The 63861-nt window shown below is 45.6% G+C and overlaps 4 protein-coding genes and 1 pseudogene across 7 annotated transcripts; 3 read left to right on the top strand and 2 right to left on the bottom strand.

Moving 5' to 3' along the window:
• The first annotated feature begins 3715 nt into the window (after positions 1 to 3715).
• TTC24 (tetratricopeptide repeat domain 24) lies at positions 3716 to 7672 on the top strand. The gene is made up of 7 exons (XM_037132604.2): positions 3716 to 4421; positions 4620 to 4823; positions 5325 to 5453; positions 5629 to 5741; positions 6079 to 6177; positions 7383 to 7477; positions 7648 to 7672. Exons 1-7 carry the CDS (start codon positions 3716 to 3718, stop codon positions 7670 to 7672), a joined length of 1371 nt encoding a protein of 456 aa, XP_036988499.2.
• Positions 7673 to 18543: 10871 nt separating this feature from the next.
• Positions 18544 to 21182, top strand: NAXE (NAD(P)HX epimerase). 2 transcript variants are annotated; one of them, XM_037132650.2, is made up of 6 exons: positions 18544 to 18767; positions 18858 to 18966; positions 19090 to 19200; positions 19280 to 19393; positions 20291 to 20438; positions 20769 to 21182. In XM_037132650.2, exons 1-6 carry the CDS (start codon positions 18595 to 18597, stop codon positions 20969 to 20971), a joined length of 858 nt encoding a protein of 285 aa, XP_036988545.2. In that variant the 5' UTR covers positions 18544 to 18594; the 3' UTR covers positions 20972 to 21182. The 2 variants fall into 2 exon arrangements, with proteins under 2 accessions (XP_036988545.2, XP_036988544.2); XM_037132649.2 differs by having other exon boundaries at positions 18544 to 18776.
• Positions 21183 to 21340: 158 nt separating this feature from the next.
• Positions 21341 to 29159, bottom strand: LOC119039790 (G patch domain-containing protein 4). 2 transcript variants are annotated; one of them, XM_037132648.2, is made up of 8 exons: positions 29056 to 29159; positions 26606 to 26742; positions 26071 to 26144; positions 25883 to 25975; positions 25696 to 25782; positions 23543 to 23634; positions 23038 to 23088; positions 21341 to 22636 (listed from the first exon to the last, which is right to left on the bottom strand). In XM_037132648.2, the coding sequence occupies exons 2-8, from the start codon at positions 26685 to 26687 to the stop codon at positions 21835 to 21837; spliced, it is 1281 nt and encodes a 426-aa protein (XP_036988543.2). In that variant the 5' UTR covers positions 26688 to 26742; positions 29056 to 29159; the 3' UTR covers positions 21341 to 21834. The 2 variants fall into 2 exon arrangements, with proteins under 2 accessions (XP_036988543.2, XP_053522276.1); XM_053666301.1 differs by lacking the exon at positions 25696 to 25782.
• Positions 29160 to 52794: 23635 nt separating this feature from the next.
• On the top strand, positions 52795 to 58070 carry HAPLN2 (hyaluronan and proteoglycan link protein 2). 2 transcript variants are annotated; one of them, XM_037132655.2, is made up of 7 exons: positions 52795 to 52878; positions 53520 to 53578; positions 55605 to 55716; positions 55936 to 56289; positions 56479 to 56595; positions 56714 to 56896; positions 57243 to 58070. In XM_037132655.2, exons 3-7 carry the CDS (start codon positions 55629 to 55631, stop codon positions 57521 to 57523), a joined length of 1023 nt encoding a protein of 340 aa, XP_036988550.2. In that variant the 5' UTR covers positions 52795 to 52878; positions 53520 to 53578; positions 55605 to 55628; the 3' UTR covers positions 57524 to 58070. The 2 variants fall into 2 exon arrangements, with proteins under 2 accessions (XP_036988550.2, XP_036988551.2); XM_037132656.2 differs by having other exon boundaries at positions 53517 to 53578.
• Positions 58071 to 60814: 2744 nt separating this feature from the next.
• LOC119039734 (40S ribosomal protein S10-like) lies at positions 60815 to 61323 on the bottom strand (annotated as a pseudogene).
• Positions 61324 to 63861: the final 2538 nt, after the last annotated feature.

Genomic DNA, 63861 nt, shown 5'->3' with positions numbered 1-63861 from the left:
GTCCCCAGACGGTGGTCCTTAGCAGTGCCCCAGGAGGTTGGCTGTTTTCCCAGGAGCCAGGACAGGCCTTATCTGTAGTTTCTGAAACAAAAGCTTTAACATATACATTACTTACAAGGCTTATAACTTTTTACTTTAAACTCAAATTTTCCAACTCTTGAGTCCCCTATCAAAATGTTTGTGGAAGGGTATGTAGGGCAAGAAAGCGCAAAGGGCAAAGTGTTGGGGAATGCTAGAATTTAAGAAGTGGACAGAGGGCACAGAAAAGGAGCTGTTAGAGCAGGAGCAGGAGAGCAAGGACACATGGGACATGGAAGCTCAGTAAACAGAGTTGCGAGGATATATCAGTTCGCAGGAAATCAAACAGGAAAATGATTCAAGAAAATAGTGACTAGACCATTCAGAGGTCTTTGCAACCTTGATGAGAGCAATTTCAGTCCCTGTCCCCTCCCCAAATCATCCTTTCCCCTTAAGGTAAGTATGCAGAATCAATAACAGACCGAGCTGCATATTTGGTCCTGGCCAGGCAGTGTGGATCTGGAAAGCCTAAGCCTGGGGCAAAAGTTGCAGGTAGCTGGGGTGTCCGCCTGAGACACTGTGGGCACTCAGCAAAGGCTGCCAGGCAATGCAGATGAGCCAGGCTATTCCCTTATAATTTTGTTTCTGGTAAAGCCCTACCTACTTAAGAGAGGCCTTTCCTCAGGAAAATGAGGACATTTGCTTTCTGATTCAGGTACCCTTAGTGAATTAGGGCAGTAGGTGCCCATTGCCTTGGGGCCTGCTGTCCTCTCATTAAACAGAACTTGGAAATTGCAGATCAGTGAAACTGGGAAAAGGAGTCTGCAAGCAGAAAGGCTCTTCTGATCTCCAGACCTTTCCTGATCATCAACCTTTCACCCTATTTCCTGTTGTGAAACTACCACACAGAAGTACAGTGTGTTGTGTGTGTGCATGACCATTTGTGCATGTGTGAGAAGGTTCACTTCCAGAATAGCTCAGGCCTTATTAAACCTTGCAGTCACAGTTAGTGGAAATTACCTAGGCTAATTAGCTCAGAGTCAGAAAACCTGCAATCTATTTCCATCTGCAAGGCTGCTCTGTGACCTCAGGCACCTGCTCCCTGAGCCTGGTCCCCTCCTCTGTGAAATGAGCGTATAGAATTGATGATCTTTGAAGTTGCAACTAGTAACAAGCCCATGATGCTTTGACTCATTGCTTCAGGTAAGGGACTTGAGAGTGTGTCGGCAGGTTTGGAGAGTGATGGGGCAGGAATGGAAATGGAATTCCTGTGTCAGTGCCCAAGCACCAGCAGGGTTCAGCACTGACACAGGGCACCTGAACTGTCGATCAAAGAATTCCCTAGGAGAAGAGGGTGGTACCTAGTTGTCTGGTAACTCTGGAGGCTCTGAGTAAGGAGCCAGAAAGGTAATTCAAGCCAGAGGGACCATTCCAGAAAGCCAGCTGCGGAGAAGATCGAAGGAGGTGAGGTGTTTTATGGCTGGGGCCCCCAAACCCGGTGGAGGTAGCCAGGAATACCCCAGGGATAAGGGCCCTCAAGAAGCAGGATTTGAAGGTGATATTAGGAGCAGGGGAAGTTTCTTTAAAAAGAGGATGTATCACCTCTGCCTACCTCTCCTAAAACTGGGAATGGAGGGTGGGAGAGAAAGGGGGAGGGGCTGAGAGCTCAGTGCCTGGGTCTTTTTCACCCTTTGTCTTTTGGGAGGCCAGTTTATGAAAAGGTTCCACCTTTATGGGGGAGAGACACCAAGGGGAAACACATGCTGATGAGAGAAACGTATTTAGATGTAAGAGCACCCTAGAGACCAGAGCAGGATGTTGGGAGACTGGAATTAGCCAGCAGGCAGAAAGCCAAGGACAGAGGGGAGAAAGAAGCTCCCACTGAGATGAGTGGAGCGGGCAGGGAATAGAGATAGAATCCTCACTCCTGGAAGCTAGTGCCTTGCCAATTCAATAGCCTCTTCAGCTTTGTGACCCCAGTGCCTTTTAGGGCTTCTGGTACATAGCAGGAGCTCACTGAGTATTTGTTAAACTGACTTGAATCATATATTTTTTTAAATAAAAAGACTTTATTTATTTATCTTTAGAGGGTCAGGGAAGGAGAGAGGGAGAGAAATATCAATGTATGGTTGCCTCTCATGAGTCCCCTGATGGGAACTGGCCTGCAACCCAGGCATGTGCCCTGACTGGGAATCAAACCATGATCCTCTGGTTTGCAGGCCCGCGCTCAATCCACTGAGCTACACCAGCCAGGGCAAATCATCATATCTTAATATCAGATCCACTCACCTACATTGTGAGTGGATGGGTGTATGTGGAGGCACAGGGTGAAGGAGATGATGGAGGAGAGACCCTATATGTGCTCAGTTTATTCATCGGTTATTTAATTTATTCAATAAACATTTTATTGTATTCAAATATATATAACATAAAATATATAGTTTTAAACATTTAAGTGGCACTGTTGTGCAGCCATCAGACCAGCCATCTCCATAACCTTTTGCTCTCATTTGATAAATGTTTATGGAGAATCTACTATGTGCCAGGCCCTTTAAGTTGCTCCAAATCTAATAGGGGAGACAGACAAGAAAGTGAACAAATCTGACCTAGTGTGACAAATGCCATAAAATATATAAGGTTGCTATGGGCATACAGAAGGACCCAGTTGGTTGAGGGGAGGGGACTTTCTGTCTTTTTTTTTTAAGAATTTATTTATTTTTAGGGAGAAAGAGAAGGGGAGAAACTTCCATGTGTGAGAGAAACATCAATGTGTGGTGGCCTCTTGCAAGCCACCAACCGGGGGCCTGGCCAACAACCCAGGCATGTGCCCTGACCAGGAATCGAACCCGTGACCTTTCGGTTTGCAAGACAATGCCCACCCCACTGAACCACAGCAGTCAGGGGAGAGAGTAGAGGACTTTCCAAAGGAAGCTATTACTTGAACTGAGTGTTGAAGGAGGACTAAGAATTAGTCAGGATATTAGAATTAGTTGATTTGGTGCCCAGTGGGATAGATAGATGAAAGCAAAGTGGGACGGCAAAGTGGTGTGAACCTGAAACCCTGAGGTTCACACCAAGGTAAGGGGTAGAACTAAATTGCCCTAGAGCAGCGATTTTCAACCGATGTGCTGTGGCACTCTGGTATGTTGCGAGAATTTTTAAAACATGCATTGGGTAACTAGTAAGGGGCACTGACCTCTTTTCCCTAGATTGTCAAATAAAAAAATAACAGCAGCCCTGGCTGGTATAGCTCAATGGATTGAGTGAATGCTGGCCTACGAACCAAAGGGTCCATGGTTCGATTCACGGTCTGGGCACATGCCTGGGTTGCCAGCAGGGTTCCCTGTGGGGGGCACGTGAGAGGCAACCACACACTGATGTTTCTCTCCCTCTCTTTCTCCCTCCTTTCCCCTCTTTCTGAAAATGGATAGATAAAATATTTAAATAAATAAAATCTTAAAAAATAACAGCAGACAATACAATAATAGCTATGTGGTGTGAATGAATCAAAATTATACCTATTTTTTGTTAGATAGGCAAAAAATATAAAACATTTTTTTGCTGTGCCACAGAATTTTAGTAATTGGTTTATCTGTGCCAGGAGATGAAAGAGGTTGAAAGTGGCTGCCCCGAGGGGGTTCTGCTTTGGAGGAGGGGAAGGGTGACATATTGAACCTGTGATTCCATTGTCAGTACTATGTCTTCCACCAACCCCGAGGATACCCTGCAAGAACCTGACCCTGAGACCTCAAGCTCCAAGAAGAAAAAGAAGAAAAGAAAGTGGCAACAGCTAGAGACCAGCGTCCAGGCCCTCACCAGGACAGGCCACGGGGCCCTCCTGGCTGGCCGGAACCAGGAGGCCTTGACCAGCTTCCAGAGGGCCTTCCTCCTGGCCTCCAGGGTCTCACAAAAAAGGGATACCCCTATTCTTCGGGCCTGTGCCTTCAACCTGGGTGCTGCCTATGTGGAGACCGGGGACCCAGCCAGAGGCCTCGGGCTGCTCCTAGGAGCCCAACCTGAAGAGAAGGCACAGGGCAGGTGCCATGGTGATCAGTGTTTCAATGTGGCTTTGGCCTACCACGCCCTGGGCAACCTGCCTCGAGCTTTGGCGTGGTACCACAGGGCCCTGGGACACTTCCTGCCACTAGGTGACCAGGGGCAAGTCCAGGCAAAAATGGGAGCCTGCTACCAGGCTCTGGGACAGCCCGAACTAGCAGCTCATTGCCTGCAGGAAGCAGGCCGGAGCTATGCCCACGCAGGACAGCCCCAGGCTGCAGCCCTGGCACTGGGAGCTGCAGCGGTGTGTATGCTGAAGAGCGGGCAGCACGGAGTGTGTGAAGTGGTGCAGGTGCTGGAGGAGAGTCGGAGACTTGCTGAGATGAGTACTGAGCGGGGACTGCTGGGTGAGGCCTTTGGTCGAGATGTGTGGGATCTGGGGAGATTCAGATCTAGTGATACCCTGAGAGGTGGGATGGAAGCAGAGGTATTTCTGAGGGATGGGGAAGGGAATTGGGGGGACCCTGTAAGAATGGGAGAGCTACACCAGTATAGCCTCGGCGGCATCTGACCTGGCTACCAGTGACCCTGGTCTTGCCCTCTAGGGCAACTCTATAATGACCTAGGCCTGGGCTACTCCCAGCTCCAGCTGTTTCCGCTAGCAGCAGAGGCCTTCCTGCAGGCCCTGCCCTTATGCCAGGGACTAGGGGAGAAGGCCACAGTTCTGAGAAACCTTGGAATGGCCCACAATGCCCTTGGCAACTATCAGGAAGCCCGGGAGTTTCACCAGAAGGCTGCTGTCCTGCATGGTGAGTACCAAGGGCTGGGGAATGGGATTGAGACTAAGGGACTTAGAGGGGGTTCCAGGAGAAGCCGAAAGGCTGAAGAGTAGATGGACCTTTAGGACTAGTTATAGGATTGGGAAGCCCAGAACCTGGGGGTATGAAGTGCTGGGGATACAGGAGATGGGATAGCCAGAAAAGATAGAGTATTGTGGGCCTAAAGGCTGAGGCCTAGGGCTGGGAAGGCAGCATGGGCAGAAGAAAGGGCTATTAATACCTTGTACTGCCTGCCTCACAGGGCTGTTGCATGGCTCATAGTAGCCAGGAGGAGGCATTCAGGCCAAAACTCAGGACCAAGGAGAAACTGGTTATGGATATTGAAAGTCTGGGCCTCTGTGGTACATCTGAAGGTGTGCTGCGGCTGAGCACTGGGACTCCTGCAAAGCCTCCCTTGGTTGTTCAGGGATGGGGTCCTGATGCCCCAGTGGCCAAGGCCTTCTCTTAGAATTGGGTGGGCTCTGTCATCAGGTTCTGTGGGGCAGCGATGGGAGCAAGGGCGGAGCTTTGGCAGCCTGGCATTTGCGCTGAGCCAACTGGGGGACGACAAGGCGGCCAGAGACAGCTACCTACATGCACTGCAGGCTGCCCAGGACACTGGTGAGGGCGAGGAGGTTAGCAGAGGCTTCCGGGGGGGGGGTGTGGAGCAATGGCTGAGATTCCTTGGGACTAGTGAGGAGGCCGATGGGGAGGGTGTTGGGGTGGGAAGTACCTCTGCAGGGGAGGGTTAGTGGAGTAGGAGCCATGTAAGGACCTCTCAGGATCTCTTCCCCAGGAGACATGAAAGGACAGTGGCAGGCCTGCGAGGGTCTGGGGGCTGCTGCAGCCAGACTGGGGCAGCATGATCAGGCCTTGAAGTACTACAAGGAAGCACTGGCCCGGTGTCAGGTGAGACCCTCCATCCCAGAATCTAACTGTTCCTGCTAACCTCCCAGGGAGCATTCTCTGGCTAACATTCCTGCCTCATATCTTGTCTTCTTTGCACCATTCATTCACTCACCAAACATGCACTAGGTACATTGTATGCTAGGTCCTGGGACACTATTGAAAGAGTTTGTCTCTACACACAATTCTGGACAGGACCCTGGCAAAGGCATTGGGGTGGGGCAAAAGAGAAAGAAGACAAAGCCCCCTTCCCTCCCTCCTTTCCCATTTTCCCCCCCAATTCCCAGAGAATCACAAGCCCATGCCTTCCATATCATGCCATTTTCCTCCCTCTTCCCAGAAGGAGTCAGACTCTGTGCGAGAGCGGCTGGTGGCCAAGCTGGCAGATGCCATGAAGACCCTTTTGGCCCAGGGTGGGCTGGACCCAACTCATACCCTGGTGAGATGACACCTGAGACAAGGAGCTGTGGATAGGGAAAGGTCACCTGGAGAAGGGAGAGGGGAGAGGTAAGCAGAGCTGATGTTCTCAGGGATGCTGCGCCTCACTGCTCTCCCGTGTTCATCTGCCCCTGGACCAGCATATGGTACAGGTATCATTTTCCCAAGGACACCTGGGGGTGGTATGGGGGCAGGGGCTTGTAGCACGTGTCCAACGCCAGGGCTTTGCCAGGGCCTTGGCTGACTGTTAACTAGCTCAGTGAGTGAAGGCCAAGGGGTGCAAATAAGGACCCTGAGTATCCTGCCCAGATTGCTTAGTTGGTTAGAGCATTGTGTCACTACACCAAGGTCGTGGGTTCAATCCCAGTCAGATCACATACAAGAATCAACCAATGAGTATATAAATAAATGAACCAACAACAACAAAAATAGATGTTTCTCCCCATTCCTCTCTATAAACAAACAAACAAACAAACAAATGAACCCTGAGCCACATCAAGAAGTGGATTTTCAGTCCTTGGCTGTAGTTCCCCAAAGGCCTACACAATACAGGCAGTGCTCCAGGGAAGTCCCTTTCTCCCATCTCTGATTCTCTGGGGCCGTTTCTCTTTGGGTCTCCACCGTGCTCCTCTCCTCCTGCTCCTCCTCCCCCTCCCTCTGCCTCCCAGCCTCTCTCAACAGATTGATGTCTCTCCAATTGTCTCCTTCCTCACCCTCTGAGATACCCTCAGGAAGCCTCCCATCTCAGGAATTGAAATTTACTTTAGTATTTATTATATTTATTTAATATACTTTATGTCTTCTCTTATTTTAAAGACCAGGACACTCTATTTATAATTTGCAAGCAAAAGTTAAATTAGGCTGATACAGAAAGAGGACTGGATTGGGAGTCAGAGGACCTGGGTTCCATCTAAAGTTGTCTACCAACTTTCTGTGACTTTGCAGCTGGAGGCCCTAAGTGGGAGGGAGTGGTGGTCAGGCTTTGGCCATGTCTGATGGTCCACAAGCCTGAGCTCTGATGTGATAGTTACTAGTGGGGCCTTGCCAGAGCAAAGGGCCTCACCTTGAAATTTCATTCTCAGACACGTGGCACAGCCCCATTCTCTCTAACACTTCTTTGTCTCTGGGGCCCTGTGTCTGGAGGAGCATATACTCATGTGCACATCCACAGCCATTTTTCTCAAACTGATTCCCTTTCATTTCTAGACCTCAGCTCCAGGGAGGCCTCAGGCTCCAGGTGGAGTCGGCCCAGCAGGGACTCCAGCCAGGGTGTCAAGGGGCCCAGCAGAAGTGAAGCACAGGTGAGTGGGGTGGGGTAGAGCGGAGCTTCTGGGATGGATATGACCTCCGAGGATATTAGGAGGTATTGCAGCAGTGTGGGGGAAGGTGGAGGGCTGGGACCTCGTAGGTGCCCCAGGGAGGAAGGGAACTGGCTAGGTGCCACTCTGCTCCTTGGTTCCTGCCCCTATAGATCTTTGAGTGGGTGGGAAGACTAAGAATTAGAGGAGGGCCATGAAAAGAAAGAGGAAGAGGGCTTTGTGAAAGTTCCCTGTGACTGGGTTGGCTTGCGCAGGGACTGGACCGTGAGTACATGGAGGCTGTCCCGGCTGAGGGCAGCGCTCTCGCCATGCCCCTCATTTCCCTCACTGCCCTGCTTCCCTACCTCAGGTCTGACACCCTAAACCAGCCCTCTCCCCATTTCTGCTCCTCTTTCAAGACGCTGGCCCATTGTTCCCGAACCCTTTCTGGAATCACCTTTTCTCCCTTGCTTCTACAGCTTCCCTAAATCTAGAACTTCATCTTAGAGCACCAGGGTTTGTTGGAAGGCCACTAGGTGCTAGGTACCCGGTGCTTTTCTTACTCTAGCTTGTTTCTTCCCTCAAAGGCTTCCAACTCGGGCGCAGAGTTCCTTGCTGTTTGTTGACTTGAATTCACTGATATTTTCTTTTCAGAGTGCTTCCTTTCAGGCACTGCTAAATCATTTCCATGGTTAGCCCTAGATGACCCAGGGTTGTCAATCACCTGTCCCATACAGGGCATAGTTTTTGACTCCCCTTCATGTATAATGACCAACACATTCCCTGACACCCACCCTTCTTGTTCTCCCAAAGTGTTCTCTTTTCCACCATGATGGTTCTTGGTTCAGAGAGGCCTGTGATGAATATGTCTGTTCCTCTCCATCCAAGTCCTGGACCTAGTACCCATCCCCTATTTGGAGACCAAGCTTCCTGTCATCCAGAATGGAGTACCCTGACATTCTGGTACCCATGGTCCCCAAGCCAGTAGGTGTGTCCTTGGGGAGGGAAGGAGGCCTGAAAAATGGATAAAGAAAGTAGGAAAGAATGTGACTTTGGAGATTTTAATGGAAGGTGATCACTGTTGAAGTTGGGGAAGATGTCGTCTGGTGCTTGGGAATACCCAGTGCTCTGAGCCTCTTTGTCTCTGCCCTTTAGCAACAACCCGAACAGCCTTTACTCAGCTCAGAAGGCCTAGCAAATCCCCTATCTCCTGTGTGGCCCAACTGTAGACCTCAGAAAAAAGGAGAGTCCCACTAAATGGGGAGATATGCGGCTTAAGTCTACTCCCTACTGCTCTGTAGCCCACTGGCAGAAGTAAGGTCCAGAGAGGCTGACAGAAGCCAGAGCCAATGCAGGCTACCTGTTCTCTTTCCACAGCCATTCCCACTGGCAAGCTCTGCCCTGCTCCTTCAGGTCACTAAAACAGCCTAGGGAAACCCCCAGCAGGGACCCACAGAGGAGACCCACTGCATCTGGCTTCTGCACAATCATGTGATTCCCACTCTGCTGGCCTCAGCAGTGCCTCCACATACACACCTGAGGAGTTTCTGGGACGAAGCCTCTTCCTGGTTGCGCAGCACTGTACTGACATGGAATACAATGCAGTCAGCAAGCAGGCTCCTGAGCAGGCTGGAAAAGGCCTTTGTGGTCTCAGCACTGAGGCTGTTTGCTTCTTCCTGAGATTTTTGGACTCAATAGATAAAAGGGAAAAGGAAAATGGATGGTGAATCTTGCCCTTTCTTTCTGGATACAAACCTCATGATCACTAAGGCCCTTTCCAGTTCTAAAAAACTTCTTGGTCAAGAGGCTTTGGAGTCAATGACTCTCTTCAGACCTCCATTTTCTCATTTGTAACATGGGATTATACTACTATAGAAGGTACATCTTACCCAACCTGTGCACCCCACTTTCTCCATGTAAAATAGCAGAGGCTGGGTGCAGGCCCCTGCAGCCTGTGGCCTGTAGGACAACTGCTGCCAGCAGCCGCAATGACAATATTAAGTAAGCTTTATTGATCCTTAGCACATACCACCCATGTTCTAAGTGTTTCACAAGTATTTTCTCCTTTGATCCCATTTCACAAATGAGAAAAAGAGAGCACAGAAGCTACATAGCTAGTCTTCTCAGATCACACAACTAGCTAGTGGAGAAGCCATGATTCTAAGCTAGGTAGTGAGTTCCTTCTTCCATAATGCTGGGCAGTCCCACTCCCCCAGCTAAGCCATTGTTTACCAAGAGTTGGTTATGCTTGATACCAATTATGTTTATGCTGGTTGTGTGTGCTATTATAATTTGTAATTTAATTAAATATTACATAAATTGATGAGCCAAGAGTGTGAAAACAAAGTTGAATCCTTAGAAGACTTGACTAAGGTGAGACACTAAAAACTGTTATTGAGCTCTGGCTGGTGTGGTTCAGTGGACTGAGTGCTGGCCTGCAAACCAAAAGGTCCCTTGTTGGGGACATGCAAGAGGCAACCAATCACACATTGCTGTTTCTCTCCTTCTATTTTTCTCTCCCTTCCCCTCTCTCTAAAAATAAATAAATAAAATCTTTCATTAAAAAACAATTGTTGTTGAATTAATGTGAGCAAGAAGACTATTACAGATTGGGAGGAAATAAAAAATCTAGATGAATTTTGCACTGAGATTGCTTTAAGCATGCCATTTATTTTTTGTTCCATCTTAAGGAAGCAAACTGCAAGGTGTAAGTGATACATAACTGATGAGGTTTATGGAAGAAAATGGAGAAATATAACCATTGGCTCTGTTCTCAAAGAGAGCCTGGCCACACTTTCACAGGTGGCAAGCACGTGTATTTTTTTGTTTTAGATTGAAATAAGATAATCCACCCCTGACTATGTCATATAAGAGGCTTCTACTGTACTGTGAACTACTTCACAATGAGATTTTGAGTATTCATTAAAATATTTGTAGAGGACCTACTATGTGCCGGGCACAGAAGTAGGTGCTGGGTGTGGGGGCAACTTTGCCAGCAGTCCCCCTGTCCACCACGGATGAAAGTAACACTACCGAGACATGATCTTCTTGGGGAGGAGAGGTGGCCAATCTCTCAGAGGAGAAAGGCCAAGAGCCCCTTCCTCAACAGCTTTTATTGGGTTGTAATGCATAGGAATATAGGTGGCAAGGATCAAACAGCAGATAACATTTCAAAGAAATCTGAGGGCTTAGTCTAAGTCATTGTTTATTAGGAAAGGGGGCTGCAGAAACTTTGGGAGACATGCTCATTTTCTGCTCGGACCCTTATCATATGCATGAATGCACTCTTAGCAAAGCAGGCTTCACAGGACTTTTAGGAATTCTTTCTTATGCCTCCTGATCACCCCAGGTCCTGCTCTAGCTGGCAAGAGGCTGCACTGCCTCCCCCATCACAGGTTTTCAGGTTTAAGTGGATTAGAGCCAGGAAGCGCTTCTCCCAGAGGACATAGGGACTTGGGCTATGTCAGAATAGCTGGGGGGCTAGGGTCCATCACTCCTTCTTTGTTGCAGCCCCCCAAGTCCTTCCATGATGGCCTCCCAAGTGATCATGTCTGGCTTAGGTTGCCCCCCCTCTGAGGGGTCTTACCTGTCATTGACTAACCGACCATGCATTGGGAGCGGGGGTGGAGGGGGTGGGAACAAAGGCAGCGTTTGCTACCAGAGACAAGCTTTGTCTACCCATGGTTCGCATTCTGGAGGTCGCTCACTCAGCCTTAGCCATGGGAGTCAGTTACAACTCCTGAAACCAGGCAGAGTGGTTCCCAATGCTGGGGTCACAGCTGTTAATCTTCCTTATGTAAATGGAATATATGATCTTGTCAGGCATTCGATATGTCTTGATCAGGATACAGGTTCACCAACTTTAACAAAAGCCGATAGAACAGTGTCTTTTTCCAAAGAGAACTTTATTCTTGTCTCATATAAGCAGTCCAAGGCCTACACAGTGGCTCTGTAGAACTTGAGGAGCCAGGCAGGATGCTCTGCCATCCTCAACCTGGGATTTACATCTCATGGTCTAAATGGCTGCTCCATCTCTGCATAATACCTTCCTTCCAGCCACTAAGAAGAAAAGAGTAAGTGGAAGAAAACATTTTTTAAAGGATATGACCTACCCATTACATGTATCATATCTGCTCAAATCTCACTGGTCAAAGTTTAATCACATGCGGATGGTTAGTGGCTGTATGGGAGACTGGAAAATGTAATGTTTAGATGCACAGCCAGTGTTTACATGTGGCCAGATAAATCTCAGGGATTTTGTTATTAAAGGAAGAAAGGAGAATGGATTCTGAGGGACAAGTAGCAGCATCTTCCACCCAGGAGTATTGCCAATTCATTATCAACCATCACCAGCTCTACCATTTAATAGCTGTATTATCTTAGAAAACTTACTTGCCTTCTCTCTGCCATTCAATTTCCTCATCTATAACCTGAGGATAAAAATATGTCATAGGGCTGACAGAATTACATTAGATAATATACATAAAGCATCTGGAGCTCAGCAGGTGTTCAATCCATGTGTCCTTCCTAAACTGGCTTTGAAGGTATTTCTCAAAGAAAATTCCAAAAGTCTGAAGGACAGCAACAAAGTAGACTAGGTCTTGGGCAATGCCTTTCTGGGGACAGCCCTCATTTTGTTGTTTTATAAATCCTGTGTGTGTGTGGTGGGATGTTTTTGTCATTATTTTATAGTTACATCTCATCAAAATGAAATCAGCAGGACCAAGCCTTTAATTACGTACCTCTGCATTTGGGGAAGCAGTTCAGTATAGCATGGTGCTTAAGAATGCAGAACTCAAGGTCAAGCTGCTTGAATCCTCGCTCCACTGACAGCTATCACTGTATCATTGGGCATGTCTTTCAACATCTTTGAGCCTCAGTCTCCTCATCTGTAAAATGGGAATAATAACAGGGTTGCTGTGAAGACCAAATAAGATGATTCATGTTATCACTTGGCACATATAAGTACTCAAAACGTCATCTATGTCAAATGAACATGTTTCACATTGTACTTTACAAGTGAATTTTCAGAATCACCAAATTAACTTCTGAGACACACATAAAAGTAAAGCTATTTATATGCTGGTGAAGTAACAAAGTTAATGAGGTCTTGGGCAAGATTATCCAAATGTAGTATACACTGTAAACTCAATTTCCAACCATAAACATAATCTGGCAAAATAGTTTTCTACCACATAGTCTCATAAATTCAATTTCCCACCACAAACGTGTAAAACAAGCATAGCTGAAGACAAGGATACATCCATAGGAGATGATAAACCTCATAATTAAAAAGGAGATTATCAGAGGAGAAATTAAAAGATGAAGGGTATTGTGATCCCTCCTACTTTGTTCTTCTTTCTCAAAAGAGCAGCTGCTATTCGGGCTCGTTTATGATTCCATATAAATTTTTGAAGTGTTTGTTCTATGTCTGTGAAATACGCCATTGGTACTTTAATAGGTATTGCATTGAATCTGTATATTGCTTTGGGTAGTATGGACATTTTGATGATGTTAATTCTTCCAATCCATGAACACGGTATATGTTTCCATTTGTTTGTGTCTTCCCTGATTTCTTTCTTCATTGCTGTGTAGTTTTCTACATACAGGTCTTTTACCTCTTTGGTTAGGTTTATTCCCAGATATTTTATTTTTCTTTTTGCTATATCGAATGGGATTTTTTCCTTGATTTCTGCTTCTGCTGATTCATTGTTTGTATACAAAAATGCCTTTGATTTCTGGATATTGACTTTGTATCCTGCTGTTTTGCCAAATTCATTAATTAGTTTGAGCAGTTTTTGGGTAGAGTCTATAGGATTTTCCATATACACTATCATGTCATCTGCAAACAGTGACAATTTTGTTTCCTCCTTTCCTATTCGTATGCCTTTTATTTCCTTTTCCTGCCTGATCGCTGTGGCCAAAACTTCTAATACTATATTGAATAGAAGTGGTGAAAGTGGACATCCTTGTCTTGTTCCTGATCTTAGTGGAAAAGCTTTTAGTTTTTGTCCATTGAGTATGATATTGGCTGTAGGTCTCTCATAAATGGCCTTTATTATATTGAGGAATGTTCCCTCTATTCCCATTTTGCTGAGTGTTTTTATCATAAATGGGTGTTGTACCTTATCGAAAGCTTTTTCTGTGTCTATTGATATGATCATGTGGTTTTTGTCTTTGCTTTTGTTTATGTGATGAATTACATTTACTGTTTTGCGAATGTTGAACCATCCTTGCATCCCTGGGATGAATCCCACTTGGTCATGATGTATAATCTTTTGGATATATTGTTGGATGCGATTTGCTAATATTTTGTTGAGGATTTTAGCGTCTATGTTCATCAGCGATATTGGCCTGAAGTTTTCTTTCTTTGTTGTATCTCTATCTGGTTTTGGAATTAGGGTGATGCTGGCTTCATAAAAGGAGTTAGGGAGTTTTCCATCCTTTTGGATTTTTTGGAATAGTCTGTGAAGAATGGGGGTTAGCTCTTCCTTAAATGCTTTGTAGAATTCTCCTGTGAATCCATCTGGTCCAGGGCTTTTGTGTGATGGGAGTTTTTTGATTACTGCTTCAATTTCTTTTGCTGTTATTGGTCTATTCAGCTGTTCTACTTTTTCATTGAGTTTTGAGGGATCACAATACCTGATATCAAACTGTATTACAAAGCCACGGTAATCAAAACAGCCTGGTACTGGCATAAAAACAGGCACATAGACCAATGGAACAGAACAGAGAACCCAGAAATCAACCCAACCCTCTACAGTCAATTAATATTCGACAAAGGGGGCAGTAACATAAAATGGAGTAAAGATAGCCTCTTCAGCAAATGGTGTTGGGAGAACTGGACAGCTATGTGCAAAAAAATGAAACTTGAGCACCAACTTACACCATACACCAAAATAAATTCAAGGTGGATAAAAGACTTATATATAAGCCATGACACCATTAAAGTCCTAGAGGAGAACATTGGCAAGAAAATCTCAGCTATTCCACGCAGCAACATTTTTACGGATATGTGCCCTAGAGCAAGGAATATAAAGGAAAGAATAAACAAATGGGATCTCATCAAAATAAAAAGCTTCTGCATGGCTAAAGAAAACAGTATTAAATTAAAAAGACAACCAACTGTATGGGAAAACATATTTGCCAATGATACCTCAGACAAAGGTTTAATCTCCAAAATATACAAAGAACTTACACGACTCCACTCTAGGAAGACATCGAACCCAATTAAAAAATGGGAAAAGGACTTGAACAGACACTTCTCTAAAGAGGACATACAGAATATCCAGAGACACATGAAGAGGTGCTCAATATCGTTAGCTATCAGAGAGATGCAAATTAAAACCACAATGAGATACCACTTTACACCAGTCAGGATGGCTATAATAGACAAAGCAACAAACAACAAATGTTGGAGAGGGTGTGGGGAAAAGGGGACCTTAGTTCACTGTTGGTGGGATTGCAGACTGGTACAACCATTATGGAAAACAGTATGGAATTTTCTCAGAAAAATAAAAATTGACCTGCCTTTTGACCCAGCAATTCCACTGCTAGGATTATACCCCAAGAATCCTAAAACATCAATTTCAAAGAACCTATGCACCACAATGTTCATAGCAGCACAATTTACAATAGCCAAGAGTTGGAAGCAACCTAGGTGCCCATCAGTAAATGAATGGATCCAAAAATTGTGGTACATATACACCATGGAATTCTATGCAGCAGAGAGAAAGAAGGAGCTACTACCTTTTGCAACAACATGGATGGAACTGGAAAGCATTATGCTGAGTGAAATAGGCCAGGCATTGAAGGACAAATACCATATGATCTCACCTTTGACAGGAAGCTAAAGAATAAAACAAACAAGCAAACAGAATAAAAACAAAGACACTGAAATAGAGAACAAGTGGGCAGCGACCAGAGGGGAGAGGGAAGGGAACTTAAGGGGAAAAAGGGGGAGGGATTTTGAGGAACAAGTATGAAAGACACAGAGATGAGGACTGGGGGGGGGGGGGGAATGGGAGGGAGGGGGGAGACCGGGCGGGGGGTACGGTGGGATGGGAGAAATAGATTAAAAAAAATGTACTTGAAAAATAACTAAATAAAATAATATTAAAAAAAAAAAAGGTGAAGGGGTTCTTGACTTTTGCAGTGAACTAGCCAGGAGGCAATCCACGATACAGAATGAGAGTAAATCTAGCTTAAAAACAGGACCTTCATTTCACCTGGGTCATTATCTTTGTGCCTTGATGGTAACTGATTTGTTATTCCACAAACTTCTTTTTTTTAAAAAAATATTTTATTATTTATTTATCTTTAGAGGGGAAGGGGGGGAAGGAGAGAGGGAGAGAAACATCAATGTATGGTTGCCTTTTGTGCGTCCCCTGCTGGGAACTGGCCTGCAGGGAACCGGCCTGCAACCCAGGCATGTGCCCTGACTGGGAATCGAACCGCGATCGTGTGGTTCGCAGGCCCGCGCTCAATCCACTGAGCTACACCAGCCAGGGCTCACAAACTTCTTAAATATGCAAAAGTGTACTGGCACTCTTAAAAATTCTTGGGTAAAAAAATTTTCTTCCTCTCCAGATTTTTTTTTCTTTTCTAGAAAAGGTTTTATTTATTTATTTTAGTCAGAGGGAGAAAGAGAGGGAGAGAAATATTAATGTGTGATTGCCTCTTCTGCACCTCCCATTAGGGACCTGACCTGGTCCACACTCAGGCACGTGCCCTGACTGGGAACTGAACCAGTGACCCTTTGGTTTGCAGGCCAGCGCTCAGTCCACTGAGCCACAAAGTTGGTTGGGTGTCATCCCACAAGGCGAAAGGTCACCTTCATTTGGAAACATTGATGTTTCTCTCCCTTTTTCTCCCTCCCTTTCCCCCTCTGTAAAGATGGAGGCATAGGTGGAAATGCCGTGCTTTCTCACACAACCAAGTTTAGAGACAACAAAATATTAGCAACAGAAAACACAGCCAGAACTGTGTTGAACTTTTCGGAAGTTCAACACAGCAAATTGAACTTTTCGGAAGTCCGATAACAACAAATTCTTCAGCCTGACTGGTAAGAGGGGTGAAGCCAGCAGCTGGCAGAGCGGGGTTGCACAGGAAAACTAGGTCAGATGGACTCAGGCGTGTGAATCCCAGGCATGGGGTTGCAACGGGCAGACCCAGTGAGTGACTGGCGGACCCAGTGAGGGTGGCGGGTTGAACGCGGTCTTGCATTTGTGCGCAGATAGACCAGCGAGGGAATGGACCGTGAGATGGGACCCAGCAGGCCCCAGCTGTGAGAAGCAGCAGAGGGGGCCCCTATTTCCCGGCTCTGACCCCGCCCCCACATACAGCATCACAGCCCAGCGACCTGGGTGGCCCCGCCCTGGTGAACACCTAAGGCTCTGCTCCTCATACTTAACGGGTGCGAACAGACCAAAAATGGCTCGAGAAAATCTCAAAGCCCCAGAACCCATAACTCTAAGCGAGGAAGAAATAGCAAAACTTTCAGATGCACAGTTCATCAAAACACTGGTGATCAGGATGCTCACAGAACTGGTTGATTTTAGTCACAAATTAGAGGAACATGTGAAGGCAAAACTAACTGAAATGAAGGGAATTGTACAGGAAACCAATAGTGATGAAAAGAAAACTAGGACTCAGATCAAGGGAGTGAACCAGAAGAAAGGAAAAAATGGCCAGACAGAAAAATATGAAGAAACAAGAATTCAAAAAAATGAGGAGAGGCTTAGGAACCTCCAGGACATCTTTAAACGCTCCAACATCCAAATTATAGGGGTACCAGAAGGGGGAAAGGAACAGCCACCAGTGGAAAACTTATTTGAACAAATAATAAAGGAGAATTTCCCCAATCTGGCAAAGGAAATAGACTTCCAGGAAATCCAGGAAGCTCAGAGAGTCCCAAAGAAGTTGGACCCAAGAAGGAACACACCAAGGCACATCATCATTACATTAGCCAAGATTAAAATGAAGGAGAGAATCCTAGAAGCAGCAAGAGATAAGGGGACAGTCACCTACAAAGGAGTTCTCATCAGACTGTCAGCTGATTTCTCAAAAGAGACCTTACAGGCAAGAAGGGGCTGGAAAGAAGTATTCCAAGTCATGAACACCAAAGACCTACAACCAAGATTGCTCTATCCAGCAAAGCTTTCATTTAGAATGGAAGGGCAGATAAAGTGCTTCTCAGATAAGATCAAATTGAAGGAGTTCATCATCACCAAGCCCTTATTATGTGAAAGGTTAAAGGGACTTACCTAAGAAAAAGAAAATAAAAATGATGAACAGTGAAAGGACAGCAAACTCACAGTTATTAAGAACCACACCTAAAACAAAAGCAAACTAAAAGGACAGCTAGATCAGGAGCGGAAACATAGAAATGAAGATCTCATGGAGGGTTAGCAACAGGGGAGTGGGAGGAGGAGAAGGGGGGAGAAGGTACAGAAAATAAGTAGCATAGATGATAGGTAGAAAATAGATGGGGGGGCAAAAATAGTATGGGAAATATAGAATCTAAAGAACTTTAGACACATGGTCATAAACTAAAGGGGGAAATGGTGGGGGCAGGGGTGTGCAGGGTGGAGGGGAATGAAGGGGGGATAGAACAACTATAATGGCATAATCAATAAAAAAAACTTTAAAAAAATCATAAAGAACGAACACTAGATTAATTTATTGAGGCCTATACATAAATTTTTAGGTCCTATGGACGCTTTGCATGCATTACCACCCTACGACAATGTACTCTCAGCCCGTTTTACAGACAGGAAACTGAAATCTGGCGTGTTCTAATTTACTCAGTTAGTAGTAGGGGCAGGAACCCGGGCTAAATTCTGTCCTAAACTTGAAGAATTATTATCAAAGGGCGATTGGGAGCAAAGCACTTCGCTCCACCTGGAAATGCAAGGAAACAGGTAACTAACTACTCTAAGGAAAGGAGGTCTGGGATCCTGAGTGCAAGGACAGAGGCCTCACCCCGTGGGCACTTCTAAGCAGTCGGAGCCTAGGAAGAATTCTGACTCGGAGTGCCCCGCCTGCTTCTTGGGGGCGGGGATGGGGCGCTGCGCATGCGCCAGGGCGGTCCGGCTGGCGCGCGCTAGTACGCTGGTTGAATGTCGAGTCTGCGGTCTCTGCTGGGGCTCGGGCTGCTGGTGGTGGGCTCGCGCCTGCCACACGTCAGAGCTCAAGCCAACATCTGTCGCGCGGGACCCACGTGGTGGGGGCCACAGCGGCTGCGCTCGGGGGGCTACGGGGACCCAGAGGTTATGGCTAGCACCGCGCTGAGGTATTTGAGGTAGGCGGGGCTACCATGGGGCGCAGGCATTGGGCGGTGTGCTCTTGCTTGAGCGAGACCCTGAGCAGAGGGTTTCCTCAGCCAGGAGGAGGCTCAGGCTGTGGACGAGGAGCTGTTTAACGAGTACCAGTTCAGCGTGGACCAACTTATGGAGTTGGCTGGGCTGAGCTGTGCTACAGCCATTGCCAAGGTCAGTGGTGCAGCTCTTAAACTGTCTCCTTGGCGAGGCACAATGGAGGGGGGAGGGACAGCTGGGCCAAGCTTGCGTTGTGACGGCCCGAAGCTCCTCTGAATCCCGTGACTCTGCCTTCAGGCATATCCCCCGACGTCCATGTCCAGGAACCCCCCTACTGTTCTGGTTATCTGTGGCCCCGGGAATAATGGAGGAGATGGCCTGGTCTGTGCGAGACACCTCAAACTCTTTGTGAGTATGTAAAAAGCTGTGGAGAGGCTATGCGGTTTTTAGGAGCTGGGCATGAATTACCTCTTGCCTTTCCTCGTAGGGTTACCAGCCAACCATCCATTACCCCAAAAGGCCTAACAAGCCACTCTTTACTGCCCTGGTGACCCAGTGTCAGAAAATGGACATCCCTTTCCTTGGTGAAATGCCCCCAGAGGTAGGTACCTCTGGTCTCAAGTGCCCTCCTCCACAATAACCAGTGTCCTGCTCTTCATCTGCTTATCTTCCTCTAGACCGGGGGTGTCAAACTGATTTTCACCGGGGGCCACACCAGCCTTGTGGTTGCCTTCAAAGGGCTGAATGTAATTTCAACTCCTTAACAGTTAAGGAGTAGTTACATTTGTACAGTCCTAAAATTATTTCCGCCCTATGAAGGAAACCTTGAAGCTGATGTGTCCCTCCCCACCCCATGAAAATTAGTTTGACACCCCTGCTCTACACTCTTATTGGGTAAGAATAATGCCTGGCACCGAAGGCGCCCAGTGTATGCTATTTGAACAGAAGTGGTGTAAGAGCCTTTTATTCTGTAGTCCTTCCTCTTTCCCTACAATGTTATTGTAGGGAAACATATACATATTATTTGCCCCTTAGGAACTGAAGTGAAGGCCTAAACCCTTTCTCCAGATGCATGGATTTAGAGGTGGGAAACTTGAGAGCTTTTTGTTTTTGTAATTTCTTAACACGTTTTACAGATGAAGAGAGACTAAGGTGCAGCAAAGGGTAGAAAGTGGTTTGTCCAGAGCCACAGACCAGATCACAGCAGAGCTGAGACCAGAACCTGCCCCTCCTGACTCCCAGTCTCAGACTTTCCCATCCTGTGGCCTCCCCAGTGGCAGGAAGGCAGAACCTGGTGTCTGGACTCAGCTTGGCCTGAATCAGGAACCAACTTACACTTAATTCTAGGCCTCAAAATGCCATCTGAATGAGACAACTGTATTTGTGCCTCTGTGAGTGGTCTGTGGTACAGAGGGTACAGAGGACAGTCCACTCCTGTTAAGAGCTCTTTGTGTTGCTGCTGGTTCTAACATCCTTTACTTTTCCTGCTCCACCACAGCCCATGCTGATCGATGAACTATACAACCTGGTGGTGGATGCCATCTTTGGCTTCAGCTTCAAGGGCGATGTTCGGGAGCCATTCCGCAGCGTCTTGAGCGTTCTGAATGGACTCACTGTGCCCATTGCCAGCATTGACATTCCCTCAGGTACTGGGTCCAAGGAGGTTGGGATTGGGGTCCTGCCTTGTCTTGAGTTAGGTACCTAAGAGACCTATGTCTTGACCCAAGACTCAGACCAAGTCTAAAATGAGTTTAGAGGTGCAGAACATAGTGGAGGAGCTGAGTTCAGGAGCACTCTTTACATGTTGGCTCTAAAGAGACCAAAGCCCAGGGATACATGGAGCTCCAAGGATGCAAGTTTCTCGGGTGGGGATGCCGGGGGTTTCCCATTCCTTTAGAACTAGGACAGAGCAAGGTTTGGAAGGGGACTAGACATCTGGCCTCTTCTGCTCTTCCTGAATACAACCCTTTTTTCAGGGTGGGATGTGGAGAAGGGAAACCATGGCGGGATCCAGCCAGACTTGCTCATCTCCTTGACTGCACCCAAAAAGTCTGCCACCCTGTTTACTGGTCGCTACCACTATCTGGGGGGTCGTTTTGTGCCACCTGCTCTAGAAAAGAAGTACCAGCTGAATCTGCCACAGTACCCTGACACCGAGTGTGTGTATCGTCTGCACTGAGAGAAGGTGGGTGGGTGTTCTTCCCAATGAAGATTTAGTGCTTCTCTCTCCCAGAACTGTGGAAACCTGAGAGCTTTCCTGGCAGCAAAAGTTCATGGATGGCAGGCAACAGTGGAGATATCATGCCATCTCTGGGGAAGCAGACCAAACAAGAGAGGTTGCTGTGGCATTTGGGGGCAATAAAAATGGACTTTCAGATGTCCTGAAAAAGGCTCCCAAGTGAGGTGTTTGTCCTTTACACACACACACACACACACACACACCTTACCCATTAGGGACACAGAGAACACTGGAAGGGGGGCTGTGGTTCTCTGAGCTTTACCTTTCCATTAACAGTGTAGTAAGACCACAGGAGATTAACAGAAGAAATTTCTTCAGGGGCCTCCAAGGAGACTCTTGTATTCAGGACCTTCCCAAGCTGGGAATGGAGATGCCAATCCAGACATATATAGGGTAGGAGCCTAAACGGACGTTTATCAAATCATTTGCCAGTGTTAGAAACTAGCGCACAGACCTACTTGGCTTCATATAAAAACAAACAAAACCCAGGACATGCCACAGAAGTCCACATTTCCAGCTTCTTTTAGTGAGGATACCCATTCAGAGAGTATCTGCATTCCTGTCCCCACAACCCTCACCTCAGCACTCCCTGTCCCTTGGCTGCTTGGCTCCTACCGGCATTTGTCAGAAGCTGCACAAGAGAAGATGCCCACTCCCCCAACTAAGGTATAGTGATACCTCTGTCCTCTCCAGCAGGCTGGTATTCCAGAGCTCAGTTTTCTCCTTGAGAAGGACCCCTCACTGGGAGGGTTCAGGAGAACCTATCAGCCCAGGTCTCTGTGGCCCCTACCCTCACCTGACCTTCAGTCTCTCTTTCTTTTTTTTGCTCTCTGGTCAGTGCTGACTCTGGTTCTTTCCTCCTCTGCTTGCTTCTGCCTCCTCCTCTTTCCTCCGTGGCTTGAGCTCTCCCTAGTGCTACCACTGTCATGTCCATTCCTTACAGCCAAGACATCCTCTTGATGCTGCTGTCTTTTCTTATTGCTGCTTTTTTTTTTCTTATTCTTGCTTTTCCTATCACTGCATGCTCTGCTTTCTGCTTCCCTGGTCCCACTATCTACAACAGCCTCCACAACTTCTTTATCCTCTGTGTCCATGTCTTCTTCCTCATTCTGCTGCCTCTTGCTTCTGCTGCATGGATCAGTGTGTGCTCGGCTCTCTACCTCTGTTCTGCATTCTTTACCTGAGACCCCCAGCTTCTCCTCATGGTGCTGCCTCTTTTTCTTCCTTTTCCTGGAGCACTCATCAGTTTGTTCTCCACCCTTTAGTTCCCCAAGCTCTCTTGTTCCTGTAGCATCTTTCTCATCTATGGTTATTCCCTCTCTGTCATCCGTGACCTTTTCTTCTTGATGTTGTCTTTTCTTCTTGCTTTTCCTGATGCTCTGGTCAGTGTGATCTGGGTATTCCTTTTCTGCATTCCTTTCAGTTGCTATAGCCTCTTCCTCTTTTTTCTGCTTCCTTTTCTTTTTCTTTTTTTTGAGGGGCTTGCACTCACACGGCGGTTGAGGGATCCCAGGGTCCTGGCCTTTAAGCCGATCCAGGAAGGCCTGCTCCTGGGCCTCTAACCGAGCAAGCTTAGCCTTCATCGTAATCCCAAGACGGGCAGCTCTGAAATAGGGCCAACATCAGAGGGAGGATCTTGGGAAAAAATACACCTAATTCTTGAGACTGCAGGGGAAACTGGTAGGGGAGGGGCTGTCTATCTTCAAGTAGCTTCAGAGAGATGGACAGATAGCATAAATCATTTCCCTGGAGTGAAAGACAGCACTCACAGCTAGTGGCTGGGGGGTGGGGGAAGACTAGGGGGTGGAGGGATTGAGCAAAAAGGAAAAAGGACTCATGGACAACAGTGTGATGATTACTGGGGGGGGGGGGGGGGAGGCTATAAGAGGATTAAATGGCAATAGGAAAAAAACAATAAATATTATTTTTTTAAAAAGTGGTATAGGCTATCATCAGGGGTAGGCTTATGATGGGGAGATAAGGGAGACCCGGGAGCTATTACTTACTTGTGTGCTGTTCGCCCCTCACAGGCTTGGAGCAACATCTCATCAGTCAGACTGTTGTGGGATTAGGGGAGAAATAAAAAATTATAGCCCTGGCTGGTGTAGCTCAGTGGATTGAGTGCAGGCCTGCGAACCAGAGGATTGCAGTTCGATTCCCAGTCAGGGCACATGCCTGGGTTACAGGCCAGTTCCTAGCAGGGGACTCATGAGAGGCAACCATACATTGATATTTCTCTCCCTTTCTCCTTCCCTTCCCCTCTAAAGATAAATGAAATTTTAAAAAATTACAAACATCTGGTAGAAAAGCTTGACCTCTCCTCCCCTCTAAAACATTCTTTTAACACTGAGTTCCTGTTCAGACCTGGTATTTTTCTAGGTACAGGGGATACAAAGATTAGTACAACACAGTTCCACCCTGAAGAAGCCCACAGTCAAGTATTAGACTTGGTCCTTTCTCTTGAGATCTTAAGCATCTCCTACCTGACCCCAGCGCTAAAATGAGTCTCACATTTTTGGAGGCTGAGGCCCCTGGTGGTTGTCATCACTGCAGCTTTCCGAGTCCTTGTCTGGCTTCTCCCCACCTGAAGTCAGTGTGGCCATCTAGGAGGAGGGATCATGAGGTAGACAAGGTCCGCTCAACACCACTGCCATCCCTTTTCCTTCCTGGAACTCCTCTCCCCCAGCAATCATAACCATACACACAAATCTGCCACCCCCCAGTACAGCTCCTTGGCAGACCCACACAGAGAGGTGCACCAAGCTGTATACTTCAACTTGGACAGGAGGAGGGGTGTGGGGATGGGGAGTGCTGGCCTTCCCTGGCTAGTGAGCAGAACAATAGAGAAACTACTGTGGGCCATCAGGTCTTCACTGTGGGACAAGTGCCCCTGATGGTCATTCCATGGTCCTTAGTAACTGACAGTGAAGATGGCACTTTCCCCCCCGCCACCCCCAACACCTATGCACAGTACTTTATTTGACCAGATTGAGAACCTGCTGTGGCCGAGTGTTGGGGATACAGAGTGGAATACGTGTGAGATGTGTCCTGCCCAGATGGAACCTACATGTGAGGGGAAAGGAGTAGGACAGAACATAGACAATTACAATGAAAGTTTGCCTGGGCTGGAGGAGTGGTACCTGCTCACTTTGGGGAATAATTTCTACAAAGACCTGAGCTCTGAGAGACAAGAAAAAATCAGGTAAAAGGAGGAAAGGGAACAGGCAGGCAGAATAGCATGTACAACAACTTGAAGGTGAAAGAACATGCCAACTTAAGAATGATTCCATCTGGCTAAAGTAGAGAAATCCTGAGAGATGTGGCAAGCAGGGGCGGCTAGAGAAATTGGCAGGGACAAAGCTTGAAGGGCCATATGAGCCAGTCTGATAAATTCAGCCTGTGTCATACTAAGTCAAGGAGGAGTCAGTGACACAGTGAGTTCAGAACGTTCTGGATGCTTTGTGGAGGATGAAGTGATGAGTCTGGTTATGAAGCCATAGAAGAAATTAGGCAGGAAATGGTGATGGTCTGGGGTGGAAGATGGCCACAGAGATGAACAGAAATGGTAAAGATTTGCTAGTTACCATGTAGAGCCCTTGGCACATAATAGGTGACTAGTTAATATTAGTTCCCTTCTGGCTGGAAAGAGGTATTCCAATTCATGAAATCCAGAGACCTACAACCAAGATTGCTCTATCCAGCAAAGCTTTCATTTAGAATGGAAGGGCAGGTAAAGTGCTTCTCAGATAAGATCAAATTCAAGGAGTTCATCATCACCAAGCCCTTATTATATGAAATGTGAAAGGGACTTACCTAAGAAAAAGAAGATAAAAAAGATGAACAGTGAAAGGACAGCAAACTCACAGTTATTAACAACCACATCTAAAACAAAAGCAAACTAAGAGGACAGCTAGATCAGGAGCAGAACCATAGAAATAAAGATCTCATGGAGGGTTAGCAACAGGGGAGTGGGAGAAGGAGAAGGGGGGAGAAAGTACAGAAAATAAGCATAGACGGTAGGTAGAAAATAGATAGGGGGAGGGCAAGAATAGTATGGGAAATATAGAATCCAAAGAACTTGAGACACATGGTCATAAACTAAAGGGGGGAATGGTAGGGGTGGGGGGTGCAGGGTGGAGGGGAATGAAGAGGGGGAATAGAACTGTAATGGCATAATCAATAAAATAAGAATTAAAAAAAATATTAGTTCCCTTCTATTGGTATGCTAGTAGGTGGGAGTCTGAAGACCTGAATTCTAGTCCTGTCTGCCATTACCAGCAAGCTGTGGGCTCTTCCACAAGCCTCCCTCCCCCTTTTGGCCACATGTGCAAAATAAAAAGGATGGATCAGATAATCTCTCAGGTCTCTGACTTCTAAGTCCTTTGAATTAGACATCCCCTCCCTGCCCCACTCTGGCAGCTCCTGACTATGCCCTACCTCCCAGTCTGTTGCTGCCCCCTCAGCTGAAGGTAGGGGTCCATGTAACCTGAAGATCTCAATTCTTGCCTAAAGTTGGGGCAGTCTAATTAAGCAACAGCAAGGTTAGCTGCAGGATCCCACTATCTTAGGATGGTCCTGAGAATAGGTAGGGCATACAAGGCAATTGTTCAGGCCCCACAGAAGAGTAAAAAAGGATGAACTCTCTCACCCCCAACTTCTAATACCTTCACAAACTTTTGATACAGCAAGTTGGGCTTGGGATGATTATGACGGGTGGTCTCCTTAGAAAGGTGCTTTATCTGTACTCCATCCTGTGGGGAAGATCAGTGAGTTGATGATATACCATGTCTCCCTCACTTCCACATGTCCCAGGCCCTTATGTTTCATGTGCCCATCTATTAGAGTTCATACCTGTCTAGTTTCGACTACCAAGTTGGCTGCAGTTTTATTGAAGAGCTCATTCCACCAGTGGTTTGTGAACTCCTTGGAGGGATCGTGTCCCACCTGCCAAAGGAAGAAGTATGAACTCTGAACCTGCCTCCCTGTCCTCAAGGGTTCCCCTCTGCCATCTATACCCCCACAAGCCTGCCCAGTCTTACCCCATGAGTGTCCTGCTTTAGCCTTATCCTGAGGGCCTGGGTGATGCCATTCTCCTTTCGGCCCAGGCCTTTCCCTGCAGAAGACAGTAAGTGACTTAGCTTATTCTGCCTGCCCACACCCTCACAAGGCACACCAGCACATGCCATTCCTTGCCATTCCACGCATCTACCAGTGGGCAAACTCCGTCTCTTTTGGAAGCCCTCCCAGTAGTTCTTTCTGGCACCTCTCGATGCAATGCCCTGCCTTTATCTGGAGCCAAGCTCTTTTCCTTCATTAATTCCTTTGGGGCAGAGGTCATGTTTCTTCCCCTCTGCCCCAGTCTTCCCAACCACTTATTTCTTACTATCCATTGTCAAATTTCTTCCTCTCCTCTTCTGTGAATGTCAAATTTTCTTCTGCAAATTTCCCTTTAAGCTAGCTTTTCCTCCTCCAGTTGAATGGACTGCATAGAGATAATTGAGGATGATGACTTTCCCCTGGGCAGAGGGTGGGCAGTGAATTGGGGTGATGCATAAGTTACCCCATGGAGATCACCTTGAGTCCATCCATGCTTTAGCAGCTGCTCCTCAGCAAACTTCATCCCATGACTCTTGACCTCTGGGTTGATGATACTCATGGTGAAAAAAGAGTAATTGTCTTCAGGTCCTCATCAAAGAAGAGGTCACTTATCCCTTTAAGAGGAAAGGAGAAAGGGACACATCATACATCATACATCAAATCCACCGATTGCTTTTATAAGAATTATTTCCTGAGGCTGAGGCAGAGATAGGCTCAGAGGCCTGGTCCTTGGGGAGCTTCCTGTCTGACCACAAAGAGGTCAACACCAACATGTCAAAAGGTATTATTAATAATACCTACACTTCTGGAGAGCTCACCTACCACAGGCCAGGCTGTGCTAAGGCCTTACATGGATTGTCATTTAATCTTTCCAACCCAGGAAGATTTCCTGAACTTTACATTCAGGAAAGTATGATTATCCCCTTTTTACAATTGAGGAAACAGGCCTAAAGAGGTTAGATGATTTGCTCAAGGTCATGTAGCTAATGTATATAGAAATGAAACCTAGGCAGCTTGTCTGAGAGTCTCCAACTCTTTACCACTACATGAGAACATCAGCCATGTAAAAACAAAGCAATGAGATGTTTGTTAACCTGAGTTAAAACAGTACTTAATAGAGCCCATATCCTATACCTGTGCCATAGTAGTTACACTGTCTTCTTGGTGTGGGGGCTACGCATCTCTTCCCCACTGCCACTGTCTTTGACCCTTGTTGGAGTACCCCTCCTGAAATTGTCCAGCTTAAGAAGGGTACTCTTACTGAGCATTTGATGCACAGCAGCTGGATTACACATATTATACTGTCTCATTTAATCCTGACAATCCTGTCAAGTTTCCTCATTTGTTTCCTCATTGTATAAATGAGGAAACAAAGCCTGTGTTTCTTGCCTGAGGTTACATAGCTAGTAAGCGATGGAGCTGGAATATGAGCCCAGGTTGCCTGACTCTAAAGTGTCCTTCTTTCTATCACATCCCCAACTAATGGCATTTATTCCCCCACAGGGAATCGAACCAGTGACCTTTCAATTTGCAGGCTGACACTCAATCCTCTGAGCCACACCAGCCAGGGCTAACTGCATGTTTTTAATAGTCACTCTGCTGTTCCTCCTTTTGGACTCTAAAGTGGCATTATCGAACTTATGCACCAAATTTGCCTCTGAAATGATTAAGATGGCTTATCACACAAGACATTCAAAACTACTGCCACTGCTGACTTGATTCACTAAAGTTAACCTGTATTAAGATAATTTTAAAGGCACTGCAGACCATTTTTAAAGCTGAACAATGAATGGCACTACTAGAGTAACCCTGTAGCTTCTCAAAATGACAGCTCTGAAGGTAAAACTTTCCTGTGAGTCTAGGAAGGTCTAGTAAGTATGCTTTAAAAAAAATCAGACACATCACTAACCACCCCTCTTAAACACTGTATGTTACATTTGCAGGCTGGCAAATCAAGACCGACTCACATTTTGGTTCACATTTCTATTGTGAAGGACGATTACCTGTCAACCTAGTTGATACCTTGAGAATCCCAACAGAAAAGCACTGAGTGAAAAAGTGGCCCCATCTTGCTACTTGATACTGTTAAAAAGAATTAAAATTCAAACAATGAGGCCTTTACAGTTGACTCAAAACTCTGCCTCTTCTCAGAAGTTATCCCTGATCTTTCAGTCACCAGACTTCAATAACAGTATTTTTACTTATTGCATTTTACTCAATGCATTTACTTATGCAAATACACACTTACTTGATGACAGCCTGTTGCTAATTGCTTGACACAGATTATTCATTTAATCCTCCAACAACCCTTTTACCACGTGGTATTACTGTAATTTGCAAACGAAGAAATGGCACTGAGAGGTTTAGTCACTTGTCCAAATCAAGTAACTGGCAAATTGTGGACCCAGGATCTCAGGCATTCCAGAACTGGTGTTACAGTAATCATACATTCCTCAGTCTGTCATAGCTCTTTGTGATTTCTGTTGTTGTCTTCGCACAGCCTATCTCTTGTCGCGGTAATTCGAAACAATACGCCCTGGACTGGGAGTCAAAGCGGCCTTCATTCCCCAACCCCAGTGCATTCGGAGAATGAGAAGGCGTCCAGGCGTTATCTGCTGAACTGAATGGCATAGGAGGGAGTTGCTGTAACGGACATAACAATGGATACCTGGGGACAAAAGCAACTAGGTCCCAGACTCTACGCCGCAGTCTTTGTGAAGGCTGCGAGCACATGTTCAGGAACTGTCTCTCCAGTCAATCCAAGTTTCCTGGAGTGGTCCAGGGCCACTCTTTTTACTGAGGTTCTAAAGAGCCGACTAAAATTTTTCCCTTGACCTCCTCTCTGTTGAGGTCTAAATTCCAGCCCTCACGCCGCAGTTTTACTTGGAGCACCACCTGCCACCTCTCAAGAGACAGTAACCCCTTACCTTCAGTCACTATAAGGCCCTCTCCACGACACACGCGCCACGACACACTGCTATGCCGCCATCTTCCCGGAAGTGCCCTTTCGGCCCTTCTAGTCTGTGGGAAAACCATAGAGAGGACCGCAGGAACCAAGGTCCCGGTCCTCCTGGCTGGGACAGAACGGTGGGCGTAATTGCTGGTATATTTGCGGAAGAAACTCGGCCACAGAGTGTCTCGTGGTGCCGAATCATACTCATACTCACGCAATTTCTCCTTTGTTGCCTGAGAGATGCATGACTGATCATACACACATCAACGTGAAAGACTTGTCAGGTTAAAAAACCGAAGTTTTGTTTGACAACTGAGACATTTTCCCCCAATGAACAACTCGGTTGAGAACCGAATGTTGGCATAGGAGACATTCAAGAACTGAGGTTTATTTCTGGCTGGTGTGGCTCAGTTGATTGAGCACTGGCCTGTGAACTGAAATATCCCTAGTTTGATTCCTAGTCAGGGCACATACCTGGTTGTTGGCCAAGTCCCCAGCTGGGGGTATGCAAGAGGCAACCATTCCATGTGTCTCCCCCCTCTCTTTGCCCTCTCTCTAAAAGTTTAAAAAAAAAAAAAAAAAAAGCTTTGTAATGACTGCTCGGTGTGTGATACTTCCTTATGCCCATAAAAATTTTGAAAAAAATTTTTTAAATACATTTTATTGATTATGCCATTACAGTTCTATTCCCCCCTTCATTCCCCTCCACCCTGCACACCCCTCCCCCACCATTCCACCCCTTTAGTTTATGACCACGTGTCTCAAGTTCTTTGGATTCTACATTTCCCACACTACTCTTGCCCTCCCCCCTATCTATTTTCTACCTGCTGTCTATGCTGCTTATTTTCTGTACATTTTCCCCTCTTCTCCTCCTCCCATTCCCCTGTTGCTAACCCTCCATGTGGTCTTCATTTCTATGGCTCTGCTCCTGATCTTGCTGTCCTCTTAGTCTGCTTTTGTTTTAGGTGTGGTTGTTAATAACTGTGAGTTTGCTGTCCTTTCACTGTTCATCTTTTTTATCTCCTTTTTCTTAGGTAAGTCCCTTTAACATTTCATATAATAAGGGCTTGGTGATGATGAACTCCTTGAATTTGATCTTATCTGAGAAGCACTTTATCTGCCCTTCCATTCTAAATGAAAGCTTTGCTGGATAGAGCAATCTTGGTTGTAGGTCTCTGGATTTCATGACTTGGAATACCTCTTTCCAGTCCCTTCTTGCCTGTAAGGTGTCTTCTGAGAAATCAGCTGACAGTCTGATGGGAACTCTATTGTAGGTGACTGTCCCCTTATTTCCTGCTGCTTCTAGGATTCTCTCCTTCATTTTAATTTTGGCTAATGTAATTATGATGTGCCTTGGTGTGTTCCTTCTTGGGTCCAACTTCTTTGGGACTCTGAACTTCCTGGACTTCCTGGAAGTCTATTTCCTTTGTCAGATTGGGGAAATTCTCCTTTATTATGTGTTCAAATAAGTGTTCCACTCGTGGCTGTTCCTCTTCTCCTTCTGGTACCCCTATAAGTTGGAACATTTAAAGATGTCCTGAAGTTTTCTAAGCCTCTCCTCAGTTTTTTGAAATCTTGTTTCTTCATCCTTTTCTGTTTGGTCATTTCTTTTTCCTCTTTCTGGTCCACTACTTTGATTTGAGTCCCAGTTTCCTTTCCATTACTATTGGTTTCCTGTGCATTTCCATTAATTTCAATTAGTTTAGCCTTCATATGTTCCTCTAATTTGTGACTAAAATCAACCAATTCTGTGAGCATCCTGATCACCAGTGTTTTCAACTGTGCATCTGAAAGTTTGGCTATTTCTTCATCACTTAGATTGATTGTCTCTGAGGCCCTGAGTTGTTCTTGAGCCATGTTTTGATCTGTTTGTGCCTGTTACATACGAGGAGGTGTTCATCAGGGCGGGGCTACCCAGATTGCTGGTTTGTGATGCTGTATGTGGGGGTGGGGTCAGAGAGGGACAATGGCGGTCCCCTCTGCCACTTTCCACCACCGGGGCCTACATAGTCTGTCTCACCACTTCGCTCCTTCACTGGTTTATCTGTGCTTGAATGTGAAACTGTGGTCAGCCCTCAGTGTGTCCGCCCGCTACTCCACACCTGGGATCTGCAGCGCGCCGAGGTTGGTGGATCTTTCCTGCCCGATCCTGCTCTGCTGCTGGCTCTGCCCCTCTTACTGGTTTGGCTGAAGGGTTCGTTCTTGTCAGACTTTCGTGTAGTTCAATTTTCTGTGGTTTGGCTGTGGTTTTGTTGCTAAAACTTTGTTATTTTTAAACTTGATTGTGTGAGAAGGCGCAGTGCTTCCACCTATGCCTCCATCTTGGCGGAAGTCTCTGAAAATTTTTTCCATAGAATTAATTTTACTTTGAAAATACGCTACATAGGGACAATACCAAGCAACAGGTTTTGGTTAGTGGAATTTCAGGTGATTGCAGAAGAAATGTGAGGTGCTTTAAAGGTCCTCCTCAGAGACTGGATTATTGAATAGAGGAATATTTTGTGAATAGGAGTTAGAACTGAGTCCCTTTTCCCCCTCAGTTCCTCATTGTGTGACCTTGAACAAGTCACTCTCTTGCTCAAGAGCACCTTTTCCTTGGTCTATACAATTGGAGTAATAGACTAGCTCTTTTAAAAAGATTTATTTAAGCCCTGGCTGGTGTAGCTCAGTGGATTGAGCGCAGGCCTGCGAAACAGAGTATCGCAGTTTGATTCCCAGTCACAGCACATGCCTGGGTTGCAGGCCAGTTCCTGGCAGGGGGCACACGAGAGGCAACCATACATTGATAATTCTCTCCCTCTCTCCTTCCCTTCCCCTCTAAAGATAAATAAATAAAATCTTAGAAAAAAGAAAAAAATAAAAAGATTTTATTTATTTATTTTTAGAGAGAGGAGATGGGAGGGAGAAAGCGGGAGAGAAACATCACTGTGTGGTTGCCTCTCAACTGAGGATCTGGCCCACAACCCAGGCATGTGCCCTGACTGGGACTCAAGCTAGTGACCCTTTGGTTCTCAGGTGGGCACTCAATCCACTGAGACACATCAGCCAGACTCAATCAATCCTTTTTATGGCTTGGTTTCATTGTGGTATCTTGGGCCACAGAGAAAATTCCACAATTCCTCAATTTCCAGCATCTTCCCCTCTATCTCTGCTATTTATCTACTTATCTATTTAATATCATAGGTTACACTGTGGTCATAAAAGAAGAATTGAAAACTCCTGAATGAGGCAACCCCCGTGCCCTTTCCAGCGCATAATTTTTGTGTGGCACACTTGCCAGGCCATTCCAAAATCCTGGCTATTGTTCTTTGTCTCAAGATTTCTAGTCGGGTCTAGGACCTTGAACTTCTGACTCACTCTCTCAAGAAACATTTATTAAGGGCCTCCTATAGACGAAGGGCTAGAGGTATAAGCACATTTAGCCCTTGGTTTCCTGTTGCATCTTATGATCTTGTGTGGGTATGTATAATGATCACTGAGTGATGAGGGCTATGGCAACTCCAGGGCACAGTGCTGTGGGAAGTAAGATGAGAAGTTCCTGACTCGCTCTAGGAAACTGGGAGCTTCCTGCAGGAGCTGCAGGCCTAACCCTGGGGATTACATGGATTCACAAAAAAAGAGGAATGGCCCTTAAGGAATTTAAAGTTTCCTGGGATCGCATACTTCCTCACAAGAGTAGGACTAAAGGCCATTAAAAGAGAACAAGAATACATGAATAATTATAAGGAAATAATTTGAAATGTAGACATAGCAAGATGCATGTTAATATTTATAAATAGGAAAAGTTGTAAAGCACCTAAATATCTTATACAAAAGAATGGCTAAATAAATTATAATATAACCATATAATAGACTAATATGTAGAATTTCATTTTATTTTATATTTTTTATTATACATATATATATTTCAATGTATGGTTGCTTCTGGTGCATCCCCTGCTGGGAACTGGCCTGCAACCCAGGCATGTGCCTTGACAAGGAATCGAACCATGATCTTTTGGTTCGCAGGCCCATGCTCAATCCACTGAGCTACACCAGCCAGGGCTTCTTATATTTTATTTTTTAATATATTTTATTGATTATGCCATTACATTTGTTCTATTCCCCCATTCATTCCCCTCCACCCGGCACACCTCCTCCCCCACCGTTCCACCCCCTTTTGTTTATGTCCATGTGTCACAAGTTCTTTAGATTCTATATCTCCCCTACTATTTTTGCCCTTCCCACTGTCTATTTTCTACCTACCATCTATGCTTATTTTCTGTACCTTCTCCCCCCTTCTCCTTCTCCCACTCCCCTGTTGCTAACCCTCCATGTGGTCTTCATTTCTATGGTTCACTCCTGATCTAGCTGTCCTCTTAGTTTGCTTTTGTTTTAGGTGTGGCTCTTAATAACTGTGAGTTGGCTGTCCTTTCACTGTTCATCTTTTTTATCTTCTTTTTCTTAGATAAGTCTCTTCAACATTTCATATAATAAGGGCTTGGTGATAATGAACTCCTTGAATTTGATCTTATCTGAGAAGCACTTTATCTGTCCTTCCATTCTAAATGAAAGCTTTGTTGGATAGAGTAATCTTGGATGTAGGTCTTTGGATTTCATGACTTGAAATACTTCTTTCCAGCCCCTTCTTGCCTGTAAGGTCTCTTTTGAGAAATCAGCTAATTGACAGTCTGATGGGAACTCCTTTGTAGGTGACTGTCCCCTTATCTCTTGCTGCTTCTAGAATTCTCTCTTTCATTTTAATCTTGGCTAATGTAATTATGATGTGCCCTGGTGTGTTCCTTCTTGGGTCCAACTTCTTTGGGACTCTCTGAGCTTCCTGGAAGTCTATTTCCTTTGCCAGATTGGGGAAATTCTCCTTTATTATTTGTTCAAATAAGTTTTCCACTTGTGGGACTTCCACCAAGATGGAGGCATAGGTGGAAGCACTGCGCCTTCTCACACAACCAAGTTTAAAAATAACAAAGTTTTAGCAACAAAACCACAGCCAAACCACAGAAAATTGAACTATATGGAAGTCTGACAAGGAGGAACCCTTCAGCCAAACCGGTAAGAGGGGCAGAGCCAGCAGCAGAGCGGGGTTGGGCAGGAAAGATCCACCAGATCGACCAGGGTGTGCGGCCCAGGCGCACTGGCAGCTGTGGGTGGACCCACTGAGGGCTGACCACAGTCATACATTCACGTGCAGATAAAGCAGTGAAGTAGTGAGCGGTGAGACAGACCATGCAGGCCCCAGTGGCAGGAAGCGGCAGAGGGGACCACCATAGTCCCTCTCTGACCCCACCCCCACATACAGCATCACAAACCAGCGACCTGGGTGGCCTCGCCCTGGTGAACACCTAAGGCTCCTCTCCTCATACATAACAGGCACAAACAGATCAAAACATGGCTCAAGAACAACTCAGAGCCCCAGAGCCAATCAATCTAAGTGATGAAAAAATAGCCAAACTTTCAGATGCACAGTTGAAAACACTGGTAACCAGGATGCTCACAGAACTGGTTGATTTTAGTCACAAATTAGAGGAACATATGAAGGCTGAACTAATTGAAAGGAATGGAAATGCACAGGAAACCAATAGTGATGGAAAGGAAACTGGGACTCAAATCAAAGTAGTGGGCCAGAAAGAGGGAAAAAAAATGACCAAACAGAAAAGGATGAAGAAACAAGATTTCAAAAAACTGAGGAGAGGCTTAGAAAACTTCAGGACATCTTTAAATGTTCCAACATCCGAATTATAGGGGTACTAGAAGGAGAAGAGGAACAGCCACAAGTGGAACACTTATTTGAACAAATAATAAAGGAGAACTTCCCCAATCTGGCAAAGGAAATAGACTTCCAGGAAGTCCAGGAAGCTCAGAGAGTCCCAAAGAAGTTGGACCCAAGAAGGAACACACCAAGGCACATCATAATTACATTAGCCAAGATTAAAATGAAGGAGAGAATCCTAGAAGCAGCAAGAAATAAGGGGACAGTCACCTACAATAGAGTTCCCATCAGACTGTCAGCTGATTTCTCAAAAGACACCTTACAGGCAAGAAGGGGCTGGAAAGAGGTATTCCAAGTCATGAAATCCAAAGACCTACAACCAAGATTGCTCTATCCAGCAAAGCTTTCATTTAGAATGGAAGGACAGATAAAGTTCTTCTCAGATAAGGTCAAATTCAAGGAGTTCATTATCACCAAGCCCTTATTATATGAAATGTTAAAGGGACTTACCTAAGAAAAAGGAGATAAAAAAGATGAACAGTGAAAGGACAGCAAACTCACAGTTATTAAGAGCCACACCTAAAACAAAAGCAAACTAAGAGGACAACTAGATCAGGAGCAGAACCATAGAAATGAAGGTCACCTGGAGGGTTAGCAACAGGGGAGTGGGAGAAGGAGAAGGGGGGAGAAGGTACATAAAATAAATAGCATAGATGGTAGGTAGAAAATAGATAGGGGGAGGGCAAGAATAGCAGGGGAAATATAGAATCTAAAGAACTTGAGACACGTGGTCATAAACTAAAGGGGTGGAATGGTGGGGGAGGGGTGTGCAGGGTGGAGGGGAATGAAGGGGGGAAATAGAACAACTGTAATGGCATAATCAATAAAATATATTTTTAAAAAACTTTTTCCACCTGTTGTTGTTCCTCTTCCCCTTCTGGTACCCCTATAATTCGGATGTTGGAACATATCAAGATGTTCTGGAGGTTTCTAAGCCTCTCCTCATTTTTTTTGAATTCTTTTTTTTTCATTCTTTTCTGTTTGGTCATTTTTTTTCCTCTTTCTGGTCCACTCCTTTGAGTCCCAGCTCCCTCTCCATCACTATTGGTTTCCTGTGCATTTTCCTTCATTTCACTTAATTTAGCCTTCATTTGTTCCTCTAATTTGTGACTAAAATTAACCAGTTCTGTGAGCATCCTGATCACCAGTGTTTTGAACTGTGCACCTGATGGGCAGGCTCTCTCTTGGTCGCTTAGAAGTATTGGCTCTGGGGCTTTGAGCTGTTCTTGTTGAGCCATAATGTTTTCGTCTGTTTGTGCCTGTTACTTATGAAGGGCGGAGCCTTAGATGTTCACCAGGGCAGGGGACCCAGTTGCTGTGTTGTGACACTGTATGTGGGGGTGCGGTCAGAGAGGGGCAATGGTGTTTGTTCTGCTCTTTCTCGCATTTCAGTCCCCTCTGCTCCTTCCCATCAGCAAACCTGGCACCCCTGGTGCCGGCTCCCGGGTGTGTGAGCCTGTGCACCCTCCAGGACCCTGTGGGTCTCTCCACAAACTCTGTGAGCCTGGGAGCTCTTACTGGCACCTCAACCCTGAAAGTCTTTCCAGTTGGTGCTTTTAGGCTTTAATTCCTGTTGCTGGGGCCCTAGCCTGTGTGGTCTGTCTCACTGCTTGCTCCTTTGCCTGGTTTCTCTGAGTGTGAATGTGTGACCGTGGTCAGCCCCCACTGGGTCTGCCTGTTGCCACCCCACACCTAGGATCTGCCAACTGCCACCTGTGCACATGGGTCAGTCCAGCCACTTTTTCCTGCACGACCCCACTATGCTAGCCGCTGACTCCGCCCCTCTTACCAGTCTGGCTGAATGGTTCATTGTTGTCGGACTTCTGTACAGTTCAATTTTCTGTGTTTTGGCTGCGTTTTTGTTACTAAAACTTTGTTGTCTTTAAACTTGGTTGTGTGAGGAGGCACAGTATTTCCACCTATGCCTCCATCTTGATCAGAATTCCCCATCTTTTTTTAAATTATTTATTTATTTTATTTTTTATATCTCTTGGACTTTTAAAATAATGTTGAAGAAAGAGCCTTAAGCCCTGGCTGGTGTATCTCAGTGAATTGAGCGTGGGCCTGCAAATCAAAGGATCGTGGTTCGATTCCCAGTAAGGGCACATGCGTGGGTTTGTAGGCCAGGTCCCAGCAGGGGACACACGAGAGGCAACCACACATTGATATTTCTCTCCCTCTCTCCTTCCCTTCCCTTCTAAAGATAAATGAATAAAATTTTTAAAAAGAAAGAAGAGAAAGAGCCTTAATAGCTTAGGGGAAATGTCTATAATATAATTGAAATGAAAATAGCAGCCACAAATGTTACATACCTATAGTAAGAGCCCATCTATGTTAAAAATTTATAGGCAATAGCATAATAAAAAGGAATAAAACACTTAGGAATTTAACAAAATATAACAAAATAAGTGCCCTGGCTGGTGAGGCTCAGTGGATTGAGTGCGGGACTGGAAAGCAAAAGGTTGCCAGCTTGACTCCTAGTCAGGGCACATGCCTGGGTTGTGGGCCAGGTCCCCGGTAGGAGGCACACAAGATGCAACCACACACTGATATTTCTCTCCCTTTCTTTTTCTTTCCCTTCCCCTCTTTCTAAAAAGAGATAAAGAAAAATTTTTAAAAAAGGAAGTATAAGACATACACTGAAAACTAAAAAGTGTCATTGAAAGAAACTGCAGAAGGTCTACATAAATGAAAAGATATCCCGTTTATAGTTTGGAAGACTTCATACTGTTAAGATCACAATAATCTTCAAACTATTCCACAGATTCAATACAATCTCTGTCAAAATCCCAGCTGGGCTCTTCATAAATTGACAAACTGATTCTCAAATTTATATGGAGGCCCTGGCTGGCAGTTCAATTGGTTGGAGCACTGTCCCAGTCAGGGCACATATAGGAATCAAACAATGAATGCATAAATACATGAAAGAAGTTGACTTTTCTCTCTCTCTCTCATTAATACACTTTAAAATTTTTTTTAAGTTTAAAATTCATATGGAAATGTGAAGGACTCCGAAAAGCCAAAACAATCTTGAAAGAAAACAAAGTTAGGGGATTAACACTTTCCAATTTCAAAACTTACTACAAAAATACAGTGGTCGAGATCGTGGTTCAGGCACAGGGTAGAAGGAACAGAATTGAGAGTCCAGAAATAAACCCATCCATTTATGTACAATTAATTTTTAAGAAGGATGCCAAGACAATTCAATGGGGGGAGAGAATAGGCTTTTCAACAAATGGTGCTAGCACAACTGGATAGACACATGCAAGAAAATGAAGTTGAAAAAAAATTTAATGAAGTTGGATCCCTATTTTACATCATTGGCAAAAAGGAACTCAAAACGGATCCAAGACCTAAATGGAAGACTCTAAAACTTTGAAAACATAGTTTTAAATTTTCATAACCTTGGATTAAGCAATAGTCTTCTTCACATGGCTCCAAATATATGAGCAACCAAAGGAAAAATACATTGGATAAAAATTAAAAACTTTTTCCCCGGCTGGTGTGGCTCAGGGGATTGAGTGCAAACCTGTGAACCAAAGGGTCACTGGTCTATTTCCCAGTCAGGGCACCTGCCAGGGTTACAGGCCAGGTCCCCAGTAGGGGGTGCATGAGAGGCAACCACCCATTAATGTTTTTCTCCCTCTCTCCCACCCTTCCCCTCTGTCTAAAAATATATGAACAAAATATTTTTAAAAAATTAAAAACATCTGTGCTCCAAAGCACATCATCAAGAAAATAAAGACAATTCACGGAACGAGAGAAAATATTTGCAAATTATGTACCTGATAAAGTCCTGACATTCAGAATATAAAAAGAACTCTTAAACCGAACAATAAAAAATATAACACAATTTAAAAATGGCCTGAGGACTTCTACAGACATTTATTCAAAGAAGATACACAAATGGCTAAAAAGCACGTGAAAAGATGCCAACATCAATAGTCATCGGGAAGTGCACATGAAAACCACAGGGAGATAGCAAGTTACACATCTAGGAAGACTATTAAAAGAAAGAAAGAAAGAAAAAAATACAGCTTTCACTGGTGTGTCTGAGTTGGTTGGGCATTGTTCTGCAACGTGAAAGATCGCTGGTTCGATTCCGTCAGGGCACTCGTCTGGGTTGTGTAGGTTCAGTCCCTTGTTGGGGCATATTAAGAGAGGCAACTGACTGATATTTCTGTCTTGCATCAATGGTTCTCTTCCTTTCTTTCTCCCTCTCTTCCCCTCTCTCTAAAAATAAATAAGTGAAATCTAAAATGGACAAATTAGAACCCTCATATATTGCTGGTGGGAAAGTAAAATGGTACAGCCACTTTGGAAAATAGTTTGAAAGTTTCTCAAAAAGTTAAACGTAGAATTACTATATGACTCAGCAATTCCACTCCTAGAGAACTGAAAATATATGCACACAAATGTTCACGAAGCATTATTTAAAAAAGCCAAAGAAGAGAAACCACCCAGATGTCTATCAGCTGATGAATGGATAAATAAATACAATGTGTTAGATCCACATAATGGAATATCATTTAGCCATCAAAATGACTGAAGTACTGAGGCATACTATAACATAAACACTGCTACAAAATAAACCTTGAAAACACCTTTTTTATAAAGTATCCTATTTTGTTTTTTTTTAAAGATTTCCTTTATTTTTATTTTTAGAGAGAGGGGAAGGGAAGGAGAAAGACAGGGAGAGAAACATCAATGCATGGCTGCCTCTCACGCGTCCCCCACTGGGGGCCTGGCTGGAAACCCAGGCATGTGCCTTGACTGGGAATCAAACCAGTGACCCCATGGTTTGCAGTCTGTGCTCAATCCACTGAGCCACACCAGCCAGGGCTGAAAACATCTTAAAAAAAAAAAAGATTATTTAATTTTAGAGAGAGAGGGGAAGGGAGGGGAGAAGAGGTGGGAGAAACAGCTATCGGTTGCCTGTCATACATCCACAACTAGGGACCTGGCCCACAGCCCAGCTATGTGCCCTGTCCGAGAATGGAACCAGTGACCTTTCGGTTTGCAGGTCAGCACTTAATCCACTGACCCATACCAGCCAGGGCTTGAAAACATCTTAAGTTAAAGAAATCAGCCACAAAGATCACATACTGTGTGATTCTATTTACATTCAGTTCTCAGGAAAAGCAAATGCATGGACCCAGGTCAATGGGGAGAGAAAAATGGAGAGTGACTGCTAGTGGGTACAGGGTTTCTTTTTGGGATAATAACACGCTCTGGAATTAGTGGTTATGATTAAGCTTGTGGACATACTAAAACTCACTGAATTTTAGGGGTGAATTTTATAATACGTGAATTATATCTCAAAAATAAACCCATAGGCACACCCAAAATAGTAAGAAAAGAACAGTAACATGTTACAAGCAGTCATTCCTAGGTGGAAGGTTATGAGTGTTTCCCCTTCCGTGTATCTTTTCTCTGATTTTCAATTTTTGTACAATTAACATGTTTTACCAAGAAAAAGAAAATCTTAGCAAATGGATATAAATCAGAGTTCCTCAGGGCTAAGGGACTTGGTGCAGAGATGAGAACAAATATGAAGAGGAAGTGAGTGTGACCCTAAGATTACTTTCTGAATTCCTTTCCAAGTTTCTGCAGCAGAATCTTCAAATTCGAAAAACAAAGATACTGGGTTATTTTTCTATACTGATTTTTATTTATTTATTTTTAGAGAGAGGGGAAGGGAGGGAGAAAGAGATAGAAACATCAATGTGCAGTTGCTTCTCAACTGAGGACCTGGCCGGCAACCTAGGCATGTGCCCTGCCTGGGACTCAAGCTGGTGACCCTTTGGCTCACAGCCCAGCACTCAATCCACTGAGCCACACCAGCCATGGCTCTATACTGAGTTTAAATACATGCCACTGCTACTACATGGGCTACTGCCATGTCTCTAGTGACCCCTGAGAAGTTCCAGCCCATTTTGTGAATACTCAACACCAGTACCCATGGGTGGCAAAAAATGGTCTTTGCCATCACTGCAATTAAGGTGTGGGGTGAAGATGTGCTTATGTGGTGTTGAGGAAAGCAGACATTGGCCTCACCAGGAGAGCTCACTGAGGGTGAGGTGGAATGTGTGATTGATCACTATGATGCAGAACCTATGCCAGTTCAAGATCCCAGACCCTCCCCCCTCCCTCCCTCGCTCCCTCCCTCCCTCCCTCCCTCCCTCCCTCCCTCCCTCCCTTCCTTCCTTCCTTCCTTTTTAAATACCCACCTGAAGATACGTTTATCGATTTGAGAGAGAAAAACATCAGTCGGTTGCCTCCCACATGTGCCCCAACCCGGGATCAAACCCCCAACCTTTTGGTGTAGGGGACAATGCTCCAACCAACTGAACCTCCTGGCCAGGACCTAGACTGGTTCTGGAACAGACAGAAGGACGTGAAGGATGCAAAATACAACTAGGTCCCAGCCAATGGTCTAGACAACATGCTCAGTGAAGACCTGGAGCAGCCGTGGGACTTCTGTGGTCTTCAGGTCTGAAGCCAGCTCACCAAGACCATGGGAGCTGCTGGGGTCACCTGGTCTATGTATTCAAGAAGAAATAAATCTGTCGGCCTTGTCTACCAATTACTAATTTGTATGCCTTCGAAATCATACCAGGGCAACGAATCCCTATGGTTCATAAACCCATGTCACTTCTCATCCTCCACCTCTTTTCAGCTATTTTTTCTATGAGTGAAACCTGAGACCGAGAGAAGAGAAAATAGCATGTAGCTGCAATTACGATGTGGTAATTTAAAAAGCCTACATCACAAATACCGGCAATGTTTACCTAATAGGACAACAATTTTCAACTTTTTCATCTCATGGTACACATAAACTAATAATTAAAGTTCTACAGCACACCAAAAAATATGGTTTTTGCTAATTTAACAAAAATGGGTATCATTTTTATTTATTTACATTCAGATAACTATTGTTGTGTTGGCTTTGTCTTTTTTTTTAAATTTAAGGTTTTGTTTATTTATTTTTAGAGAGATGGGAAGGGAGGGAGCGAGAAGAGAAGCTGTGCAAGAGAAACATCAGTTGGTTGCCTCTCACACACTCCCAACTGGAGACCCTGCCCGCAACCCAGGCCTGCGCCCTGACAGGGAATTAAATCAGCGACCCTTGGGTTCACAGGCCAGTGCCACACCAGTCAGGGTGGCTTTGTCTTTTTTTTTCACTTGACAATCTAAGGGAAAAGAGGTCAGTGCCCCTGAACAAATAATCAGGAATCACATGTTTTTACAATTCTTGCAGCACACTCATTGAAAATCACTGTAATAGAATGTAATCTATTACATTATAATAGATTAAAAAATCACTGTAAATCACTAATCTATTACATTATAATAGATTTTAAAAATCACTGTAAAATCACTATTACATTATAATAGATTAAAAATTATATTATAATAGATATTAAAAATCACTGTAATAGGATGTAATCTATTACAATGTAATCTATTACAGTAATCACTGTAACAGAAAAACTATTATTTTTCTTTCTGTTAAGAAAAAAGATTCACCTGTGTCTCACAGGGTTTTTCTTTTGTTCTTTCTTTAAGTATTTTGTTTATTTATCTTTAGAGAGAGGGGAAGCAGGGGAGACAAAGAGGGAGAGAAACATTGATCAGTTGCATCTCTTACACGCCCCAACCAGGGACCAAAACCATGACCCGGGTATGTGCTCTGACCTGGAATTGAACTGGTGATCTTTGTCTTTGCGGGCCAGTGCCCAACCGGCTGAGCCTGGGTGAGGGCCACAGGGTTTTTCTTAGAGTGATATTATTTCCTAATCCTTAGCCTAGGTAGTTTCTAATTTTCCTACTTTAGTAATCATTTGAGTTCATGGTAATAAAAATATTACATACCCTTGTATACAGTGATTCACTATTTAAAAATAATAGTTTTTATTTAAAACCGTGGTTTACAGTTCAAAATATTTTCACAAGTATTGTCATATTTGATTCTCACCACAATGCCATGGTGTTGTTAAATATCTCCATTTGTACAGAAGTAACCTGAGAGTCAAACAGCACAGAAAAAGGCAATGGAAAAAGAAGACATGATCTCAGCCACAGGCTGTAGTTCTTTGACGCAGTCTAGTGTGGGTTCTGCCTCACAAACATTTATTTCTCTTTGAAGCCCCATTGCCGTCTACCCCTTGGTAGCAGCCTTCTCTCCAGTGGGGTCAAGACCTGTCTCTGAGCCCTGCATTGCTGTTCCCTCTAGTTCTTGTGTCTTCCTTTCCCTGGCCTCAGCATAAATGCTGGTTGTGCTGGAAAAAATGACTGGGGCGCTTTTTCCTTTGTAAAGCTTGCTGCCACTTCTAAAATTGTCCTGAGAACTGCAGGTTTCAATGTAACAGACATACCCATTTGGGATGTTATGGAGAGACAGAGAGACAGAGAGAAATGTCGCTTTGTTGTTTCAATTATTTATGCATTCATTGCTTCTTGTATGTGCCCTGACAGGGATCCAAGCCACAGCCTTGGTGTATGGTGACAATGCCAAAACCATGAGCTACTTGGCCAGGGCCATTTGGGTTGCTTTTTAAAAATTAGTCTTATCAGAAACAGCTGTAAAAATTATTATTATTTATCAGGAACAACTGTAATTTTAAATAATAAAATTATCATTACTTAACAACAACTGAAAATTACTTGTTAGGAACACATGGACAAAACCAAGAGGAAAGGGTGGAAGCAAGGGAGGGAGAAGGGTTTGGCTAGGGGGCGGGGACTGGTGGGGAGTAAATGCAGACAACTAATTGAACAACAATAAAATAATTTTAAAAATTATTATTACTTAAAATGAGATATTTCCAGGTACATCAGTAAAAATGCTGTGGACATTTTTCTGAAAGAGGCATTATGAAAGACACCAATTCTAATGGGGGTAGAGGTGGGAAAGGAGGACCGTGCTCTAATTAAAAAGAGCAAGGAATCCCAGCCTCCTTCTTTTTCTTGGCACTGCACCAGAGATAGGAAGAAAAATGCTTTGAGATATTGGGCTTACTTTCTTCCCAGCCAGAGTTTAGCTAAACACACGAAGAGCGAGAGTTTCCAGAGCTTCAGGTCTCTACTGCAGCATTTCCATCTGGGTACATTCTCTGCTTCAGAACAAGAGATGTTGATCTGTGAAACGGCAGCTGGGAACCAAGCCCAGCGCGCCGCAGCGGGTCGGGTGGGTGGGGGTCGGTTTGCGTGGTAACGCGGCCTTTTTCTGCCACCTGCTGGCTATCTGATGTATTGCACATTATTTACATTGGCAAACTATTCTTACACATTACATATAAATGTATATAAATGTCTTGAAAATTTAGGATACACAACCAAGTGGTAAAAATTATTTCTCTGTTAAGATTAAGGAGAATTTTCATTTTCAAAAACACTTTTACGTTTGTTAAATTGTTTAAAATTAAGTGTAAACAATTTAAAGGTGATCATTGTGTAATCACCTTTAAAAAGCAGTAAAATTTGACTTCCAATTAAAAATTATTATTCTATGATTCATTCTGCATTTGCTTTAAAACAACAGAAGTTTAATAGCATACAATATATACCTTCTGTACACTTGGGAGAGACCCAGGAAATATGAGCAACTTTTCATTTTTATCATTTAAATCTTTGAGCTTCCTGAAATTTACTTAGTTTAAGGAATGAGTTATAGACTAATTTTTTCCCCTGTGATTAGTTAATTGTCCCAACTTCTAGCAACCTAAATGTTAATCAATAGGCATCTCATTAAATAAACTAACTATGCTCCAGACACCCACTGGAATACTGCGCAGACAAGAATGAGGGAGCTTTATGTTATGTACAAATAGGATAGAGGCTCTCAGCATATTACTAGGTGAAAAAAGCAAGATAGGGAACTGTTTGTATAATATAATTTCAATTCAATTAAAAAGAATGTATGCATGATGTTCGTTTCTATTTATTTGCACTCTCTAGATTCTTAAAAACTTTCTGACAGACACAGAAGTTTAATAATGGTTTAGTTGTTCTAAGGGGAAATGAGAAGGAAGGAAGACAGTAAAGAGGACTTGATCTTGTATTTTATTTCTTTAGTAGTGGTTGAATTCTCTTTCATTATGTGTCTGTATTACTTGTGTTAGAAGTAAAAATAGTTGAGAGGGACATTGACTTTTAGGTGTGTGATTTTTATGTCCTTTTAAAAATTGGGTGATCCCTTAAAATCAGTCAGTGTCTGTGTTTTGATTGATTCTATTACCTTTGACACTTTTCCCCTACCAGTAATAAGGGCCAAAATATATTGAGTGTGTTGTATGAGTCAGGCACTGTTCTCCTTATTGATGTTGCCACTGTTGTTGTTAGCCTTATTTTCAGATGACAGCAACAAAGAGGAGGTAGGTCAGTTGTCTAATGCTGTCCAGTTAGAAGGTAGTGGGCTGAGATTTCTCCCCAGACACTCCAATTTCAGAACCGGTGGAACTTAACCACTATGCCATATTACCTTTTTGTCAAGCTTGCAAAAATTAGAAGAAAATCTCAATTTTCTTTAGTTATTCAGTAAACACTTTCTGAATGCCTAGTATATGCCAGGTAAGAAAACTGTTAAATCGTTTCTTGCTTTTGATGAGGAAGGCTTCTTAGAGGAAGCACAACAGGAGTGTTATCAAGTCTGATGGCTAATGGGACTCAGTTGCTATAACAATGGTGGCCCTCTAGAACAACGGCCAGTGCAGGATATCCTTAACTCCAAGAAGGCACTGTAGAGGACTCCTGCTGAGAATGGCCACTTCCTCCCAGTGCCCACTGCTGGTCCGCTGTGGGCTAGAGACACACAGGGTCCTACCCTCGAGGAGGCGTAGTCTCAGCGGGAGTGTGTGCTAGTCCCACCAGTGGGCCTGCTATTCAAGGGATGCAGAGGGTGCTAGTGTGTTGCTTTCAATATAGGGAAGCTGAGAAGTGGGGAAAACCAGTCCTCAAAGTTACTTGCTAACTCATGCCAAAGATTTATTTAGTTCATTGATGAGGGAACCAAGAAAAAGACAAAAAGAGAAAAAGCTGCTTTGAAGAGCATTTTGAGAAACAAGAGATTTATACAGCCAATAAGAAAGGAATGATGAGGACTTCCGCCAAGATGGAGGCGTAGGTGGAAACACTTTGCGTCCTCACACAACCAAATCTAAAAATAATAAAGTTTTAACAACAATAAACGCAACCAAACCACACAGAAAATTGAATACAGAGTCCGAAAACAACGAAATGCTCAGCTAAACCGGTAAGAGGGGCGAATCCAACAGTGGAGCAGGTCCAGCAAAAAAGATCCCCCGACCTGGGCAGTGTGCAGGCAGCCGAGGGCACGGATCCCAGGTGCAGGCTAGATACGGTGCGCCCAGGGAAGAGGTGCGGCTGGCTGTCTGCGGCTGGTCGTGCATTTGTGCGCAGATAAACCAGTGAAGAGGCGAGCATTGAGACAGATTGAGCAGGCCCCAGCAACGCAGGGCGGCAGACTCACACATCTGCCCTCAGATAAACAGGCAGGGGTGAGCGGTGAAGCGGACTGGGTGAGCGGAGGGGACCACCATAGTCCCTCTCTGACCCCGCCCCCACATACAGTGTCACACACCAGCGACCTGGGTAGCCCCGCCCTGGTGGACACCTAAGGCGCCTCTCCTCATACATAACAGGCACGAACAGATCAAAACATGGCTCAAGAACAACTCAGAGCCCCAGAGCCAATCAATCTAAGTGATGAAGAAATAGCCAAACTTTCAGATGCACAGTTCAAAACACTGGTGATCAGGATGCTCACAGAACTGGTTGATTTTAGTCACAAATTAGAGGAACATATGAAGGCTAAACTAATTGAAATGAATGGAAATGCACGGGAAACCAATAGTAATGGAAAAGAAACTGGGACTCAAATCAAGAGAGCAGACCAGAAGGAAGGAAAAAATGGCCAAACAGAAAACTATGAAGAAACAAGAATTTTAAAAAATGAGGAGAGGCTTAGGAACCTCCAGGACATCTTTAAACACTCCAACATCCGAATTATAGGGGTACCAGAAGGGGAAGAGGAACAGTCACGTGTGGAAACCTTATTTGAACAAATAATAAAGGAGAAATTCCCCAATCTGGCAAAGGAAATAGACTTCCAGGAAATCCAGGAAGCTCAGAGAGTCCCAAAGAAGTTGGACCCAAGAAGGAACACACCGAGGCACATCATAATTACATTAGCCAAGATTAAAATGAAGGAGAGAATCCTAGAAGCAGCAAGAGATAAGGGGACAGTCACCTACAAAGGAGTTCCCATCAGACTGTCAGCGGATTTCTCAAAAGACACCTTACAGGCAAGAAGGGGCTGGAAAGAGGTATTCCAAGTCATGAAAATCCAAAGACCTACAACCAAGATTGCTCTATCCAGCAAAACTTTCATTTAGAATGGAAGGGCAGATAAAGTGCTTCTCAGATAAGATCAAATTCAAGGAGTTTATCATCACCAAGCCCTTATTATATGAAAGGTTAAAGGGACTTATCTAAGAAAAAGAAGATAAAAAAAGATGAACAGTGAAAGGACAGCAAACTCACAGTTATTAAGAACCACACCTAAAACAAAAGCAAACTAAGAGGACAGCTAGATCAGGAGTGAACCATAGAAATGAAGATCACATGGAGGGTTAGCAACAGGGGAGTGGGAGAAGGAGAAGGGGGGATAAGGTACAGAAAATAAGCATAGATGGTAGGTAGAAAATAGACAGTGGGGAGGGCAAGAATAGTAGGGGAAATATAGAATCTAAAGAACTTGTGACACATGGACATAAACAAAAGGGGGGAGAATGGTGGGGGAGGGGTGTGCAGGGTGGAGGGGAATGAAGGGGGGAATAGAACAAATGTAATAGCACAGTCAATAAAATTAAAAATATATATATATCAAAAGAAATAACCAAAAAAAAAGAGAGAAAGGAATGATGAAATAAGATTGCTAAGTTAAATATAAGACTGGTCAACTTTCTAGGACAATAAAACCAAAACACCTTAGTGGTTAACTTCTCTATTGGGCAATAAAGCCTCTTATTTTATCGATTTCTGTAGGTTAGCCACTAATCACTAACTAGAGACTGTAAAAGTCTCCACCCTTTATCAGCTGTAGTTCACGTATCAAATATACTATGACAACAAAGTCATTCCCCAGGAGAAGCAGGTGAATGTCAAGCTTTTTAAATTTTTTTAAAATTTATTTTAGAGAGGGGAGGGGGAGAGAAAGACAGGGAAAGAAACACTAATGTAGGGTTGCCTCTCACAGGCCCCCCAACAGAGGACCTGGACCGAAACCCAGGCATGTGCCCTGACTGGGAATCCAACCAGCAAGCCTTTGGTTCCCAGGCCGGCGCTCGGTCCACTGAGCCACACCAGCCAGGGCTCAAGCAAGCTTTTTAGACAATGTTCTAGTATTGATTCCAAAAAACATGAAAAAAATCAATCCTCATTTTACCTTTTCCAAGTTTGCAGGACTTATTCTTTCACAGAAGGGAAGAACTCCTCTATCACACTTTGGAGATAAGCTACCTGAGTTACTCTCTAGCAATAGGACCTTGAACAAATTACTAACCTTCTCAGGACATCAGTTTTCTTGTCCATAAAATGGGAATCGTTATACTGTGATAATATTATTTCTCCCATGCATAAGAACACAAGATGGGGTACTTTTAAAAATTATTCAAAATGCTGGTCTGACAATGGTTGATTAATACTTGCCAATCTTCTTACTTCCAGGTTTAAGTCTGACCATTGTGAGACTGGGGGTAAGAGTCTGCACAAGCTAAAATCGGACCCGGCCTATCCTGGCTGTGATCAGAATAGAAGCAGGATCAGAGACAGCAAGCCAACAGGCCTGGGAGAATGAGAAGGGCTGATAAAATGCGGAGGCAGGGTCTCCAGGTATTTTAGACTCCAGTAGTAGTTAGACTACTCCAGGTGTAGTCTAACAAAAATACAGTTTAAATGGTCCACTTGAATATAGCCGTGAACTGACTGTACAAACAAAATGATAGGCGACATGGTTATTAATAAGTGAAATATAATTGTTAGTGTTGGCCAGGTAGCTCCCCTGGTTATTGTCCTGATACACCAAGGTTACAGGGTTTTTTTGTTTGTTTGTTTTTTTACCAAGGTTACAGGTTTGATCCCCAAAGACAGCACATACAAGAATCAGCCAATAAATGCGTAAATAAGTGGAGCAACAAACTGATGTTCCTCTTTCTCTAAAATCAATAAATGAAAAGAAAACTAAAAATATATATAATTGTTGAATCTTACTAACCATAAAAATAGCTTCTATCTGTCCACTTTACCCTCCCCTGTCTCTGAAGTAGACAGGACAGGTATTGCCCCACTAGACCAAACATGTGATAAAGTCAGAAACCACATAAGGTCATTTAATTCTCTCCTTTACACAGTTCACTGCACACAGAGGCCCTTTAGTGAAGGACTTCGGAGACGAACTAGCCTGATGCCTGCCCCCCAACAACGCCCTCAGAATAGAGACGAGTGTTGAACCTGAATGCTTGCCAGGTTGAGATGACAACGTGATGTCCCTAATCCATTCCTTCAGGAACTTTCAGAGCCAGGAAGAAGCTGACCAACTCCCTCCCCCTGGATATCTTCTTGTCCAGTTTCTAGGTTCTTATCAGTACTGATGTGAGGTCCACTTCTTGAGAGCCCCAAATAAAGGGGCTGGAGTGGTGAACAGGCTCTTCTTGCTGTCTGAGGCCTGGTGGTGACATTCACATGCTTTTCCTAGAGATGGAAATATAGAGAGGAAGAGGAAGAGGTTTCTGGCTCTCTACCACTTTTTTCCTCTCCTTCTCCCCTCCTTCCCTCACCCTTACTTCCTTATCCCCTCTTCTCCTCTACTATTGCCTCAGACTTTCAGGGACACCCCACTGGTTACCCTCACTGTACAGAAGGGCCCCCCTGTTCTTAGAGGGTGTGGCTACTACAAGGATGAGTGGGCCCAATGGGTCTTATCTCTTTCCCACCTTGTCCTCCCCCACTCTAGCCTTGTTTCAATTTGACCCAACCATAGAACAATGAACATAATTCTGTGTGTGTCTTTCACCTGGTAGAATTCATTCCATCAACCTCACACCAGCCAGTCCTGTTGGGCAGATGTGGTACCTGTTTGATCACTAGAGAGCATGAAGCTTTCAGGAGTTTGGTACTGAGTCTCATATGAGGTTAGCATCTGGCTAGAACAGGATGCCTGACCCTGATTCATGGTCCGGCGTTCCTCCCATAGCCTGTGTGGCCTCAGGCCCCATGCCTCGGATTGGCAGACTCCCAAAGGACATGGTTTCACCTTCCACTTCTTTCTCCACACTTGGATCTATCCACAGGACAAAGGCTGTACAAAGTGCAGGGAGGCCTCCTGAGTCAAACCTGTCTTTCCTGAAGGTTGATTCCCCAGGTCTCCCCCCTTACATTGTCCTGAAGTGCAGCCAGGACCCAGCTCCGCAGATTCCCGAGCCTGGGCCTGAAGGAAGAGTGCTTGGGGGATTCTAGGGAAGAGGTGACAGGCAAGAGCCAGCAGAGGAGGAGCGCTAAGCTCCCCTGCAGCACCCCCAGAGAACTCTGCTGCCAGGATGCAGAGAGGCGGTGGAGGCAGCTATGTGTGTGTAAAGTCACACCCAGTCCTTCCCTGCTCTTGCCCCTGAAGTGCCACTTTGCCAACTCTTAGACTTTTATGTGACAATCCCAGTAGTTAACTGGGATCATACCATCACGGGGAGTCAAGAAAATTAGTCAGCCAAACGTACCTGGAGGGTGTAAGCTGAGCCCAAGATACTAGGGAAAGAGGTATCAGGATTACATGCTTGTTCAAGATGATTCCACCTCACCCTGGTGGGTAGGTAGCAGGAGTGGCAAAAGCCTCTCTTTAAGATACCATTTCAGTGAAAAGGTGCCAATTCAAGCCTGAGCCATCTTATTCAATTCCTATTTTGCAGTGTCTTAGGGAAAACTGAGAATGAAAGTGACCTTGAGCAAACTACAATCAGCTTGTCTATTCACTGTTTGTTCCTGGTCTTTTCCTTTCTCATTCTCTCAAAGGTTTTTGTTGCTGTTGTCGTTTTGGGGTTTTTTTTTTGGGGGGGGGCATCTGAATAGTTCTAGGTTTTCCTCCATGCCAAACTCAACCGTTTTTGGATTTACACACAGAGACTTCCAAACCACAGTTCAGAAGTGATCTGGGAAGGAAGGAGTGGTGGGCAAGGCAGGAGCTGGGGCTTGGTGGCGGTGACCAGTGGTGGCAGTGCCTGGTTGTGGAGCCTTTATATTCTCTCTCTGCAAGAGGCTGCGTGTTTGATTTGGGTGGAAGCCAATCAGATGCACTGGATCAGGGCGTCCTAGTCCAGGAGACAGGGGGTTATTTGTCTTCTCTGTTTGTCCTTTTCTCTGGGAGGAGGGAAGGGCTCAGAAAGCGGGAATGGAGCAAGCAGAGAAAAGACAGTCAAGTTCTGAAAGAGTACAATGGGGTGAACTCCTGTTACTAGATCCGTCCCAGTGAAAACCCTGTAGCTTGTCCATCTTGAAGAGTGGAGGAGGAAAGGGAAGATGAATCGCGGAAAAAGGCAGCAAGTTCTAGGTTTGACTTAACAGCTGCCTTCTGCACGGTCTTGGGCAAGTCCCCTTCTCTTCCATCTCCTCTTTGTCTGGTAACAGAGGAGGCTAAACACCCTGAAGTCTCCTCCAGTCCTGAAAGTTTATGATTCCAAAAACACAAAACTACTGGTGTGTGGTTGCTCAGTGGAGATAAAAGAAGGCTAAGAGGCAATATGAAACTCAGGACATTTCTAAATGAATGTTTATGGAGGTAGACCTCTCCCTGCATTGATAGCAAACAAAAAAAGAAATGTGCTTGCTTATTCTGAGTGTTGGAAAGGTTCTATATCTTTTTTTTTTCATGTATTTTCTTTCTTTTAAAAAAATTTTATTTATTTATTTTTAGAGAGGGGAGAAGGGAGGGAGAGAGGGAGAGAAACATCAATGTGCAGTTGTCTCTCACACACCCCCTTAATGGGGACCTGGCCCACAACCCAGGCATGTGCTCTGACTGGGAATCGAACCAGTGACCAACCCTTCTGTTCGCAGTCTGGCACTCAGTCCACTGAGCCACACCAGCCAGGGCAGAAAGGTTCTACATCTTCATGGGAGAGGTTACATAGTATGTGCACATGTCAAAATTTATTAAGCTGTTTATTTTATTGCCTGTAATTTATACCTCAGTAGAAAGCTTTTAAAAGTGAACTTGAACTCCAAAAGGAGTTTAGATTTTAGAAAGAACTTCCTGACAAGAGGGACATTAGAGAAGTGAACTTCTACCCAGGAAGTTAAGAACCTCCCTTCTCTTGAGAACTTTTATTATCCACCTGTTCTGAAGGAGGAGGTGGAGAACTAGGAAAAAATAATATAACCTCTCTTGGAGAGCTTCCCATAATCCTCCCATCCTCAGAAATTCCATGTTGCCTCCGAGGGGCAAATCCTCCTTGCTATCTCATTTTTATCTCTCCTGTTGCCATTCTACCCACACACTCTGCCCTCTACGAAGCACAAACCTCTTTAAAGCTTTGATGCTCATGGTATTGAAGGGGACCCTATTTCCACCTTCTCAAGGGCCATTCTCTCCCCCTCATCCTGTTCGGTTCTCGCTGGGGATGTCAGTTCCTCTTCTAAACCCACCCCACCCAGGCCTCTTTTCCGGTGATGTGTGCCAGCCAGTCCTGTACCCCACATCCCCAGCTGTTGACATTTTGTTGCCATTACCCACGGGATAAAGAAAGGGGCCCTGTTGTTCAACAATGGGGGAAAGATTAGGACAATAGGAAATTGTGCTTTGATGGGGTGGGGACAGAGACGGAAAGGACAGACAGATGGACAGATCGGGGGCTGGACAGAGGGGTCGGGTTTCTTGAAGCGGCTAGAGGACCTGAGAGTCTGGTTCCCACCTTGAGAGCCTCTTCCCGGAGGCAATGCGCACCCAGGCACCGAAGGGCAGAGGTGAGGACTTTGTTGGGAAAGAAGGAGGGGAGGGGTGTTGTGTTCCCACATTGCTCTTCTGGGTTTTCTAAGCTCTGGTCTGTTAAGGAGTCAGAGCCCTGAAAGCAAGATCATTGGCCTAGCAGCTCAGCCTACAGATGAGGCCCATATAGAAAAATGGAGGCATCTGGAGCTTGACAGCTATGGATCTTTGAGACTCATCCCTATGCTCATTGGTCCAACATCCTTATATCTACCAATCAATCAACTCTTCTCTGGTCAAAGATGAAATGAGGCACTTCGCTGTCTGCACTCTTCCAGGTGATCATCCCTGGTTGCTTCCTTTACTCCACACCCCTTAGTGGGTCCCCAGCCAATACCCCAAGCCCAGCATCTTCCCCTGGGCCCAGGACAGTGAGCAGTGCAGACAGAGTGTCTGGTCACAAGGCTGGACACAGGTCACTTAGCCTAGTGCTAGTGGAATAATGGGTAGTGGAGTTCTTGCACCCTGGCTCCTTCTGTGAGCTCACGGCAGAAACCTTTCCTTGAAGATGTACAAGGAGTTACTGCACTGACCAGGTGCCTAATTCCAGGGCTGTAAAGTGTCTGGACCTCCCAGAGGCCCAGGCAACTCCTTTACTGGGAACCTTTTCCTCCAGCAGGACAAAAAGCTGCCAATCACTGCTCCCTCCATCTCTGTGAAGAGACCATCTTCTAACAGGTAGGCACCGGAGGTGTTGGCCTCTCTCATCCTCTGTAGGAGTATGAAAAAGCTTGCTCTAAAATACAAAAATACAGATCAGTAATTAGGAGCTTAAGCCTCAGTCAGATCTGGATTCAAATCCCAAAACACTCCTCCTCTTACAAGCTCCTCTTATGCCCTCCTCATTCAAGTTTACTAAAATGTATGCACCTTTGTTTGAGCATATAAAATGGGATTGGTAATTGTTCCATAATTGTTTGTAGACTTGCTGAGAGGAGTAAATATAGAAGCATGCATGTGAAGTGCTTAGAGCCATTTCGGGCACATTAAACTGGCTAATGCTAGCTATTACTAGTGGTCCCTCAGTAAATCTCTGTTCCCACTTGTCGTTCTGATTACCAGGTTATCCCTTCCGTACAGCAGAAGTGGTTCCCTCACTCATATCCCTGACCCAGATACTTTCCTTTTAGCCACTGGGGAGTGGCTAACCCCCATTTCTCATTCTGCAACGTTGTCTTTGACCTTCATTTGCAGGAAGGTGGAGTTCAGCTCCTTAACTTTCTGACCCCTCCTCAGTGTTCTTTCCCCCTTCCCATGTCCCAGCTCTCCTTCTCAGAAGTCCTTAATACAGGTTCATTCATTCACACATGCGCGCACGTGCACACACACACACTAATTTAGTGCCTACTGTCTGTCAGAAACTATGCTGGGAGCTGCAGAAATGAGCTCACGTATACACAGCACTTACTACACATCAGGCACTATTTTAAGCAGTTTATATATATTATTTTCATCAAATCCTCACAGCTACTCAGTAAGGGAAGTGTGTATTACTGTCCATATTTTACTGATGAGGACATTGAGGCAGAGAAAGGTTACATAGCTTGTTCAAAGTCATGCAGTTAGAAAGGGGAGGAGATTTTTAAAGTCAATAAATCTAGGTTAAGGGATCTTCAGTTTTTAAAAGTGGCCAACGTGAAGAATAAATGCAATAAAGGGAAAAATAACTACTGAAATAGATAATTGTGTTTGAAATCTTTTATTTTTATTTATTTTTAGAGAAAGGGGGGAGAAATAGAGGGAGAGAAACATCAATGTGTGGTTGCCTCTCACCTGCCCCCAACTGGGGACCTGGCCTGCAACCCAGGCATGTGTCCTAGACTGGGAATATAACCCCTAATCTTTTGGTTTGGAGGCCAGCACTCAATCCACTAAGCCACACTACCCAGGGCTGAAATCTTTTGTATAACTATTTTGTTATACTTTATAACAGTGGAATGACTGGAAACCTTAACTACATATGCTTATGTATTACTTTTAAATTCACATTGTTGGTTTTGCTGCTAATAAAAGTACTTCTAAGGAAAAATAGTCCCTAGTCCAGTGCAGTAGGGAAACCAGACAAGTGGATCACAGTGCACCACAATGTGGTAAACTGGGAGGGGGGGAGGGGGTGGGGAGAAAAGGCTTCCCAGAAGAGGTGAGGCCCAAACTGATGCCTGCGAGGAGGCGAGAGTGAATTTGGGCTGTTTTGGAGCCAGAAGGCCAACATGTGTGGAGTGTAGTGAAGAGGACACAGTGGTGCAGAGACTGGGTCGCAGAGGCTTGCAGGCTGTGGTTCGGAGACTCGGCTTTATTCTCAGGGCAACAGGGAGCCACTGTTTTAAGGAGAGTGACCAGATCATATTTACTCCAGCTTCAGATGGGAGTGGGTATTGGGAGAGGATAGAGACTGGAGTTGACAATGCAGCTGGGAAGACTTGGGAACTGGCACTTGAGAAGGTGATAGGTAGAGAAGCTGCTGACTGAGGGGTGGGAGAGAGAGAGGGATGGGCTGCTGTAGGGGTGTGGTTGCTACTGACCCTTCCTCCCCCTCTCACCTTCCTTTGGCCACCAACATAAGCCACCTTTTCTGCCCCAATGGCTTCCAGCTGGACAGTCCTCTATGAGGAATCTCTGACGGAAGTTCCTCTCCAGCTCTGCTTTCCCTGCTCTGCCCCCATTCCCGCAGTCCTAAAGAATGGCTCACCCTTTTTGCCCTTAGATCCAGCTGGGCTGACTCCTCACCATGCAAGGCTGGCTCAACCTCCCCACACTCTGTCACTTCCTTCTCCCCTGGGCCTTCACCATCTTCCACAAAGCCCTGGGGGACCCAGGTAAGACCTCAGTCCAGTGCAGAATCTGAGGAACAGTGGGGGGAAGTCTCCAGGTGTGGGAAAGGTGAAAGGCAGCTGTTGGAGGTACCCAGGGAGCGAGAATCATTGCTGAGTGGGCAGTGGAGTAGAGGATGGGGCAGCCTGGGGAAGAGAGTCTAGATGGGCACTTGGGGCAGTAGGGGTTCGGGGGTTCCTGCCACTGTGGCCCCCTCTGCTCAGCATCCCACGGGGGCCCCCACTACCTCCTGCCCCCCATCCATGAGGTCATTCACTCTCGTCGTGGCGCCACAACCACGCTGCCCTGCATCCTGGGCACCCCGCCTCCCAGCTACAAGGTACGCTGGAGCAAAGTGGAGCCAGGGGAGCTCCGGGAAACGCTGATCCTTATCACCAACGGACTGCATGCGCGGGACTACGGGGCCCTGGGGGGTCGAGCCAGGCTGAAGAGGGGCCACCGGCTAGACGCCTCCCTGGTCATCTCGAGCGTACGCCTGGAGGACGAGGGCCGGTATCGCTGTGAGCTCATCAACGGCATCGAGGACGAGAGCGTGACGCTGACCCTGCTCTTAGAGGGTGAGGCCCTTCGTTCGGTTCCAGCCCTCTCCTCTCTTATGGCGGTGGTGTAGGGGGGTTGTCGGGGTCTCCCAAAGATCCTTCCTCAGCATCCCCCCGGCTCGTTCCTGCGGTCCACCCCTCCCCCGCTGCTCTCTGCTAGGCTGCGCCGCCTTTTCTTTTCCCCTCCGGCGTCCGCCCCCTCCCCAGGTGTGGTGTTTCCGTACCAACCCCGCCGAGGCAGGTACCAGTTCAATTATTACGATGCGAAGCAGGCGTGCGAGGAGCAGGACGGACGCCTCGCTACTTACGCCCAGCTGTACCAGGGTGAGCTGCCCCGGGGCGCCGCCTAAGCCCCTCCGGGCTGTCACCAGCGATCTCGGCGGAGGCGACCTCCGGCTCTGGCTCCGGCCGGTGACGCCTCTACTCCCCCATCTCCTGCCAGCGTGGACCGAGGGGCTGGACTGGTGCAACGCGGGCTGGCTGCTCGAGGGCTCCGTGCGGTACCCTGTGCTCACCGCGCGCGGCCCCTGCGGCGGCCCCGGCCGGCCCGGCATCCGCAGTTACGGGCCGCGCGACCGGAAGCGCGACCGCTACGACGCCTTCTGTTTCACGTCCCCGCGCGCAGGTGAGGGGCGGGGCGGCCGCTGCGGTGCGGGCGGGCGGGCGGGCGGGCGAGGGGCAGCGAGGGGCGCGCTGCGGGGCAAGGACTGTGAGCGGGGCGAGTCTGGAGAATCGGGGCTGGCGGGAGGGTGGTAGGACGCGGGAGGCTTCGACGTGTCTCCAGGCCTGGCGCGCGCCGCTCCGCCCGCCCGCTCCAGCCCGCCTCCCGCAACCCTGCCCGCGCTCCCACCCAGCCTGGCCCGGCGCCCCGCAGCCCACCTCCACACCCCGTTCCCTGGGAGCCGGAATCCCCGCTGCAGCCCTTCCCGTCCCCTTCCTGCTCTCGGCCGGTGACGCTCTCCGATCCCCAGGCCAAGTGTTCTTCGTGCCCGGGAGGCTGACGCTGTCTGAAGCCCACGCGGCGTGCCGGCGGCGCGGGGCCTCGGTGGCCAAGGTCGGGCACCTCTACGCCGCCTGGAAGTTCTCGGGTCTGGACCAGTGCGACGGCGGCTGGCTGGCGGACGGCAGCGTGCGCTTCCCCATCACCGCGCCGCGGCCGCGCTGCGGGGGCCTCCCGGATCCCGGGGTGCGAAGCTTCGGCTTCCCCCAGCCCCAGCAGGCCAACTACGGGGCGTACTGCTACTCCGAGTAGGGCCCACGGCACAGCCTCCCGCGCGCGAGAAAGCCTGGGAGTCGTGGCAGGGGCGTCCCCGCCGCCTCTCTCCCGAGAGCCTCCTCTCCCGCCAGAGGAGGAGCAGCCCCTCCTAACCCGCCTTCCTGGCGGCGGGCTTCGGGCCGTAGATCCCGGCTGGTCGGGAGTCGGGAGGGGAGGTAGTGGAGTCCCCGGTGGCGTTGTGCAGCCACGACCCTCGCATCTGCGGATCAAGGCCCCGTGGCGTTTTGCGTGCCCCCAGCAGACGACTCGGCCCCTGCTAGAGGGCGGGAGGGACGCCCAGGGGACATTAACTGACCTCTGTATACAGCAATAAAATAACGGGAAGTTTTTGTGTTGGGCGAAGCTATAAGCGCGGCGAGGCTTTCGGGATAAGGGGAATTAATTCGGGCCCAGAATGGTGACTGTGCCCGGAGGGGTCACTGCCGCTTAGGGGCGAGCCTGCGGGAGAGGGGATGGCGAGGAGATAGCACCGAAAGGGCGAAGGAGAGTTGAAAACACAATGAGCTACTTGGCCGGGTATAAAACGGGGAGATCACAGGGTGTTGAGCCAAGCACCACAAGGGGGCGCCACAAATGCACCTCAGATTCAAATCTTCCAGAAGAGCTCCAGCCCCTAGACCTACCCCCTGGGCACCACAGAACAAATAAAAGAGGGACCTAAAAATATTTCAAAATGTGTTTGTATCCTGCCAGTCTCCTAGAACGGTTTGCAGATGTATTATTAAAAAAAGAAAAGTTACACCGTTGTTACAGTTACCGGGAAATTAACCCTACGGAAGGAGGAGGCAGCAAACACCGCATCAGCATGGTTCAGCAGGGTTGATACTGGGGGTGATGGTACTTTTGGTTCAGCGTTCACCATCACCATGGCCACCAGAGAAAAGAGGGAACTGGATCAGGAGTGGTCTTAATATCTGGTGAGAGGAAACATACCAGTAACTCAACATACGAACTCGAATGTCAATTAATTTTTCATATATATTATTTTTTACTGTTCAGGCAATCTAACTGCAGCACAAAAGCCTGGTCTAGAGACTAGTAATGACTGGAGCAAAGGATATGTCCCTTCTAATAAGCTTGATGCATGTAGGGTTGTTTTCCAAGAGTGTTCTCTCTATAACTGTTTAAGAGAATTCATCTCGTAGGACTGTACAATGTAAGAGACAGAGAAGGATCAAATGAATAGAATCTTCAATAACCCTCAGATAGCAAATGAAATATTTGTGTCAGTTCTTAAGCTTTGGTTTTATGGAATTGGGCATCGGATAATATCTGCCTTCCAAGTTTGTGATGAGCGGTATTTTATTTATTTTTTTATTTTATTGATTATGCCATTACATTTGTTCTATTCCCCCCTCCATTCCCCTCCACCCTACACACCCCTCCCCCACCATCTCTCCCCCTTTAGTTCATGAACACGTGTCTCAAGTTCTTTAGATTCTATATTTCCCATACTAATTCTTGGCCTCCCCCCTACTTTCTACCTACCCTCTATGCTACTTATTTTCTGTACCTTCTCCCCCCTTCTCCTCCTCCCACTCCCCTGTTGCTAACCCTCCATGTGATCTTCATTTCTATGGTTCTGCTCCTGATCTAGCTGTCCTCTTAATTTGCTTTTGTTTTAGGTGTGGTTGTTAATAACTGTGAGTTTGCTGTCCTTTCACTGTTCATCTTTTTTATCTTCTTTTTCTTAGGTAAGTCCCTTTAACATTTTATATAATAAGGGCTTGGTGACGATGAACTCCTTGAATTTGATCTTATCTGAGAAGCACTTTATCTGTCCTTCCATTCTAAATGAAAGTTTTGCTGGATAGAGCAATCTTGGTTGTAGGTCTTTGGTGTTCATGACTTGGAATACTTCTTTCCAGCCCCTTCTTGCCTGTAAGGTCTCTTTTGAGAAATCAGCTGACAGTCTTGAGATAATGCATGTACTGGGTAGTACATGCCTGCTACATAAGAAGCATGCAGTAATGGTACCTATTATAATCAATGATTGTTATAACAATAATAGAACAATAATTATTATTATTCAGGTTTTTATTAGATAGCTTGTAGGATTTGGTTGCCATAGCTCTTCTGGGTTTTCTAAGTTCTGGCCTATTATGGAATCAAGAGCCTAGAAAGCCAAAATCCTTGGTCCAGCAGTTTAGGCTGCAGGCAGACATGGATTTTTTTCAGTTTGATGCCTTCAGACTTTGTCGAGAGACCAATGAGAAATTGTCATGGGAGGAGCTTCCCATTTGCTACAAAGCTTTGTCTCTTTACCCATAAAAAACACATGACCATCCCTTGCCAGGATGGCTCAGTTGGTTAGAGCATTGCCCCATGCACCAGAAGATTGGGGGTTTGATTCCCAGTCGGGGTACATGCCTAGGTTGTGCATTTGATCCCTGGTCAATTTCAGACACACAAAAAAGGGAATTGTGTAATGAACCACTTCATCATGCAGTTTGACCATTTCAAATCCCTGCCCTTCTTATTTCATCTATCCCTGTGCTCACATTTGTTTTGGCTGGAGTATTTTAAAGCGAATACCAGACAGTCTATCGTTGCACCTATAATATTCAGCATGTATTTCTAACATACAGAGATTTAAAAAATATTTAATTTATTTATTTACTTTTAGAGAGGGGATGGGAAGGAGAAAGAGTGAGAGAGAAACATCAATGTGTGGTTGCCTCTCACTCACCTGCTACTGGGGACCTGACCTGCAACCCAGGCATGTGCCCTGACTGGGAATCAAACCAGCAACCCTTTGCTTCACAGGCCCGTGCTCAATCCACTGAGCTACACCAGCCAGGGCCAGAGATTTTTTTTTTAATAACCATAATTCCATTATCAATCACAGTCTCCCAACAAAATTAAACTGTGTTATCTGTTACTTAGTTAATGCTAAATTTCCCCTGAATATCTAAAAAATAGCATTTTATAGTTGATTTGCTCAAACCAGGATCCAACTAAGATCTACATATTGTACTTGATTAAAATTTTGGTTAAAATTTTTAAAGTATATTTGAAGCTATAATATTTACTACTCCATTTTGTCTGTGCCATTTTGTTTGTTTGTTTAAGAAACTAGATCGTTTTCCTGTCAAGTTTCCCACACTTTGGATTTGGCTTAGTATATCTTTATAGTGTCATTTAACATGTTCTTCTGTCTCCTATAATTATATTTAGAAGCTTGATTTAATTTGCATTCACTTTTTTCTTTTCTTTTTTCTATTTTCTGACCCCAAGTTCATTCCACACAAAATAACACCTCCAGCTCTACTGAGGTGGTTAACCACATCCATGACCAAACCCACCTCTAAACTGGAATTCAGTTGCTGACCCAGCCCCGGCCTCAACTTTCTTGTTAGCACCAGGGGGCGCAGCACTCGTCTGTAAGTGTCTCTGTCAGCTTTCCCTCCTGTAAGCCTTGTGGGTTGCTCACCCTCCAGACCTTTGGGCCTCGACCTGCCAGTCTCAGGCTGGCTGCAGTGCACGGTGGCAGGCATGATCTCAGGAGATAGGTGGAGGTAATTGTGGAGATACTGGATGCCCTCATTGGTAAGGTACCAGTAGAAATGTCTCCAGGCAAACTGTTCTTTCATGCAGCCTCGTGATGTGAGAGACTGCATGGCCTTCATGACATGAAGACTCGGCATGTTCTTGTCTGCTGGCTTGGGGTGTCTAGGCGTGTGAACATCCTTCTTGGCCACCATCACGCCCTCCTTAAAAAGGAGTTCATAAATGGCAATACAGTTCTTCTTGGGCATCAACATCGCAGCAACTGCTGTGTATGGGCCTGGAGCTGAAAAGCCACTTTTTTCCTCAGGAATATTTCATAAGTGATACAATATTCTTCCTCTCTCATCATATCAGGATGCACAGGGTGTCTCGTTGCTGTACTCAAATAGCGATGCTAAGTTTGATTAGTAAATTCAGGTGGTACTAGTCTGATTCATTCATTATAAAGTTTCTTATTGTATTAGTTTTTTATGACTATTGTAACAAATTAGCACAAACTTTGTGACTTAAGACAACAGAAATTAATTATTTTTATGTTCTAGAGGTCAGAAGTCCAAACTCAAGGAATTGACAGTGCAGTCTTCCCTCTGGAGACTCTGAGGAGAATTTCTCCTTGCTCATTCTATCTCGTGGTAGCCAGTAGCCAGTCACTCCAGTCTCTTCCTTGGCAGTCATGTCGTCTCCTCCTCTTTATGTGTCCGTGTCTTCTCTTCTGTCTCTCATAGGGACCCTTGTCATTGGAATCACCCCACCTGGCTAAACCAGTGTAATCTCATCTCAAAACCATTAACTGAATTTAGGGAATGAATTCATGTAGTGAGTTACATCCACAAAGACCCTTTTTCTAAACAATTAACATTTACAGGTTTCAGGGATTTAGATGTGGACATATCTTTTCGTGGCCACTATTCAACTCACTACACCCATTAACTGTTTATGTAAGGGTTATTGCTGGTCATCACTTAGAGCTATTATTTCATTAGGAGTGCAAAATGGAGATTTTTTTTTTGTGTCTTCCTCCTACATTTATTAGCTGTAGTCTATAAAGAAAAAATTTCCTCATTAACTATTTTGTTACCCTGACATATAACTCATTCAGGAAATGTGGACTTAACACCCGATTCTCTTCCATTTTTCTTAGATTGGTGCTATGGGCTATGTTTTGTGTTCCTCCCGCCCCAAATTCATATGTTAAAACCCTAATCCCCAAAGCCATGGTGTATGGAGATGGTGCCTTTGGGAGGTAACTAGGTCCTGAAGGTGGAACCCTCGTGATGGGACTGAGTGACCTTGGAAGGGGCGAGGGAGAGCTCGCTCCTTCTCTGTTCTCCATCAGGTGAGAATGCAGCGAGCAGCCGCTGTTTGCCAACCAGGAAGCGGGCCCTTGCCAGACACCAGATCTGCTGGCCTCCGGAATTGTGAGAAACAAATGCTTGTTGTTTAGCCACCCCATCTGTGGTAATTTATCGTAGCAGCCCAACTGACTAAGACAACGGGGTTCCCCCAAAGCACATGTTGAATCAAGACTTGGAGTACACGCAGCTTGAGTATAAGACATTGAGCCCTGGCTGGTGTAGCTCAGTGGATTGAGTGCGGGTCTGGGAGCTACACAATCGAGGTTCAATTCCCAGTCAGGGCACATGCCTGGGTTGCAGGCCAGTTCCCGGCAGGGGACTCACGAGAGGAAACCACACATTGATGTTTCTCTCCTTCTCTCTTTTCCTTCCTCTCTAAAAAGACAAATAAATTTTTTAAATGTTGCAATTTCAAAAAAAAAAAAGTCTTACAATAGGAGGGCTAGTGGGGCAAACTATAGTAACCATTGCGGCAGTTGGTTCCAAAGCTGTAATCAGTATTCAACAGCTCCCTCCTCTGCAATTCATTTTGTTGGTCTCTGGGGTTTTCACAGTGCAAAACCCAGTCCTTCATCCTTGAAGGACTCAGCCTTCCATTAACATGCCCATGATAAGTGAACATCGCTGCAACTGCCTGTTCATGATTACCACTAGACATGGGATAATCATGATCAAATGTCTTTGCCAGTATTGATATAATTCTTTTCTTTGTCTTCTGGTCAATTGGCATAAGGCACCCCAAATGACCCAGAGGTTTCTGTTGCCTTAGGCAGACAGAAGGAGTTTTAGTGACCCCCCCTCACTGTGACTCCTGGTAGACACAGCTCCCGACCTAGGAAGTAGGCTTCTGATCCTTCGGAGACTTGATTTATAGGAATAGGAAGCACAAATTTCCCAAGTGGACCATGGGGACAGGTTGTGAGAGGGGTATTCTACTTCCATACCCTCATCCCTGACCCATGATTTCTAGCCATCTGGGCTATAGTACCATACAATGACCACTGGTTCAAAACATATACTATATTCCAAAGACCAGTAGCCCAACCCCAGGGGATGCTTCTACAAACTGGTATTAGGATGTGCTATAAAGAGACCATAGTAATGGACTGTCAGTCTGGCAATTTCAAGGTGATGTGATATATCACAGGGCCAGTGGAGATTGTGGTCCTATGCCCATTTTCACATTTCCTTCACTGTAAAGTGGATCCCCTTGGCTACCGATGATACGGTATGGTATCTAATAAGGAGAAATAATTTCTTTATGTCCTTGGATATTGGTGCTGCTCAAGGGCAGGGAAGGCAAATCCACATCCAGAATATTAATCCCAGTAAGGCGATATTGTTCTCTCTTCTGGATTGAATGAGGAACATTACAATCAACGTGCTGTCCAGTGGCTGGATGGGGTCCTGGAGAGACAGTACCTTTGAGGGTTCAGTGTCTGTGCTGCT

Source organism: Artibeus jamaicensis, unplaced genomic scaffold (assembly GCF_021234435.1).
Source record: "Artibeus jamaicensis isolate MK-2021 breed Jamaican fruit bat unplaced genomic scaffold, CSHL_Jam_final contig_447, whole genome shotgun sequence".
In the NCBI taxonomy this organism is placed as follows: domain Eukaryota; kingdom Metazoa; phylum Chordata; class Mammalia; order Chiroptera; family Phyllostomidae; genus Artibeus; species Artibeus jamaicensis.
This window is presented reverse-complemented; position numbering and strand designations above follow the sequence as displayed.

Coding starts and splice junctions, on each gene's coding strand:
- NAXE (XM_037132649.2), top strand. CDS start 18,595: ATGTCGAGTCTGCGGTCTCTGCTGGGGCTCGGGCTGCTGGTGGTGGGC. Junction 18,777..18,857: donor ACCGCGCTGAGGTATTTGAG/GTAGGCGGGGCT, acceptor GGGTTTCCTCAG/CCAGGAGGAGGCTCAGGCTG. Junction 19,201..19,279: donor CGAGACACCTCAAACTCTTT/GTGAGTATGTAA, acceptor CTTTCCTCGTAG/GGTTACCAGCCAACCATCCA.
- TTC24 (XM_037132604.2), top strand. CDS start 3,716: ATGTCTTCCACCAACCCCGAGGATACCCTGCAAGAACCTGACCCTGAG. Junction 4,824..5,324: donor GAAGGCTGCTGTCCTGCATG/GTGAGTACCAAG, acceptor CTCTGTCATCAG/GTTCTGTGGGGCAGCGATGG. Junction 5,454..5,628: donor GCAGGCTGCCCAGGACACTG/GTGAGGGCGAGG, acceptor TCTCTTCCCCAG/GAGACATGAAAGGACAGTGG.
- LOC119039790 (XM_037132648.2), bottom strand. CDS start 26,687: ATGAGTATCATCAACCCAGAGGTCAAGAGTCATGGGATGAAGTTTGCT. Junction 26,145..26,605: donor AAAGCATGGATGGACTCAAG/GTGATCTCCATG, acceptor TGTCTTCTGCAG/GGAAAGGCCTGGGCCGAAAG. Junction 22,637..23,037: donor GAGGGGCGAACAGCACACAA/GTAAGTAATAGC, acceptor GCCCTATTTCAG/AGCTGCCCGTCTTGGGATTA.
- HAPLN2 (XM_037132655.2), top strand. CDS start 55,629: ATGCAAGGCTGGCTCAACCTCCCCACACTCTGTCACTTCCTTCTCCCC. Junction 55,717..55,935: donor CAAAGCCCTGGGGGACCCAG/GTAAGACCTCAG, acceptor CCCTCTGCTCAG/CATCCCACGGGGGCCCCCAC. Junction 56,897..57,242: donor TTTCACGTCCCCGCGCGCAG/GTGAGGGGCGGG, acceptor TCCGATCCCCAG/GCCAAGTGTTCTTCGTGCCC.